The sequence below is a fragment of the Crocuta crocuta genome, unplaced genomic scaffold (assembly GCF_008692635.1).
Source record: "Crocuta crocuta isolate KB4526 unplaced genomic scaffold, BGI_CrCroc_1.0 scaffold269, whole genome shotgun sequence".
NCBI classification, from domain to species: domain Eukaryota; kingdom Metazoa; phylum Chordata; class Mammalia; order Carnivora; family Hyaenidae; genus Crocuta; species Crocuta crocuta.
The window spans coordinates 190,562-262,650 of record NW_027533257.1 but is presented as its reverse complement, the minus strand read 5'-3'; the positions used below and the strand labels follow the sequence as shown (position 1 = coordinate 262,650).

The following is a 72,089-nucleotide window of genomic DNA, read 5'->3' as shown; positions in this document are numbered from 1 at the left end:
ATGCCCTTAACTACTATATATTGTTTTTCTCCAGGGAAAATATGTATTCAGGCATTAGACCTGAAGGAATAGAGACTCTAGTACATATGGCTTGAGTTATTTGAAAAAAAAACTGTCAGAAGATTATATTTTAATTTTTTGCCATATTGTTTCAATAGCCAGATTGAAGGCTTTCATCAGAAGCAGCTTCATTTTTGATCTCCAAAAGCCATAGGGGTCTTATCAACAGCAAAATACCCGACAGTAGTAAAGGAGGACTCATTAGCCTTATTTCTGTAGACAGGCTCAACCACTGGCTACCTGGAGTTGTCCCACACTATTTTATCTTGGTACAAGATGGTAAATGGCAAAGCAGCCCTTAAAAATAGTTCTTTCCTATAACTCTTTTTCATCCTTGCTGCTTCCTAGTCACTAGTATACGAGGAAATTAAATAAAGCCTGCCTGCCTTTGCTCTGAAGGAGAGGCAATGACAGATCTCTTTTATAAATGATCCCCTTCTTTGTTCAAAAGAAATGTCACCCCTTAACATAATTTACAGCAACTCTTACTATTTATTTCCCTGAATCCTCACATTAGTTAAATCAATCATGGAATCCACACACCCGGGGCTGATGATAAACTTGAGTTTTGGTTGATCTAATTTTTCTTGATTATAAATATTGGAAAGGGAATGAGTTTGAGAAATAAATATCTCTAAATAGATTTCTATTTTATAGGTACCATATAACATACTATCCTCAGAGGCTTAAGAGGAAAGCAAAAACCATAGTTATACCTGCAAGCACAGACATTACATACATCTGTATATATATTCATATATATGCACAAATGTTCATATATACAGTTTTTTTTCAAATTATATTTGTGAGTTTTGGCTAAATTCAATAATATGTAACATTTCATAAAATGTCAAGGCCTTATATGGAAATTTTGTAATTATCAATTCCTTTTAATAAATACATGTTTCTTTTTTCCTTATAGATTTAGTAAATTTCTCCTCATGCTAAATGTAGAAGATTCACTTTAAGAGTATCCATAGTTCAGTCATGTCTGATAAATAAATATCTTTATAACACCTATTCCATTAGTATGTATTAAATGGCCAACTGTGCACTCTCCTAGTCACTGTAAAAGCAATGAGGAAAACAAAGTCCCTCTGTATATGAATGTTACAGTCTATTGGAAAAAGACCCTCAATAAACAAGCAAACAAGTGATGTGGCAGGGTGATAAAGCTTCTGACAAACAGTGAAGTCAGCAAGGGTGATAGCTGTCAGGATGCCATTAAATATCAAGAATCTGTGGTTAAGAAACCCTTCCATGAGAAAGTTCTTCATGTATTCATAAATGAACAAGCTTTGTCGTCTAAGACATCAGTCTTCTAAAAAGAAGAAATTTCAGAAAGGAAGCACAGAAGGTAAACCAATACCTACTCCTTAATGGAGCTTGGATACAAATCCCATGTTTACCTAAGGTCATGCAGAGATCTGTTTTTGCCGAGGCTTGAGCCCGATGTGGTTTATTTTACCCAAGAGTTAACTATTTCATATAACTTAGCCATTGTAGTTAAAAACCCAAAGCAATTACTGGCAAAGAAACAGAAATAGAAAATGAATAGGGAGAGTAAACTTGTTTCCGAGAGCTAGAGTGAAAGCCAAATAGCTCCGGATTTTTTGGTAAGGGCTGCTTGTTTGCCACAGTTGTGGAACAAAGAAAGTGCAAAATGGATAGAAAGATAGCAGAGGGCACTTGCCTTGGTGCTTTGTGTTTCTTCCACTTGGGCTGCATTGAAGTATTTAATAATCACTTTGATCTTTAATTTCACTTGAAAGATCTAGCTCTAGAAAGTAGTTCCCAGGCTGTGTCCTCAAAAGTGATTACATACACATTTCTCATCTACTGGAGCAATAACCTCATAAAATCCATACCTCCATAAGAGCAATGAGAATAATGGCAAAAATTCCCCAAATCAACCATTTCAGAACTCTCTCTGGAAATTAAGCAAAGACCTGTAACAATCTGAGGAAGCATTTATTTGTTTTTTTTAATGTCTGAATCTTGGTATAAATGGCGAGCTTTGTAGCATTTTAATTTGCTCTGTTCCCATCCTCTTCTCCCTCAGTCTACATAGACCTTGAAAACAGTAATCTCACAAACACAGTGTCTGTGAAAACCAGGAGCCTAGGAGCCATTGGAGGAGGCAGACAGTTTTGTAGCTCCCCAAAAGTCCCATTCCTAGAAATGTATCATTATTTGACTTCTCTGGCAGTACTCTGGGAAAATGCCATTCATAGGGCTTGACTTTATTTGACCTAATGTAGCACTCACTTCAGAAAACTCTATCCTCGGGAGGGAGGGTTAAAAAACAATTGGTGGCATTATTTAACATTGTAGTTGCCTAAACTAGTTGGTTATAACAAGGGACTGTCAAAAAAGCAAAAACAAAATAAAACAAAACAAAACAAACCTGGGGAATTAGATGTACATAGGAGGCTTTAGAAAGCTTTGACATATTTTTACAGGATCTAGTAAATTGTTCTCATACACAGCCATGTGCATGCTTAAGGAATATCTTATTTGGTCCAAATCTCTCCTCTCTGACTCACCCTGAGATTCTGTACAAGCAGGAAGTAAAGATTAAGTAGAGTTGTAAAATACTGAAAGGTAAAGGCCTACTTAAGTGAGAGCAAAGACTGAGATACTTATTGGTTTAAGACATTTAAAGAAATCCCTGCCAATCATTAGCAGACCATTAAGCAGACCAAGCAGAGACTTCAGTGGCCACACATGACAGAGATTACAGACTTTATAGAATAAGCCCAGGAAAGTCATAAGTGAAATTTTTTCTAGAAGAGATCAAAGTCAGTTTGAGCAGCTAGTAGAATCCTCCAAATTGTGGATGAGTCAATTGAGATTATGTAGGCCGAAGGTCAAAATGAATTAAAAAAAATGGAGGAAGAAAAATGAACAGAGGTTTGGAGACCTCTGGAATACCATCTGATACACCAACATATACATTATGGTTGTCCCAGAAGGAGAGAAGAGAGAAAAGGGGAGAATATTTGAAGAAGTAATGGATGAAATTTCCAAAGCTTGATGAAAATCATTAATCTATACATCAAAGTAACTCAATGAATTCTAAGTAGAATAGACTCAAAGAGATACACCCCAGATTCTAATCATACTATCAAAAGCCAAAACCAAAGAGAGACTCTTAAAAAGATATCCACATATCTATATGCAAAAGAATGAATCTGACTGCTACCTCATACCATATACTAATATTAACTAAAGAAGTATTATTGACCTAAATATAAGAACTACAATTCTGAAATTCTTAGAAGAAAGAAGTAAATCTTCATGGGTGCATGGGTGGGTCAGTCAGTTAAGCGTCCGACTTCAGCTCAGATCATGAACTGATGTGGTCAATGGGTTGGGCTCTGTGCTGACAGCTCAGAGCCTGAAGCCTCCTTCAGATCCCGTGTCTCCTTCTCTCTTTGCCCCTCCCCGACTCATGCTTTGTCTCTCTCTGTCTCTTAAAAATGAATAAACCTTAAAAAAAAGTAAATCTTCATATCTTTGGTAGGGAAATGTATCTTAGAAACAAGTCTTTTGAATACAAGTTTGTCAGTAAAAGAATGTAGAAGGCATTTCCAGGAAAAGGGCACAACCTAGGGAAAGGTAAGGGGACAGGCACTTTTCACCCATTTCGAATCCCTTCTGGTTTCTAACCTCCACATCTCCCCTCACCTCTGCTTCTTCTCCTTCCAGTTTCCCCCAGTTATAGTGTATGGTTCAGTCCCCTAGAGCCCTGTACTCAAAGTGGGGCCAGCACTACAAGCAGTGGTGACATTACCTGGGGGTTATTTAGAAATGGAGATTCTTCAAAGATTAGTTGGCCATACATTTGTGGGTCCAATTCTGAGTTCTCTATTCTGTTTCACTGGTTTATGTGTCTGTTTTTGTGCCAATACCATACTGTCTTAATGATTACAGCTTTGTAGTAGAAGCTAAAGTCTGCGATGGTGATGCCTCCTGTTTTATTTATGCTAAGCACAATAAGTCAGGCAGAGAAAGACAGATACCATATGCTTTCACTTATAGGAGGATTAGGAGGAACTTAACAGAGGACCATGGGGGAGGAGAAGGGGAAAAATAGTGGGGGAGAAGGAGGGAGGCAAACCATGAGAGACTCTTCAATGCTGAGAACAAACTGAGGGCTGAGGGGAGGTGGGGGAGATGGGAAGGCGAGGTGATGGGCATGGAGAGGGCACTTGTGGGGATGAGCACTGGGTGTTATATGGAATCCAACTTGACAAACTATGAAAGAAAAAAAAAAGAAACAAGTCTTTGAAAAAAATATGAATAAATGGGCTTTGTCAAAATTTTTAAAAAATGTACCTCGAAGGGTACCATTAAGAAAGTGAAAAAATATATAGAATGGGAGAAAATATTTGCAAATTCGCAAACATTTTATTTTAATATGAAGATACTAATGAACTGAGTATTGGGAACCATGAGTTATGTAATTCTGTCTCTGCTTGAATTTTTAGAACTGGAGTTAGGTAATTTCTATCAAATTCATTCCATCACCATATGATGATGTACGACAAGATGATTTCTTATGCCTTATAAATCTATGGTTCTGTAATGACTTGCAATATTTGATAAATTTTTAAAGAAAATAACTCAGCCTCTATGCATTTACACAGGATCACTTTACAAATGTTTCCATTGAGAATATTCCTCTTTATTCCAGATTTCTATTTACCTTATTGTCTAGGTCTCTTAGGAAGCATAAGGTAACAACATGGAAAGGGAAAGTACCTTAGCATGTCTGACTCCATGTTGCTTGGTCCTGTGACCTCTACCTTAGAAACCTCTACTTAGCCCTGCACATAAGCATGTTACAATTAAGATTTGCAAAAAATGCTCTTTACCCAAAACCTTCCTTAGGAGAAAAGGAAACACTTACAGAAATGACTATGCTGTGTTTAAGATTTACAGCAATGGCATGACCAAATTCCTGTTTGCAAAGATCAACTGACTAAGGAGAGAAGAGTTTCACAACCTTCTTGAGACCCTTGCAGGAACCTGAATGTCTACAGATGTTTGTCATCTTTAGACTCCAATCTCCTCCTGCCTCCCCTTTTCCCTAATAAAAAAAATTTTTTTTAAAAAGCTGGAATTTCATGGAGGGAGTGGTGGGTGGAGGATGGTCTCTATATCTAAGAGATGGTCGGTTGTCTCTTCAATTTGCTGGCTTTCCAAATAAAGTCATTTTCCTTACCCTGACATCTTGTTTCTTAATTTATTGGCCTGTTGTGCAGCAAGCAGATCACACTTGGATTCAATCAGTTTCAAAGCCTATAGATTGGTATATCTTGCTTGGGAAGATAGTGCATTAAAGTTATCCTGCTGTATTTTAAATTCACTAAATCCGAATGTCTTTACCATAATTGCATCTCAAAGGTTCACACTGCTGTCATATGGTCTTTTCTTTCTTAATGGATATGACATTGGCTTCCAGCAAAGAAAAAAATAAAGCTTTTTAACACTTTATATTTACAGAGGCCAAATCAAATGTCGTTTGTGTAGCTATCACTAGTAAGATGATCATGTAGTATAATTAGCACTACATCATGCTAAATTCTGCCTACAGTGAGGAAACATAAATGTCTTTGTTTTAAGTTTATTTATTTATTTTGAAAGAGAGAGAGAGCGTGAGTAGGGAAGGGGTAGAGAGAGAAAGAGGCAGAGAGGATCCCAAGCAGCCTCTGAGACACCAGTGCAAACCCTGATGCGAGGCCCAAACCCATGAACCACGAGATCATGACCTGAGCCAAAGGCAAATTGACTCAACAGACAGAGGCACTCAGATGCTCCAGGAAACATAAACTTCTTAATGTCCCTAATTAACAGCTAAAAATAAGCTCATATTAGATGACAACAGGAAAATGACCATGTTTATTTTTCTTCCTTTAGTGTCCATTTATTGGGCTTGAATGAATTCATTGAGCAGTATATTTATTATTCATCACTAAGTACATATGATGAATTAGGCAATGAAAGTGTCTTTTTTTTTTTTCCAGGAGTAGATTCTTTAATGCCCTTACCCATTTAGACCATCCCCCCTCTCAAAAGTGTCTTTTAAATAGAAATTAGGTAATACCAAAGAAACGATACTTTTCAGATATTTCAATAAAAACATTCCCAAGATTTTTTTTAACCATAATGTACTTTTACAAGTGCCAGAATGAACTATACTTATTTCAAAGACTGCCATTTTTAACTTAGGGAAAATGCAAGTCAATGTAGAAGAGATTTCTGAGACCATGTTTAATTGTATATGAAATTCTGCTATAAACAGGTGTTATTTGGCAGCATGGGGACCTTAGAACCGAAGTTTCCCTTCTTCAGGGCAAGTGGAAATGTCCTTGCTCTGGGTCTCTGCTGGCAAATAATCTGTAAAATGTTACAGCAGTGTGACATGAGGAAGAATCTAATGAATACACTATAATTCTAAATGGATAATTATAGATTTTTCTAGGCCGGGTTTTCTCAACTTTGCATTATTGGCATTTGGGGCTAGATGATTCTTTGTTGTAGGGAGCTGTCTTGAGCATTGTAGTGTGGTTAGCAGCATCTCTGCCCTCTACTCACTAGATGTTAGCACTGCTCTAGTTGTAACAACCAAAACTGTCTCCAGACAAGATCAAATGTGCCCTGAGGGGCAAAAGTGCCCCTCCTTCCCCTGCTTCATTGAAAATCATTGTTTTAGGCGAAGCAATGATGTAACATGTTTTCTCTGATTTGGATGCTTCTGCATGGTTCTGACAGTGAATCCATGTGGTAGGAAGTACTGGTATGAGTTAAGGAGTTCTTTGTATGTTTTGGATATTAACTCCGTATCAGATATATGATTTGCAAGTATTTTTCTCCCAGGGATGATCAAACAGTCTGTGTGCATAGGAGAATGGTTGCATTCATTAGTATATCTGTAAAGAAGCTAGGGCTGATCCTTGATAGTTGTGTATCATTCTGCAGGCTCTTTATCCAGGTTAGTATCATTTGTAGAAAGTTGGGTTATATTCCCCCCATTGACAGTTTCTGAAAAGGTCATTATGTTTCTACACAAGGGTGAAATGCCAAGAGGCAGACATCACTAGGGACTATCTTGGTAGCTGGCTACTACAATCCCTGAGTTTGCTTTTGTTCTTTGCTTTTCTCTTGATTATCAGTCACACTTTCTGCCTCTTTGCATGCCTAGTACTGTTCAATTGTATTATGTGCTTTGTGTTTAGAGAGATATTGTGTTGAAGCTCCAAATTACATTATATTTTACCTGAAAGACTTTGCTTTCCTTTATTAAGCAGGTAAGGTGAGGGGCTCATTATTCAAACTAGCTTGGACCTAAGTTGGATCAGGGATGAATTGCAAGTTTGTTGAGACTCTACCTTTGAAGTTTCTTTCCTCTGTTTTGTCCTGTCTAGGCTTTATACTGAGAGCCTGGCAAGTCACTATCTCCTACCTGAAAGATAATAAATGTATCATGGAGAAAATCTAATTGCACATTTACGATTGATAACGTTCCCAAATTGTTAAATAATTCTAGTGCTGCAGGACCATCAAAAGTTTTTCTGATTTTTCTTTCCCTCAGTAGAGTACCACTTTGTGGGCCAAGCCATCATCAGTTTGAACTCATATTTGGCAAATGTCCTCACAGACTAGGGTTTTTGGCAATACTCCTACAGAAAAAAAAATGTTTGGTAACAGATTTGCTCCCTCATAGAGGCTTTTCTGTTTGTAATGCCTGATGTTTCAGTTACTTGTTCCTCTTTTCTACAGCATTAATGCTTGCAGTGAGAGCAAAGTCTTCCATGGAATCCATTGTTACATCCTCATTGGAACTAGACGTCTCTATAGTTCATTATCTCAGAAAAGAAAAGTAAGGGGGCTATACTCTTTACAGTTCTGTAAAAAAATACTCTGGTTTTCTCATATGCATAGTCTAACGAGTAGAATTTTGTGAATGCATGCTTGAGCCGTATCGTGTATTTTATTCCCATTCTCTCTTATTTTGGAGGATAAAATCCTAGATTTATTTGCTGATATGGCTTACAGCCCTTATCAATAAGTCTAAGAACTTTCTTTAGTCCTTGCAGAAGTTCCCTTTGCAAGGGTTGTACATCATACAGAGCATATGGCCCTCTGACACGAGATCGATGTGTTCTGCTCCTTGTAACTCTACTGACCCTCAGTGTTAAGTCATGGTGCTTGATTATCATGAGAACACCCTGACTGGGTATGCAACAAATATTGAACAGCTTTTCCAGCCTGGGGACCCGGTAAGCTATGCAGCATCACAATCACAAAGAAGATACTTTATTATCATAGTGTCAGCATATGCTTTTAGGACATATTTTTTTAAGATTTGATTATCTTCTTACTAAATTTATACTTGAAAACTAAATTTACTTACTAGGGCTTAAAAGTAAATTTACTTGCTAGGGCTCAAATTATGAAATCCATTTTGGAAGTTAGTGGCACATACTTGTCATAACTCCCAATGATTTCCAACAGGTATGCTAATTAGAAATCTCCAGAAGCTCTTGGTTTGACAACTAAGGTTAAGCAGATATGTTTAATTACAGAAACCAGAAACTTATAAGTCCAAACGGGTCACTAAGGCATCACCTTAAGAATAGAGTACTGCTCATTAATTACACACATTGAAACATATGTTGTATGTTCTAAGATGTGCTATTGTTATTTTTCTTTGAGGGAACCATAGGATCAAAGAACTAGAACCAATTTCAGGGATTGCCTACGAGAATTCTATTCACTGGCAGTCACGTCCTTGTTGTGCTACTATAAGCTTGGGTAGATCTTGATTATTTGTATTCCCCTTTTCATTCCTGCCCTCACACTTTCCTCCCCACTAGTGTTTATTATCTTCACCTGTACCCCACTATATTTGACTAAAATCAGTCCCTTCTTCCCTTCCTTTTATTTCCTTCTACCATGTTTTATAGGAATGCATGTTTAATATCACCAAATTTCCTTTTCTGATATACTTCCTCCATCTCTTGAAGTTAACTGAACCCCAGTACCTGCTTCTCTTATGATGACTTACACTTATAGATAGTGTGCTTTAAGGTATGGTCTTATCTTTTTATTTACATTAATTCTAGACTTCTTAGGTCCTTCACATTTGTTAATCCCTCTCCTGAGGACCCTCTTCTACATGCTGAGATCTAGAAAGACAGGGATCATATGGTTGTTTACCTCTGAGACACACATCTGCCACCATGCTGGCAATATTGTGTGTAGTAGGCCCTCATATTTGTTGTTTTTAAGTAGGAGCAAGTGAGTTAATAAATAAAAATTTTTTAAATGTTTTTTTATTTTGAGAGAAAGCAAGCATGCGTGAATGGGGGAGGGGCAGAAAGAGAGGGAGAGAGAGATTCCCAAGCAGGCTCTGTGCTGTCAGTCCAGTGCCTGATGCAGGACTCGATTTCACAAACCTTGAAATCATGACCTGAGCCAAAATTGAGTCAGAATTTAACCTGCTGAGCTACCCAGGTACCCCAATAAATACCTTTTAAAATGTGGCTCATATTTACTGTTCATATTTTCTCACTTTCTTTCTATTTACAACCTTTTTGTAATTGGCCTGTCCTTTCCATGGGCATGAATTTCTCAACAGGTTGAAAATGACCTTTACACCATCATATTTATAAACAATACAGTCACTTTTCATAATTCTCCTCACTAATTTTTCTGACCTTTTCCTCACCTTCTCCTTTTGCAATCATCACACCCTTCAGAAGAAAAGGATGGTCCCATTAATTCCTATCTTTTGTTTTTGTTGGAAATGAAGTGATTTCTAAAACTCTTATGATAAAGTTTTGTGTTTTAATTTGGTAACTTAACATTATGGTAGCCTATGGTAATTACATATATAGTCTTATTTTCCTGTCAGATTATAGATTCCTTATGGTTAATAATAATGGCTAGTATTTGTGGAACTGTGACAGGCACCATTCTAAGAGCTATATACATAATAACTTAGTCTCCATAACTCTATAAATAAGGTATATTCCTAACATCATTACCAATTTATTGAGTAGGAGACTGAGGCCAACAGAGATTAAGTAAGTGCTCAAGGTCATGTAGCTTGTAAATGGTACAGCCAGTAGTAGAACCCACAGTTTGGCTCATCAGTCTATGTGTTTACCCCTTACTATACATCAGTCCATCACAGCATGGCCTGCATTTTATTTCCCCTTGTATTCTCAGCTGCTAGCTCAGTGCATGAGATAGAGTAGGTATGTAATATATTTTGGAGAGGGGGATTAGATTGAGTTATTCATGCCAATCCCTTTATTGAGAATCACATAGACCTATACCACAGAATCAGCATTAGAAAATCCCTATATTCCTTCTTCAGAGATCTTTCCACTGCTTCTAGAACATTATAGAAGCACTACCTTTATTTTCAATAACCTTTACTTGATTGTCTATAAAGGCTATATTGTAAGCCTACTGACAGATTCTTGATATGTTATAGTTCAACACATATTTTTACAATTTCAGCTTTAATTTGAATCACGTATGTCTCCCAGTTAAATTTGGAGTTAAGGCTTGATTTCTGGGTAGAGGACTGTCACTAATTAGCTGAGTGACCCTGAATAATTCTCTTTACATCTAAATCTAATATGTTAAGCATGCAGATTACACTTACATGATCTTTATTTCTTCCAGCTGAAATTCCTATGCTATGTTTGTTGTTTTGTACCCTTAGCAACCTAATATAGACCCTTAATGGAATCATTTATTTAACAAACATTTATTGAATGCCTGCTATGTCCAAGGGATTGTAGATCATCTCCAAAGATAGGAAGACAGAAGGAGAAAATTAACATATCCTTTAGTATTATCAGGCTGCATGTTTTTCTCAGAATATCCCTTGATATTCATTTGCAAAAAGTAGAGTCCAATTTACTTTTATGCAGCCCACCGAGATATCTGTGATTCCAGATTCCTCCTGGGGTTTTGATATTTATGACTTTAATTATTTTTTCAAATAGATTCATTCCTTTGTACAATTCAGCTTGTTTTCCATGGTAAGAATCATTTCAGTAAGTGTTCTGTACACATTTGTCTTTATAATATATCTCATTTGATGTCTTCTAGGTAACTGTATAGCTTTATATTTAAAAGTGAGCGGCAGGTGTTATAGGGAACAAAGCCCAGCAGTAAGGACTGGGCCCAAAGGGCATGTCTGCAGAGCTGGAGTCTCTGCAATACAATGAATTCTAGCGATTGCCATTACAGAGATGGCTGTTTTATCTGCTCTATTTTGTATATGTGGACACTAGGTGACCATTCCAGAGCAACAACTTTATAATTCACCTGCTCTTGAAATCTTTTGACCTCATTTACACATGTAGCATTTTTAATTTAGGCATTAATGTTACCACTAAATAGTAATATTAACTGATATTTATTGAATATATTACTATATGCCAGAAGGTGCTCTCAGTACTTTATAAATATTACTGCATTTAATTCTCCTAAATTTGTAAGGTGGATTTTGTTGTCATTCTGATTTTTCTCATGAAAAGTGTTAAAAAGCTTGCCGAAGGTCATATGCCTAGTAGCAAGAAATAGAACAGGAATTTATATCCCAATCTGATTAAGTTCAATCTGGTATTAGCCTTTATTCTAACTACCGATCATTTTAACTCTTAATTATATATTATTCCCTAGTTATTTCCATATAAATCTTGTTTTCTATCATTGCTGAAAGTAGAACTTCTATTTAAACCAGCTTTGTGGATCTACATTCCACTTTTGCATAAGTTATCTAATTTTATACATGAAATCTAAAAGATTTGTAAAGAAAGATATTAAAACATAGATGTCAAAATCAAAGTTATACATTCAAAATTTAAACTTGAGTCCAAATACTTATATATGGGAAATGCCGCCATTTTTTAAAGTAGTTTTGAAAGTAATTTTCCTATGGGGACACATTTTATTGGCATTTATTTTCCTTTTTAGCTATAGAAAGATGAAATGCTTTCATTTATGCACAGATAGCTACAGTATTCACATAATCTTTCGAAGTCTTTATTATTACATTCTTTCCTTTTAAAGTTTCTGTATTTACTGAATTTTATATCAAATTAAGCACAGGGAATCCTTCCAGCTTGCACTTAAGCTAATTTTTGAGAGAAAGCAGCATAATCTATACCTTACATTGCATAGTACTTATGAAACCTCATTTATTAAATATTTTCAGAAAAATTCATTTAGGACTTGTTGGCATTGTCTTCATGGTTTGGATTGGTAATTGAGTGTCAATTTATGGCAGTCTTCCCTCTTCACATCTCTGGATGTTTTTCCACTAGTAACAAGGAAAAAATCTTGTTATACCATGTATTGTAGGAATATGATTTCTCAACCTCTATTCTATAACACAAGTTTAGGAATCTTTCATTTTCTCTTAACATAATATCTACTAAAATAATTTGTAGCTTCTTATATATCTTCTCTCTGCTGTCTGTCAACAAATCCTCAAAACAGAACAGTTTTTCCTCATTACTTAGTTCAGGATATTCGAAGGGAGACAGAAGAGAGCACTGTGTAGATATGGGGTGTGAAGTGAATGCTTAGGTTTAAGCCCTATTTCTACTATTTTCAAATTGTGTGACCTTGGGGCATGGGTATGTTCATTAACTTTTGTAAACTTCAGTTTTCTTATCTATAAAATGGGATTAATACAAAGAAGAGCTAACATTAATTGAGCACTTTATGTATGTAAAGCATTGTTTTTAAAGCTTTATATTCATTAACACATTCAATTCTGACAACAGCCTTATGTGGAGGTACAATTATCATTCCATTTTATAGAGAAATAAATTGAGGCACAGAAGGATCAAGTGGCTTGCTCAAGTTCTCATGGAATGTTGAGGAGGATTAAAAACTTCACAAGTGACTAACAGAGTACTCAACAAACAAACACTAAAGAAAAGTATTTTCTCAAACATAGAGGAAGAGCTCTTGGTCACATGTTTGTGTACTTTTAAGAATAAATAAAAGAAGTATACACTTTTCTCTGCTATGTAAATACTTGTTTGTGTTAAAGGTTCTGGAAGTTTTGACAGAGTCCAGTCATCTAATTTTATAGATGAAGAAGTAGATACTGCCAGGTTAACATCAGTTGATTAAGGTTTCAGAGAAAATGGGTTTGCATTTCAAAGACTAGAACCCAGGTTTTCTGTTTTGACTATGGGCTATTCTCTCTCATAAGCCCAATGTGATAGCTACTCACATTGCTATCAACTTGTTGGCAATTCATTTTTTAGTTAGAAATATCCAAGGTCAATGAGTGTGGCTTGTCTGGTTTTTCTACTTCCCAGGAAATAGTGAAGACAAATTACCTTGGTACCAGAATTGCAAACTTCTGGCAAGGAAAAAAAAAGTGATTTATATTTGTACTTTGTCCTACATAATCACAATTTATGTTGGTTAATATAATGTAAAATAGTTCTTTTAGTTGCCTTTCTCTGTGGGGAGAGTATGGAGTCCCCTTCATTAATCTTTCAAATTATCTAACCAACTTTTATAAATTAACTTTTTTATTTAGTACTTTCTATTGGACACTGTGTAGAACTAAGTGTCAGATAATGACTCTCAAGTATAGGGTTAGACAAAACAGATAACAATGTATCTAGGATGGGCAAAATTTTCTAAAGGTAAGAGAAATATCTAATGTCAATTTTTTGGTTGTGATTTGCCTTATGGTTTTGAAGTAAAAATAACAATTGTACATTAAAATTTAAAAAAAGACAAATCAACCCCCCCCAGAAATATAGGGAACATTCTTATGTGTAGAACACTATATACTCAAGTCCACAGTTATTACTCAACCTTTAAATATATCAAACTGTCCCAGAGAGTGAATTTCGTGCTTAAAGTGACTACTGGTCTTTATATATATGGTATATACCTAAGAATTCTCCAAGTCCCAAAAGCAATTGAATTGGCAGATTTATTTTAACCTTTCACATAAACAGAAATTTAATTGAATAAAATTTTTTTATTTTTAATGTTCATTTGTATTCTTTGGTTGAGAGTTTTCTTTTTCCTGTTACTTTCTTTCTCAGTGTGCCTGGGTGTAGATATTTATAGTCCAAATCAGATTGTCGGAAGCGATATAAGACATAAAGATTCTAAGTGAGGTTAATTCAATTGAATTAATTCAATCAAAATTGATTCCTATTCCACTACAACATATGAAAAACTAGTTACTTGGGCTTTGAAGGTTTTTATATGACTTTTATCTGATTCTTCCCCCTGGCATTTAACATCTAACAATTTTATCTAATACAAAAACATATATTTAGGTTTATACATTGAATAGATATTTATCAAATATGAGGACAAAATGGCATAGTCTGGTTAAGTATTTGAGCTTTGGAGCAAGACTGCCTGGTTTGCATACCAGCTTTGTCACTTCCCCAAGACTTTGGGCAAATTACTCATTCTTTCTGTGCCACAGTTCCCTCCTCTGTAAATGAAGGATACTATATGTGTGCTGCATAAAGCTGTGAGGATTAGATGAGTCTGTATTTTTTTTAATGTTTATTTGTTCATTTGAGAGAACAAATTTTAGAGAGAAAGAGCACATGTGTGCGCTCACATGCCAGCGGGGAAAGGGGAGAGAGAGAGAGAGAGAGAGAGAGAGAGAATCCCAAGCAGACACCATGCTGTCAGAGCAGAGCCCAGTGCGGAGCTCAGTCTCAAAAGCCATAAGATCGTGACCTGAGTCAAAATTCAGAGTTGGCCACTTAACCAACTGAGCCACCCAGGTGCCCTGAGTTCACATGTGTTAAGTGCTTAGTGTGGTTCCTGTCATAGAATAAGAAGAGGTTTGCTATGATTATTGCCTTAATTGTAATAAATTACCATTGAAGTTGAAAATGTTTTTTTAACCATTTGTATTTCTTCTATGATTTCTTATTCATATCACTTGCCTATTTCTATTATCATGTTTCTCTTTTTGTCTTACTGATTTTCCAAATGTGTATCATTTACTGACATGCTACTTTGAATAACATCAATGTCATCAATATTCAAAATAATTAATAAAATTATTAACCAAGCACATACTGAGTCTGAGACACTATGCTAGGTAATATGTAGAATAGGAAAATGAATAACATTGTCCCTTTCCTCTGGGATTTTTAACATAGTAGGGGGAAAATTAGCACCCAAAATAATTCTGTGCAATGTGTCATAATAGAATTTTCCATATCTGTGCTTTTGGTACATTAATAAGGGAGACATTAATTCAGATTGGAATAATTCCAGAAGCTTCTTGGAAGAGGTGGCATTTAATATTCAATTGAATAATGTGCAAGATCTTGAGAAGAAACATAGGTGGATGGATAAGGGTATTCCAGTGGATTATATTAATGGGAGGAAAAATAGTGGGGAAACAAACAAAAACCTCATTTAAAAAACTTATTTTTAAGTCTCGTATCCATATGTGACGCTTGTTTTTTATAAAGCAAAATAAACATTATGGTCGCTTCTCCCTTAGAGTTTTGAATCATCAGGGAAAGATAATGACTTGTGCTTAACTTGACACAAGAGCAAGTCATGAATTCAAACTAGTGGTGTAAATGATCTATTGAAAGCTGCAATTTACATTAAAAGGCTAAACTAAACACATAGGTCTGACAAACAACATAATAAAGGCAACTTCTTTTTGTCAGTGTTGAATAAAATGGTGGATTATGGCAGCAATTTCAAGGCGTACATATCTAGAGGCATAATACACAAGATTTTGTTGTAAATTCACTAGGGCAGATTCGAAAGAAACCAGTTAGTGATCCTTGAATAAGCAAGATTTTTCAACCTGGCACTGTTGACATTTGGGTCAGATAAGTGTTTGTTGGAGTGGCTGCCCTGTGCATTCTAGGATGTTTAGCAGCATCCCTGGCCTCTATCTCCTATATGCAAGCAGCATCCTTCCCCACCCCAGGGTTAGGACAAACAAAAATATTTCTAGACATTGTTGAATATCTCTTGGGGTACAACATTTGCCTGTGGTTGAGGACCACTGAAATAAAACATAATTATTCCTTTATTTCAAATAATTCTACTATTTACTGTATTCTCAGGGACTATATTATACTTTTTTTATAGTTCTAACATTAATGACCTATCATTTATTGAACATTACCATTAAAAGGTTTTTAACAATATGTGTATGTTCCATATGGAGTTACGTTGTGTTAAAGAGAAAAGCGTTGGCCCAGAATGGTGTCACTTAGACTGAGTTCTCAAATTTGGGCTTGATACCTACTAATGCAGTTTCCACCTCCCCTAGAAATGTAATCTTAACTGACTAGTCAGGAATTTTTCAATCAGTGCCGAAGAGTCTGCCACAGGGGCCATCTCCATCTCCTGAAGGAAGATAAGTAACCTGGTTGTGGAGAAACCTTTCTTTTCCCCCTAAGGGAAAAAGCATTGTCTTGCCTGAAACAATGCTTTTCTTTTGCTAGTAAGTTTCTTGACCCACCCTCTTTCTATAAAAACCTTCCATTTTTGTACACCTCAGAGCGCCCCTCTGCTTGCTAGATGGAATGCTGCCTGGTTCATGAATCATTTAATAAAGCCTATTAGGTCTTTATAATTTACTCTGTTGAATTTTTTTCATTTAACAGTTCCAAAAGTAAAAACTCTACAAACCCAGCTGAGCTGATTTTCTGAATTCACCCACCCACACTAGCAAATGCCTTCTTTATCTGTAGCAACTTACCCTCCTGCTGTGAAAAATCAAATAGGTTTCTCTAACTTAAGAAGACCTATGGGATTGCTTTTTTTGCAAACTTTATATTTTGAAATAATTTCAGAATTTAAAAAGTTGCAAAAAATTATAGAAAGTATTTCACATACCTTCACCCATCTTTCTGAAATGTTAACATTTCATTGGTTTGTGTTCTTTCTGGGTGTGTATTTTATTTTAATTCATCATTTATGTGTGTGTATTTTATTTTTTATTATTACTATTTTTTAAATGTTTATTATTTTTGGGAGTGAGTGCTAGCAGGAGAGGGGCAGAGAGAGAGAGGGGAACAGAGGATTCCAAGGGCTCCACCATGACTGCGGAAAGCCAGCAAGCTTCATGCAGAGCTTGAACTCACAAGCCATGAGATCATGACCTGAGCTAAGCCCAAGTTGGAGGTTTAACAGACTCAGCCACCCAGGCACCCTGTGCATGTTTGTATTTTAGAACCATTTGTAAATTGTATGCACGATGCCCTTTTACAACAACGTAATTCAATATTTATTTCCTAAAATAGGATATTCTCTTTTATAATCACAGTACAGTTGTCAAAATCAGGAAATTAAGATTTATTTACTACTAATATTTAATCTTTAGGTCATATTTAAGTTTTGCCAATTGTTTCAATAATATCCCATTTAGGATGATGTGTTACATTTAGTTGCCATGTCTCTTTAGTCTCTTTTAATACAAGATAAGTTTTTATTCTTTTTTGACTGTTATGGACTGAATTTTTGTGTTCTCCCCAAAATTCATATGTTAAAGCTCTAACCCCTAATGTGGCTGTATTTGGAGATGGATTCTCTAAGGAAGTAATTAAGGTTAAGTGAAGTCAAACGGTGGGCTGTGATCCAATGAGATTAGTGTTCTTACCAGAAAAGATACGAGAAAGCTTTTTCTAGTTTGTTCTGCATACCTACAAAGGAAAGGCCATGTGAAGACACAGAATGGTGGTAGCCATCTGCAAGCCAGGCAGAAAACTCTCACTAGAAACCAACCCTGCAGACACCTTGGTCATGGATGTCTAGCCTCCAGAACTGTAAGAAAATAAATTCCTGCTGCTTAAACCATTCAGTGTATGCTATTTTGTTATGGCAGTCTGAGATGACTAATAAATACAATGACTTTGACATTTTACTTTTTATTTATTTATTTAAAAATGTTTTATTTACTTTTGAGAGAGAGACAGAGACAGAGACAGAGTGAGAGCAGGGGAGGGGCAGAGAGAAAGAGAGGGAGACACAGAATCCGAAGTAGGCTCCCAGCTCAGAGTGTCAGCACAGAGCCTGACGGTGAACTCGAACTCATGAACCACAAAATCATGACCTGAGCCAAAGTTGGACTTAGCTGACTGAGCCACCCAGGTGCCCTGATTTTGACATATTTAAAGAATACAGAGTAGGAGTGTCCTGGGTGCTCAATTGGTTAAGCGTCTGACTTCAGCTCATGTCAAAATCTCACAGCTCATGAATTTAAGTCCCTGGTCTGGCTCTGTGCTGACAGCTCAGAGCTTGGAACCTGCTTCAGATTCTGTGTCTCCTTCTTTCTGTGCCCCTCTCCCTTTCTGTGCCCTTGTTCATTCTCTCTCTCTCTCTCTCTCTCTCAAAAATAAATGTTAAAAATATTTAAAAAAGAATATAGACCAGATACAGTGCTTAAATCTTAATTTTTAATATCTATCAAATCTGTGATAAGCTAAGAGGCTTTTGCAGTTGTACAGGAAATACAGGATGGTAGATTGGTCTAAGATGCTGGCAATGAAATGGCAAGATGGGTCATATTCAGGATATATTCAATACTAAAGCTAAGAGGCTTCCTAATGCATTGAATATGAGGCATGAGGGAAAGAGAGGAGGCCTGGGTTCAACAAACATAATGAAAATCTATGACAGTTTACCACAAAGCAATTTCTATTTTGAAGTAATTTTCAGTCCTAGTGGCATATTTTTTTAAAGATTTTCAATGTAAGTTTATGGAATAAAAGATGACTGGTTGGCTGAATAAATAGCTTCATTTATAGCATATTTTTATTTCAGGGTAAATTTATCTTCAGGAATAACCTAAAGGCCATAAGGTAAATAAATTAGATGACCACTTTAAGCAATAAAATTTGCAGCCAAAAATATAAGTAATGGCTGTGATTTATTTGCATTCTTCTTAAACTGATTCTGAAAGCAATTCCAAGGAAGAATTTTCAAAAAAAGCTTTTAAGCAATAATAGCATCATTAGCAAAAGTGGCTATGTCTTAAAAGATTATTTTACTTTGAAGGCAACAAAATTCAATAATATCCATAGATAATATAATAGATAGTTATATCTGTAAATATAAATATCTATGGTATATTATTTTTCATTATTTACATGTCCCCTCTCTTCCTGTAGAAGACTAAATTATTTTTCTTCATTTTTCTGTTTTCTGGACATAGCTATCTCTAGGGTACCCTGATGTGGTAATTAGAGAAATATCTATATCTACACTTATCTATATCTGTATTCCTTTCTGCATATTTGTGTCTCTATATTATCTATGTACCTAAATATATATGATTGTTATGAAGAGGCCTTTCTCTTTAATCTGATAATTGCTGTTGTATTGTTTACTAATTTCTTTTAGATTTACAAATCTGGATAAAACTTAGAAGCCATCTACTTAAACTCTCTAACCTAGTGCTTGAGGAAACTGTTACTTTCTTCCCCAATAGACCTTTACTCAGCATTACATTTAGGATAAGAACCCAGGTTCCCTGTCTTCCGGTGGTTCACTGTCTGGCTTACATATGTCCTCACATGGCTGAGAGAGTGAAATCTGGCCTTTCTTTCCATTCTTATAAGGAGACTAATCCCCTCATGGGGCCCACCCTCATTACCTTCTATAGGCACCACCTCCAGTTACCATCATATTGGGAATTAGAGCTTCAACATAGGAATTTGAGGGGGTATGTTGCTATAAACATTCAGTCCATAACACTTATCAATGTGTTTTCTTCCTTGATGGAGCTTACAGTCTAACGGGAAAAAAGTAGAAACAAAACTTTCTTGTAATCAGTGTGATACAGTGGCAGAATAAGATCCGTAAGAGAGAAGGATGGAAAGTCAACTTTAGGTACAATTTTCAGGAAAGCCCACCCTGAGGGAATGTTTGATATCTGGTGAATCCTGGAGAGCCAGCTTTGGGTGCAGAGAAGAGATGTTCAGACAAAAGGAGTTTTACTTACTGAGGCTTTGAAGAGAAAGAGAGAGAGAGAGAGAGAGAGAGAGAGACTGTAGTGTGCTTGAGAAATGGAAAGAAAATTTTCCAACAAAGGTACAGTGAGAGGAGTTTGCAAGACACTGGAGCCAGAGTCCAGACTGTAGATCTCTCAAGTCATGCCAAATGCAGATCAATACAGCCAGTTATGAATTTCCAAACTTCACTCTGCTTGCTTTGATACCACTAGAAAATATAAACAACAAACATGATTAAAATGTTGGCCGAAGAAAAGAAAGAAATGCAGTCTGCTAATTTAACCCTTGTTTTATTATTTATTTTTTGAATAAAGGCTTTTTTTGTGTTTCATTTGACAATCATGGAGATCTTAATGATAGGCAACGATGTTTGGAATAGGTATTTCCCAAGAAGCCAGTGGAAAGGTCACATTCCTAATTAATGGGGTAGACCATACATGGAGCTTAAGCCCCCAACTTCTAATCTGCTTTCCTCCTTACTACATTGTTATCTTCAGAGTCAAGAGGGAAAATGTAAACAAACAAAAAACCCCACTGAAACCTGGACTCTTAAATCTGGGCACAGCTTCCTACTCTGTGTTCCAGACACCATTGGTGGTGTTCCTTGGAGCCCCAGCAAGCTACTCCAGACCCACAGGACGAGTCTCTTGCTGTCTCACACAGTTAAGCACTGGTTTAAATCCCAGGGAAATGGCAGGCTGGGACTCTGCTCTGAGGCACCATCTGTTCTTCTGATTTGGGAAATGATTTTAGGGATTTGAAATATTCCATTTCATCCTGTGTAAAAAGCCAACTTGACAGTTCTTTTCTAACCCATGACCAATATATTCCTTGAAGACATACAGTTTCAGTGGAAAGGCAAGACAGAGAAACAGCTCAATAAGGTTAATTCTGGAAGAAAAGAAAGTCTTATTTCATGATGAAACTTCACTTGCAAAAACGTTATCGTAACTTTGTCTCTTCCATTAAATATATTTGCCTAACTGAAGGAAGGGACTCTTTTTTTTTCCTTAACGTTGAAATATCCACCATATCTGAAGAGAAAGTATGCTGCTTCAAATGCAATATTCTGTTTGTACACAAAACATTGTTTCCAAAAAGTTAATAAAGGCATGTTTTGGATCCATAAGCATGATGGATGTATACACTTTTTACAATGAAAACATTTTATGAAGAATTATATCTTCAGTCTGCACTACTGTAAATTGGAGTATGGAGAATTTGCAGTGATTTTGAAAAATGCAGGGCTACTTTATTTTACCTTTTCCCTAACTTACCTGGGAAATTGAGGCAATATAAAAGAAATATACTTACATTTATAAATAGCTGTATCTCTATTATTATAAATAGCTGTATACTGAATTAGTATAATTTGAGATTTATCCAATGAATATGGGCAGAACAAATAGATGTTTTTATAGGAAGAGTTAAAGTATTGGTTGGAGGCCTTGCTGCTTAGGTCTTTTGCTATAGCCGCTGTATTGTAGGTGGGAAAAAAAAAAGCATTTTTATTTCCTTCATGGTGGGGTTAGGGAGTGGAGTAGAATAAAAGAATTCACATGATTTAAGATGTTTAAAGGGATTGACATCAATAAATTAATTCTTCATTTTTAATCACTTTCTTTTTTCTACAAAATGGAAAAATAATTTGCGTGTTAGTGCACATCATATTCCTTAAACTCGAAGTTCTTTAAACCAACAATGCAGAGAGAGACAGATGTTGTTTATTTATGTTAAGGACCTAAAAATGAGACAGCTTGAAGATGGTGTTTAAACAATCACTGGCTAGTCAGTTTTAAATATGCTTCTTACACAGTGGTCTGTCTTCTGTAAATGAAATATGGGTGAACATGCTCAGTTCACCCATATTTATTGAATAATTACTGTGTGCCACACATAGTGCTCAATATTATATTTATAAAATGACTATGACATAACACTCACTTGATGGAGGTTTAGTCTCATTTTCAATAAAAATACTTAAAATTTCAGGTAATTAACTATCTCATATTTTTAAAAAATCCATATTTCTTATCATAATGAAATATCCTGTTGTATGCTATACATCGTTTTTCCTTTCTTCTACAGCTTTGTTGAAGAATAATTGAAATATAATAAACTATAAAGTATACAAATATGTTGTTTTGATATATACATATATATACTGAGACACCATCACCACAGTCAAGATAATGAACATATTCTCAAGTCTTCTCTCTTGCTTATTGCCAGCCAGCTCCCCAGACCCAGACACCTGCTGATAATTCTCTCATTATATTCTAGTTTATACTTCCAGGAACTTTACACAGTTCTAGCATGCATTCCTTCTTGTATGCCTTCTTTCAGTCAGTGTAATTATTTCGAGACATCTCTATTTTATTGCATGTATTAATGGTTCATTTGGTTTTATTGCTGTGTAGTATTGCTGTATAGATTGTGATTTGTTCATCCATTCATCTGCAGATGACCATTTTTGTTGTTTCCAACTTTTGACTATGATTATGAACAAAGTGTTTATGTTTATGTATACAATTCTTTGTGTGGACATATGACCTCATTTTCTTGGGTAAATAGCTTAATAAAGAATGGCTGGTTGATATGGCAGCTTTCGATACAAATATTTAAGAAATTGTCAAACTTGCCCTGCCCAGCACTATCTACTCTGTGCCTGTCCCCAGCTGCCCCCCTTTGCTCATGCTCATCATTCCCTCTCGAAGTGCCACCAGCATGTTGGACAAATTATCCTACAAAGTCACTGACATCAGTCTACCTTCCTAGGGGACGGGAGGCCCAGGACATCATGGGGAATGAAATGTTGGGCCTGATGTACATGCAGGAGATATACTTGATCTTCAAACCACTGAGGAGTGCCCACATCATTGCCTGCCTACATATGACCATGGAGGAAGCCATCCTCATTGAGACTGTAAGTGCTGAAGTGCAGAGGTTTAACTGCAACATATTCTCTCTCCAGTTACCATGCAGCGGCTGCCATTCTAAGGCTGGCATTCCAGTATACACCAGGCAGAGTGACATGGATGAGGAGTACCTCTGGTGCATTGAGCAGATGCTGTTCTTCAAGGATGTACTTTTCCTGAACGTGATTCTGGATGACAGATGTGACCTCACCAACCTTATTCACACCCACAGCTCCTGTCAGGCATCCAAGGCATTTCTGAAGAGATGACAGTGGGATCCACAATCTATACAAGATGATGGCCAATGGGATCCTGAAGGTATCTGCAATCAGTGTCAATGACTCTGTCACCAACAACAAATGTGACAACCTGTCACATGGCTGCTGGGAACCTCTTATAACAACACCAAGCAGGCCACAGACATGATGATTGCAGGCAAGGTGGCAGTGGTAGCCAGCAATGGCGATGTGGGCAAAGGTTGTGCCCAGGCTATGAGAGGTTTCCAGGCCCATGTCATCGTCATGGAGATTGACCCCATTAATGCAGTGCAGACTGCCATGCAGGGCTTTGAGGTGACCACTATGGATGAGTCCTGTCAGAAGGGAAACATATTTGTTACTACCACGGCTGTATTTACATCATCCTCAGCTGACACTTTGAGCAGATGAAAGATGATTCCATCATGTCTGACACTGGACACTTTGATATAGAGATTGATATCAAGGGGCTGAATGAAAGGGCTGTGGAGAAAGTGACTAACAAATCCCAGGTGGACTACTACTGGCTGAACAATGGGCTCCATAACATCCTGCTGGCCAAGAGCCAGCTGGTCAACCTGTGCTATGCAGTGGACCACCCCAGTTTTGTGATGAGCAACTCATTCACCAACCAGGTGCTGGTGCAGATAGATCTGTGGCCCCACCCAGACAAGTACTCTGTCAAGGTCCATATCCTGCCCAGGAAGCTAGATGAAGTAATGGTTGAAGCCAGTGGGTAAGCTGAATGGGAAGCTGACAAAATTGACTGAGAAGCAGGTCCAATACCTTGCTATGTCCCATTATGGCCCCTCCAAGCCTGATCATTACCACCACTGAGAACTAGGCTTGTTGTTTGCCTTTTAGATGTTGGCCTTGCTGAGGTCCCATCTCTCTTCTCTAAGAGCAAAAGGCACCAACTTTGAGATAGATTTGCTGATGCTACCCGTTGTCGCCTCCACTCCCCTCCTAGGCTAGTCACTCAGTCTTTAGCCTCTGCTGCATTCCTTATACTATTCCATGCGTGGCAGGAGGATTTGAGAAGCCTCTCCTCAAGCCCTGGTCAGGTAAACAGGAGATACCCACAGAGATCCATGAGTTCAAGGGTTTTGGAATTGCTCACTCAGTCAGTCAGTCAGTCCTTACTTAGATTGGAGGTCAGCAGTGGTGGTCATAAAGCCCACGCACTTTACCATCTATGCCCTAACTTGGTCTATAGACTTTAAACTCTTAGTTTACCGGTTCACTATTTCTTCAGCACATGGCAGATGAGCATGAACTATAATCAAAGGTCAGGGAGGAATTATTGGGAGTGTGAATGCTCCTGAGAGCTTGGTTTAGTGCTGGGCATTTTCTTGTTTAGATGTTTCTCAGAACAATGAGGTACTTTCCTTATTTTACAAAGGTTAGAATATACTGTTAAGGGACTGCCAAAAAAAAAAGGACAAGAGAAGTGAGAGGGGCCAGAGAATCATAAAAGCAGGCATAGATCTGCTACCACTTTGTAACATGATGGTTCCTATCACTACCCTGAATTGAAAAGATTCATTTGGTTTATAACATTTATAATGTTTATAATGTTAAAAGAGAGCAGGAAGGGGGTGAATGGGTGGCTCAGTTGGTTGAGTGTCAGAGTCTTGATTTTGGCTCAGGTCATGATCCCAGGGTTGTGGGATTAAACCCCACGTTAGGCTCTGTGCTGAGTGTGGAGCCTGCTTAAGATTCTCTCTCTTCCTCTGTCCTTCTCCCCCACTTGTGCTCTCTCCATCTCTCTCTAAAAATTAAATGAAATGAAATAAAATGCAATGAAATAAATAAAGAACAGGAAGGTAAGTAAATAATAATATTGGTGCCAAAAAAAAAAAGAAAAAGGAACAGATTGCCAAACTTTTCCAGATTTGTTGATCATTTCCCATTTCTACCAGCAGCGTATGAGAGTTCTGGTTGCTCCATATTACTACCAAAACTTAGTACTAGGCCATTCTTTTTAAAATACTAAATATCTTAGTTGGTCTGAGGGTTGTGGGTTATTGTTAAGCTGATTAAAATACTAAATATCTGAATGGTTTTAATGGTATCTCATTGAGGTTTTAATTTGCATATCCTTTATGACTAATTTTGTGGGAAATTCTCCATGTGCCTATTTCCTTGTGTTCATCCATATATCTTAATTGTCTAATTCAAATACTTTGAAATACTAATTTCAAATACTTTGCCCAGTTGAAAAATTTTTGTTGTTTATTTACTTATTATTGAGGTTTGAAGATTCTTTACATATTCTGGATATAAATCCTTTGTCAAATATTTGATTTGCAAATAACTTCTTCTAGCCTCTGGTATTTATTCTGTTAGTATCTGTCAAAGACAAGAAGTTATTCATTCTGATGATGACCAATTTATTATTTTTTTCTATATGAAAAGTCTTTGCCTAATCCTGTATCAAAAACATTTTCTCTTATGTTTTCTTATGGAAGTTTTACGGTTTTAGTTTTTACTGTTAAACCTATGTTCCATTAAAGTTAACTTTTGTATATGGAATTAGCTGTAGCTTGAAATAATAATTTTTTAAATGGAGTTATGTGTCATCTATTGAGAGTTAATTTTTGTATATGGTGTAAGCTATCGTTGAAATAATTCTTCCTTTTTAACATATAAATATGTGACATTTGCCTTTATCCACAGAATCGCCTTTGCATCTCTTTCGAAAGTCAGTCTTTTCTGTACTTTATTCTTTTCTATTGAACTCTTTGTCTATATTGAAACCAATAGTATGCTGATTTGGCTATTGTAGCTTTATTATAATTGATGTCAGATAGTGTAGTCCTTCAATTGTTTTTAGGAATTAATTTTTTATTAGGACTTTATTTTTTAGAGCAGTTTTCAATTCACAGCAAAACTGAGATGAAGGTACAGAGAGTTCCCATATATCGCTGACCCCATACATCCACAGCCACCCCATTATCAACATTCCCTAGCAGAATATTTCTTTTGTTAAAACTGATGAACCTACATTTATATGGCATAACAACCCAGTGTCTATATAGTTTACATTAGGATTCACTCTTGGTTTTGTACCTTGTACATGTTTAAGTACATATATAATGGCATACACCCATCATTATGGTATCATACAGAGTATTTTCACTACCTTAAAAATACATGTTCAGCCTATTCATCCTTGCCTTGATCCAACCCCTGGCAACCACCCCATTTTACTCTCCCCAAAGTTTTTCCTTTTTCAAAATGTTATTTGGTTGGAATCATCTAGTAGGTAGCCTTTTCATATTGGCTTCTTTCACTTAGCAATATGCTCTTAAGTTTCCTCCATGTCTTCTCATGGCTTAAGAGTTTGTTTCTTTTTAGTGATAAATACTATTCTATATTTATTTATCCATGTAGCTACCAAAGGACATCCTTGTTACTTCCAAATTCGGCAATTGTAAATAAAGTTTCTATAAACATCCCCGTGCAGGTTTTTGAGTGAATGTAAGTTTTGAACTTCCTTGGGTAAATGCCAAAGAGTGCTATTGCTGAATTGTATGGTATGAATTTGTTTAGTTTTATAAGAAACTTCCAAAATGTCTTCTAAAGTGGCTATAGCATTTTGCATTCCTATCAGCAATAAATGACTGTTCCTATTGTTTCACATCCTTGTCAACATTTGGTGTTGTCAGTGCTCCAGATTTGAGCCATTCTAATAGGTGTGCACTGGCAGCTCATTATTGTTTAAATTTGCATTTCCCAGATGACATATGATCTGGAGCTATGTTTATTTGCCATCTGTGTATCTTGTATTGAAGTGTTTGTGAAAGTTTTGGGCCCATGTTTAAATTGGATTGTTTGTTTTCTTACTGTTGAATTTGAAGAATTTTTGTATATTTTGTAGAATAGTCCTTTATTAAGTATGTCTTTTGCAAATATTTTCTCCCAGTATGTCCAGTATGTGGCTTGACTTCTCATTTTCTTGACCTTGCTTTTTGTAGAGCGAAAGTGTTTACTTTTAGAGAAGTCCAACTTATTAATTATTTCTTTCATGAACTGTGCTTTTGGTGTTGAATCTAAAAAGTCACTGCCATACCCAAGGTCTTCTAGGTTTTCTCCTATGTTATCTTCTAGGAGATATTTTTTTTTAATGTTTTATTTATTTCTAGGAGAAAGAGAGACAGCGCGAGCAGGGGAGGGTCAGAGAGAGAGGGAGACACAGAATCTGAAGCAGGCTTCAGGCTCTGAGCTGGCAGTCAGCACAGAGCCCGATGTGGGGCTTGAACCCATGAACTGCGAGATCATGACCTAAGCGAAAGTCGGACGCTTAACCGACTAAGCCACCCAGGTGCCCCTAGGAGATATTTTTTAAAGTTTGTTTGTTTGTTTGTTTATTCATTTATTTATTTATTTATTTTGATAGAGAGATGGAGAGGGAGGGAGAGAGACAGCACACAGCAGGGAAGGGGCAAACAGAGGGAGAGAGAGAGAATCCCAAGCAGGCTCTGCACTGTTAGCACAGAGCCCAATGTCGGGCTCAAACTCACAAACCATGAGATCATGATCTGAATTGAAATCCAAGAGTCAGATGCTTAACCCTAGGTTCGACTGAACCACCCAGGTGCCCCTCTTCTAGGAGTCTTATAGTTTTGTATCTTATATTTAGGCCTATGATCCATTTTGAGTTAAGTTTTGTGAAGGTTTTAAAGTCTGTATCTAGACTTTTTATTTTTGCATGTGAATGTCTAATTGTTTCAGAACCATTTGTTAAAAACATGTATCTTTGCTTGATTATATTGTCTTTACTCCTTTGTCAAAGATCAGTTGACTATGTTTGTGTGGGTCTATTTCTGGGCTCTATATTTTGTTTTATTGATCTGTTTGTCTATTCTTTTGCTAATGCTACACGATCTTGATTACTGTTTCATTATAGTAGGCCATAAAGTTGGGTAGTGTCAGCTTTACAAATTTGTTCTTAGGGTTTTTATAGATTCCCTTTATGAGGGTGAGAATAACCCTTTTTATTTATAGTATACTAAAAGTTTTTGTTGTTAAGAAGGAATATTTTGTTAAATATTTTTCTTTCATCTATTGAGATGATCATATGGTTTTTCTTTTTCATTTTGTTAATATGATGAATTATATTGATTGATTTTCAAATATTAAACCAGCCTTACATTCCTAGAATAAACCCTATTTGATTATAATATATTATAATTTTTATATTTGGGGAATTTAATTTGATATAATGTGCTAAGAATTTTTGCATTAATTCTTATGAGAGTTATTGGACTGTAGTTTTCTTTTACTGCAGTGTCTTTGTCTGGTTTTAGTATTAAAGTAATGCTGGTTTCATAGGATGGATTATATAGTGTTTCCTCTTCTGTTTTCTGAAAGAGATTCTGCAGAACTGGAATTACATTTTCCTTAAATATTTGGTAAATTGTGAAGCCACCTCAACTTTGAGCGTTATGTGTGTATGTGTGTGTGTCCAGGGAGGGAGGCGGGGATAAGTTTATAATTTTAAACTTAATTTTAAAAATAAATCAGTATTTTCAGTCTTTATATTTACCCATACCTTGTCACTTCCCAGTGTTCTTCATTCCTCTGTGTTGATCCAGATTTTTATCTTATGCCTCTGTCCTCAGAACTTCTTTAATATTTCTTATAATATAGACTTGCTGGCAATGAACTTCTCTAGCTCTTATGTCTGAAAAAGTTTTTCTTTCACCTTTATTTTTAAATGATATAGAGTTATCAGTTGATGGGTTTTTTTTTCATTAAAGGTGTTGCTCCTGGGGCGCCTGGGTGGCTCAGTCAGTTAAGTGTCAGACTTCGGCTCAGGTCAGATCTCATGGTTCATGGGTTCGAACCCCGCATCAGGCTCTGTGCTGACAGCTCAGAGCCTGGAGCCTGTTTCAGATTTTGTGTCTCCCTCTCTCTCTGCCCCTCCCCCACTCATGCTCTGTCTCTCTCTGTCTCAAAAATAAAATAAAATAAAAAAGTGTTGCTTCTTTGTTTTCTGGTTTACTTGTATTCCAATAAAAAAATGTTAATCTAATCTTGTTACACTTTTTTTCTCTGTCTTCTTTTAAGAGTGTATCTTTATCACTGGCTTCAAACAATTTGATTATGATGTATCTTGGTATAGTTTTTATTTTTTCACATCTCTTGTACTTGGGGTTTGTGAGGCCTCTTGGAACTATGGGTCTATAGTTTAATTCAAGTTTGGAAAAACTTTGGTCAATAGTTCCTTCAAATAATTTTTGTCATTGTTGTGCCTGATTCGCGAGTCCCCAGAGACCACCAAGGAGCCGACACCAATGCAAGTACAAAAGGGTCTTTATTGCAAGCTCAAGCAGGGGCTCACCCGCCTACCAGTGCAGCAGCAGCAAGGTGAAGCCCCGAACAATAGTGAACAGAGTTTTTATGGGCTAAAAGACGGGGGTGTTACAGTGCACACGTTGTATGTTTGGCATCATTACATAAGCTCTAATTACAATTGTACAGCACCCAAGGTAATAGTTTTGACTATCAGTATCTGTGAGGTGTCCGTTACTTTTGGCGGTGACCCAGTCATGACCTTTGAGTATCTTTTGAAAATGACTAATTATGAGGTGAGCTCAAAGGGCCTACATGGGGTTTGGGCAAGTGGTGAGTAATTGGTTAATTTGTCTGCAGTTCCCAGCCCTGACTCAGACCACAGGAATGTTTAGCTGATCTGAGAGCGGTCAGAGGGTGGCTTTAGCCTTGAACAATCTGAGGCTTTTTCTGGAACTGGGGCTACATGTAGCCCAAGGTTGCTCTTAATGGAGGCCTTAATCTCAAAATAACGTTACTTAGGCTCTTCATCATACCGGCACCATTTCCCCTCCCCCTTTTAGTGACTCAAATTGCATGCATATTTGCCCACTTGAAATTGTCCCACAGCTCTTTGAATTATTAGGGAGGTTATACCCTCTGGTGTGTGAACTTCACAAGTGTTTTCATTTCCCCTCCCCCAACTTAGGACGGACAAGAAGGCTCAGGTGGGCTAGAGTTGGGTAAATCCCAGACTTCAGGTCAAGTAGGCACTGAAAAAACCCATCTGTTTAGACTTTGTTAACTAGTTCTTACTGAGGACAGGCCTTGTTAAGAATGGTGTTTTGGTAATTTCAAAATGGCTCCTCTCCCTCTCTCTTAGCCAGAAGTATGAGGGGATTTTTCTCAGATCTTCCTTGTGGGAACCTGGTTGAGCTCCTGAAGGTAAAACTCAGAAATAAGTGAGTGAATATTTTGAACTACTGAATGCTGGATATTTTTGTATTCTATAAATATTCTTGGGCTTTGTTCTCATATACAGTTAATTTATTTGGAAATGATTTGATTACTGTTGAGTCTTGCTTTAAAGCTTGGGTGGGATATGTAACATTACTCTAGGGCTAATTTGGCTACACTAGTAAGAAAACTTTTTTTAGTAGTCTACTTGATGTTCCTTGCTTCTGAGGTTTTACTCTTGACTGCTGGGAACAGGAACTGTCCTTGAACCACTGGAGACTATTCCCTCTTACACTTTTTCCTAGCCCTTGCTTATTTCTTCACATGCATGAGCTGATAATAACCTAGCCAAAGTTTCTAGAGGGAGTGTCCATGAATCTCTGTAGCTCCTTAGGTAGCTCTCTAGCCACCATGGCCTTTCTTGTCTTCCAGCAATACCTGCTTAACTCAGGGAGACTGCTAAGCTATGCCTATTTCCCTTTTCCTCACCAGGTCATGCAAACATGTTTCAGGAATTATTTTCTTTAGTCACCTGTAGCATAATTTCTTGAGATTTATTGTTCATGCATTCTCTGCCCCAGCCTGTTGTTTTAGTAGTTTAAAGTTAAGAGGGGCCTGTTACTCAGTTCTGGCCAGAAGAAAAATTCCTTAATTTTTAAATTTTGTTTTTAATTTTTAATAATTATCTGAATTGGGTGGTTATGGTTTATGTGTATTTGGATTTTTGTAACTCAGTGGCATTAAAAATATAAATTATGCAAATTTAATTTAGAAAAATTTAAGAATTTTAATTAACTCTCCATGCTTAAATTTTATATAATGCAAACAAACAAATCCTGCAACCAAAAAAGCCCCCAACAAATTTTAGGAATTCTATATTTTCAAAACTGGACAGATCAATAGACTAAAATATATTCATGCTACTGACACATTTTGGTACCATCTTTTGTTTAACTTAGTTGAAGTATGTTGAGTTTGAATTTTGCAAAATATTCAGTAAAGAGTTGGTTATACAAAGTGTTTTTGATGTAAGTTTATCTCTTCTGAAACGGAGACACTATTATCATTATCACATAAGTGTAAAAGCTGAGGCTTACAGAGCTTTTGACATCTGCTTTACGGTGTAGCTGAGAGAATCAGAGCAAGTAATGAGACCAGCATATTGCAGGGTTCAGAAACAAATACATTCTGCTATTCCACATTCACTGATTTAGTAGTTGGTGTAAATTCTTGGGCAAATTTGTGAATTAACAATACAAATGAGTTCAATGTATTTGTAAAAGTTGAGGAAGCTACATTAATGCTAGCTCCAGATTTTGTTACCTGGTGTTATAAATTATTATGTACATTGATGCTTATTAAATCCCTCTAGGGGAGGGACCTCTCACTTAACTCCCTCCTGTAATGTTGCTCTCCTCAAAAATGAGAATGGACTATCTGACTGATGGTACTAAGAGGCTCCGATTTGCCTCTTATTTTTCCTGGGGGAATCTGGGACAGAGTACTATTCAGGAACTATTAGGTCTGCCAGACTCCTCTTTCTTCTGCCTCGTCTCTTGGATTCTTGGGCTCTTGGCATTTAGTGTGTTGAGAAGAAGGCCAGGATCTTCTGGTGACTGACTGATAAGGCTTCATTTGGAAACCTTAGAGAACTTTTTTTGGCTTCCTAGTCACATATTCCATCCAGCTTTACCAGCAAAAAATTTGATGTTTTAAGCTTTGTTTTTAAAGGTGAAAGGATATGATAGATCATCTACTTCACAAACCACAACAGGTGTCTTCAAATCATATACTTATTTCCGAAGAGTAAAAAGGAAATATCGTTAAGTAATCATGTATTTATTTCCCAAACCCCCATCCCTAGCATCATATTAATATTTATCAAATATACAAAGGTACAGGTACACTGCCTATTCAATGTTGCAATACTTTTGTACCATCTAGTAAACAACTAGTTCCCCAAGCTCCCAAGTACTCACCCACTGTCTTAGCAGTCATAGTCCATCATTCAGGGCCATCCTGAACACCCCCAAAATAAAACTAATGGATAAATGTCTGGTGTAGCAGGAAACTGCTAAGACTCTATCCAAGCACTGCAGTTGGCATCCATTTTGATTGTGAGACCCATGGCAAACAGGCTGTTGAAAAATTGACTATCACCCCTGCCTAACACATTATAAAGAAGGTAGGCTTAAAAACATTTTAAAATATAATAGAGAACATAAGAACAATTTTTGTTTACTAAAATCTATACTTTTTTTAAGTTTTTATGTGAAAAACTACATTAAGTGTGTAATTTGTTTTTCCTCTGTTGGTACCTATAAAAATGTGAGAGGGAAAAATAATGAAAGAAGAAAAAAGAAACTAGTCAAAACCTACCTTTTTTATTTAAGTTTTTATGTATTTTTAGAGAGTGAGTGGGTGTGCTCACACATGTATGGGGGAGGGGCGGAGTGAGAGAAGGAGAGAGAATCCCAAGCATGCTCGGCGCCTTCAGCACAGAGTCTGACATGGGGCTCTATCTCATGACTGGGAAATCATGTTCTGAGCCTATATCAAGAGTCCAACGTTTAACCTGCTGAGCTGCCCAGGCTTTCTTTGACAAAAGATTTTTTTAAGTTTCTTCTTTTTAAGTTTATTTATTCATTTTGAGAGAGACAGAGAGAGCACAAGAGCGGGAGGGGCAGAAAGAGAGAGGGAGAGAGCGAGAATCCCAAACAGGCTTCATGCTGCCAGCACAGAGCCCAATGCAGCGGGCTTGAACTCATGAAACCATGAGATCGTGACCTGAGCCGAAACCAAGAGGCAGATGCTTAACCAAGGGAGCCACGCAGGTGCCCTTCTTTGACAAAAGATTTAAAGTGGCTTATAAGAAATACATATAATAGAAATACAAAATAAAATACAAATTTGAATAGTCACCAAAGTGAGGTGAAACTAAATATATAGATTTCTAGGCTTCCTGGACTATGTAGTTGCTTAAAATGGGTGATACATTTCATTCTGAGACTCCTAGCATTGAAGTTTAAAGAAATCCAACAACAGAAGAAATTATAAAAATACTTCACAACTTTTTTTTTTATCTCTGGATGAATGAGGACTTTTTAGCTTAAAATCAATATAGAAAATCATGGAAAAATGGTAGATTTAACTACATATATTTTAAATTTATATCAAAAATAAAAATATCTGTCTTTAAGGGAACATAACAGGCTCAGAGAAATATTTCTAGGAAATATGACATTATGTGATTTTTTTTTTTTCTTCTGGATTTGCAAAACATGCTTAAGAACTCAGAAGGATTGGCCCTGGTAGATTTGTCTTCTATTTCAAATATTTTAAATGTCCAGAAGAACAGCTGTAGAAACCTTACTAAGTGACCCACTTAATTTTTTACCAGTTCCTCTCCCCCCTCTCCCCCCATTCTGGAGCTCTGTCCTAGGATGCATGCTTTTGGTAAAGTTCTACTTTATACAGAAATACAGAAATTACAGGAGTGATTTCCAGGTAGTGTTCATTGTTCAGATAACCCTGTTACCCTGCTACAGCCACAAATAATTGAACAGCTTATTTAAGCCAGTGAGCCTTTTCCAGGAGCTTTGAAACCGAATCCAGGGGATTCCAATCAGTCTGGCATCATTGTAAGGGAGAAAATGGGCGGGGCGGGGGCGCTATTAATGATGATAGCTCTCTATCATAAATGCTATAAACCAGATAAAAGTCATTTTCAGAGTGGGGGATGAGTGAAGCAGGTCAACAGAGAGGCGAGGGAGGATTTTGTGATTCTTTTTTTCCCTGTAGTTTTCAATTATTGGCTCCAGAGCCGCCTTTGGTTTCTGCTGAAATTCTGCCCTTCCCTTTCCTAAAAAAGCATTTAATTATAATAAGCCTCCCTCTCTTTTTAAGTTAGCTGCCAAACAGATCCTGTGAAAACATGATGGAGCCATCAGAACTTTCAATGTGTATCCTCACCTAAGTCATGCCTAAGAGTGCAACTTCCAGGCTCTGTGCCTTGACTTCTGATTACTCCTCAGGAGTTCGGCTCTGAGATTGTGGCCCCTACCTCCACACCTGACTACGGTGTGCAAGCCTTGTGTTAGCTCAAATGCCCCTCCTCCTGACTTCATGTTACTTTTAGATTCTGACTTCTGTAATTTCCCACACTTCTACCTGGTCACTGCTCAAAGAAACAAATTAAGAAATGTTGAAGTCTCTAGTAGGGACCTTGATAATTTTTTTCTAAATATTTTTACATGACAATATACCTTTAAAATTCAATGTTAAGAGGCACCTGGGTGGTTCAGTCTGTTAAGCGTCTGACTCTTGATATCAGCTCAGCTCCTAATCTCATGGTTCCTGAGATTGAGCCCTGCACTGGGCTCTGCACTGACAGTGCAGAGCCTGCTTGGGATTCTCTCTCTCTACCCTTCCTCTGTTCATGCTCTCTCTCTCTCAATCTCTCTCTCTCTCTCTCAAATATATATAAACATTAAAAAAATTAAAATAAAATTCAATGTTAAATTTAAACATTCATTATTGTATCTATATACCATACTGCTGTATGTTGACAACACTACATTATTCTAGTCTAAATAGTCTCAAATTAACAATTTTATGAAAATATGCATTAGTTGAGAGTACCTTTATATGATAAGAAAGTCAATTTATTCCTGTAGTGTCCCAGCAGCTGCTGGGATTAGAAAATAAAGTGAGAAATAGCAGAATTTTTTGAAGAATGATGGCTATTTTATAATTCCTTAGAAAGATCATGTATAGAATTAATACATAGCTTTTATCATATAAATTCTAACTTATATAGTACAGTAGGGATTATGAGGAAAAGTACTGCCATCCTGCATAGTACAGTAATGTGTTATCTTGTGGAAAGAGGTCTATTGTGCATTGTTAAGAGATTTAAGGGTCAGGAGAAATTTTCTTATTTAGGTTTTCACCACTGGTAAAATAAAAATACAGTTTGTCTTGAATCTTGAGTCCTTTGAATGCCTTGTTCAACAATTCATCATGTTCATTGCTAAGGTTAAGACGACTAAGAACATTTCAAATGCTACCTATAATTGAAAAGTTTTGGGAATCTTAATTTCTTAGACAAACATAAAACAATGTAGGATTATTACTATTTGTTATAATTGATGCAAAACCTACTGTTTGAAAAGGAACCAAGAATTAAGTACATTTATTATTAACCTATATTTATTTATTTATTTTATTTTTTATTGTTTATTTATTGTTTAGAGAGAGAGACAGAGTGTGAGTGGGGGAGAAGCAGAGAGAGAGGGAGACACAGAATCAGAGGCAGGCTCCAGACTCAGAGCTGTCAGCACAGAGCCCAATGTGAGGCTCGAACTCACAAGCTGTGAAATCATGATCGGAGCTGAAGTAGGATGCTTAACTGACTGAGCCACCCAGGCGCCCCAATCATTAACATATATTTAAATTTGTTGCATTCATTGCACTCAAGAGCATGCTAAAGACTGCCCCCAGCCTCCCCCCTTAGAAACAGGAGTGCAGTAAGCTGGTAAGCCCTCCTGCCTTGTAGACACCTGTACTGCAGAGCATTTATACACAGAAAAAACACACTACATCATATCTAGATGAACACTTTTGCCCTGTTTCGAGGCAAGATGATCCTATATTAAGATATGACTGGTAGAGCTTGAATGATGTTTTGGTGGCTTTCAACTGCTTATTCTCTAATCCAAAACCAGAGAGCTGCTTACTCCCTCAGGGAAAACAACTCCGCAGCAGCTCATTTTACACCAAAATGATTAACTGAACTTAATTGGGCATAGCATTTAATAAAAGTCTCCTTTGGGAAAACAATTTTTTATGTGTCTGCAACCACACAGCATAAAATTGCTATGATTTGTGTATGTTTGTGTGTGTGTTTTAGTAACAACTTTATAAAAGACTCTGGAGACTAACATCTACATGGTGTTTGCCAAATCGTTGACTATTAGAAAAATGATGTCCATTTCTTTCAATACTTTCATATAAGACTTCATCTTCTGACTGATGATTTATCAGATTCTCCAGGAATAGAATAAATGTGAATTTTGTTTGAAAAGTCTTCCTCTTGGAAGTACCTCATATGAGCTTCTCTATGGAGACATGTGTTTCAAGCTTTATTTTGTGATAGAGGGACATTTCTGTTTTATATCTGAAAAATGATGAAAGTATAAATCAATGAAGCACAGATTATGATAGTTTATTGTGATACAGTTTATTGATGCTCTTTTAAAACATTATCTTACTTGTCCATTAAATTTTAAAATGTAACATTTTACCCCAGGGTTATAATATGCTTATTTGACATAGATAAAAATGCCTACCACTGTGTTGTAGAGAAATTTCAATTTATGCATCATTTGTATGGTATTCTACCTTAGTTTAATAATATAATTGAAATAACTTTGAATTTTTAAAAAGCCTTAAACCATAAGTTCTGAGGAAAAAATGACACTTAAAATTAATCTTTTTACTGTCAGTGAAAGGATAATGGGCATACAAGAGAAGATATGAAAAATACGCTTAGTTGTCATTATTGATCTTAAAACCCAATTTGGGTAGATTGGAAAATAGAAGGTTTTATTCTGATTCCCTTTTTGTAATAAATTTAAAAGCTCTTAAAATTTTGTAAATGCTATTGCAGGACATGCTGGCATAAATATTTGTAAAATTCTTGCCTTAAAGTAGGAACTGAATGTTTCTCAGAGGAAATGTATTTGTCACAGATAATGCATTCTAAAATAACCTGTTTTAAAGTAAATATAAAATATGGAATATTTGGTGCTCTGCTCCTTTGTATTCAAATATAAATGTGAGTGCCCTAAAATTATTGAGCTTTGCCAGTTCTTTAAAATAAAAGTCTCCCACTTAGACTAAAGGCATATAGTCCTTTTTTAAAAATATTTTTAAATGTTTTATTTATTTCTGAGAAAGAGAGAGAGAAAGCGTGAGCAGGGGAGAGTCAGAGAGGAAGACACAGAATCTGAAGCAGGCTCCAGGCTCTGAGCTAGCTGTCAGCACACAGCCCAATGCAGGACTCAAACCCACAAACCTTGAGATCACGACCTGAGCCAAAGTCAGATGCTTAACCGACTGAGCCACCCAGGCACCCCAGGCATGTAGTTCTTTAACCATAGTGCAAACTAGTGCATGAACTTTGGAAGAGCACATATGCATAATGAAATATATTCACTATACTTTTACCCATAAATATATCAAGGTTTAGTAAGATCAAATGACTTGCCAATGATCATATTCATTAAAGCTTGGAAATAGTTGTAAATAGCTAAAAAAATAAAAAAGATGTTTACATTTCAGTTGATTCTTGTTCTTTTACTGATTTTTATATTGACCTAGGATTACAATAATGTCCTATGGAGTGACTGCATGGGTTCAAATTTTTGTTCGAATACTTGCAGTTAAGTGACCTTTAGCAAATTGCTTAATCTCTCTCTGCCTCAATTTTCTCACACATAACATGGGGATATAACATTACTTACTTCTGAAAATTACTATGAAGGATAAATGATTTACAACCATTTTGAATAGTGCCTAGAATGAAAATAGTACGTTGAGCTGTAGAAACCTAGGACATGTGAGTAATGGTCTATCTTTCATTTGATGGAAAAGCTCCATTAAAGGCTTTGTTTGTGCTTCTGTTTTTTTTATACAAATATCCAAAGCAGCTTTGTTTTTAATAGCTAGAATATGGAATCAACCCAGATGTTCTTCCAAAGATGAATGGCCAACAATTCATGGTATAGACATCCATGAAATACTACTCAACAACAAAATGGAACAAAGCATTGATATACACAGCAACTTGGATGACTAACCAGGGAATATTCTAAGTGAAATAAACCAATCCCAAAGGCTAACTATCACATTATCCCATGTATATAACATTTTTGAAATGGAAAAAAAATTGCTAGGAGGAGGGATGAAGGCTAAGAAGGGGGAGGTGGATTTGGCTATCCAAGGGCAGCACAGATTTCTTATAATGATGAGACTGTTTGGCATCTTGACTGGGCTGGATCCACAAACCTACAATTGGGATGATAATGTATAGAACTAAATATACCCCTCCACGCACATGCAGAGGCACACACATGCACAGATGTATGCAGGTAAAACCAGGTAAATTGGAACAAGATGTGTGGATTGTGTCTATTTAATATTCTTATTGTATTTTGCAAAATATTTTATAATGGATAAAGAAAGGAACTATGGGGATTCTAGATTACTTTTTACAACTACATGTGAACTGCATTAGAACTGCATTTGAATCTACAACTATCCACATAAGAGTTTTTTGTTTTTTGGTTTTTTTTTGGTTTTTTTTTTTTTTTTTTACAAATAGTTTATTGTCAAATTAGTTTCCACATAACACTCAGTGCTCATGCCCACAAGTGCCCTCCTCCATGCCCATCCCTCCTCCCCCCCCACATCCATCAGTCCTCAGTTTTTGTCAGCATTCAAGAGTCTCTCATGGTTTGCCTCTCTCCCTTTCCCCCACCATTTCCCCCCTTCTTCTCCCCCTTGTTCCTCCGTCAAGTTCCTCCTAATCCTCCTATATGTGCAAACATATGATATTTGTCCTTCTCTGCCTGACTTATTTTGCTCAGCATAACACCCTCAAGGTCCATCCATGTTGCTACACATGGCCAGATTTCATTGTTTCTCATTGCCATGTAGTATTCCATGGTATAGATAAACCACATCTTCTTGATCCATTCATCTGTTGATGGACACTTAGGCTCTTTCCATGTTTTAGCTATTGTGGAGAGTGCTGCTATGAACATTGGGGTACATGTGCTCCTATGCCTCAGCATTTCTGTATCCCTTGGGTAAATTCCTAGCAGTGCTATTGCTGGGTCATAGGGGAGTTCTATTGTTAGTTTCCTGAGGAACCTCCACACTGTTTTCCAGAGGGGCTGTACCAGTTTACATTCCCACCAACAGTGTAGGAGGGTGCCCGTTTCTCCACATCCTCGCCAGCATCTAGAGTTCTCTGATGTGCTCATTTTAGCCACTCTGACTGGCGTGAGGTGGTATCTCAGTGTGGTTTTGATTTGTATTTCCCTGATGAGGAGGGATGCTGAGCATCGTTATCTACATAAGAGTTTTAATTAAAAATAAGGCCTGCTTGGCATGTGAAAATTAGTTTCAGTAATCCATGTGTAGGAGATAGACAATTTTAAATTAAAAGTGGACTACTGTATAGAAAAAAGTATATATAAAATATATCAAATAGAATATAATAGAACGTGAATGGAATCATAGAGTCCAAAAGACACTTGAGAGATAACTTTATCCAGATGAAAGTTTTATTATTCATTGGCAAAGTGGGAAATATAAGTATGAGATGGTGGTGGGTGTTGTTGGCATAAATTTTCTAAGTGTCCTACCTTGGGAAGAAATTATTCTTTATTCTGAGATTATGCTCTTCCTACTTTTGATGTTGTAATTTTCTTCTTTCTTTCTTTCTTTCTTTCTTTCTTTCTTTCTTTCTTTCTTTCTTTCTTTCTTTCTCTCAGTAGTTGTCATTTAGAATGTCATTCCTTGATAAAATAAAAAGTTGATAAACTTAAAAAAATGGAAGTACAAGTATATACCCCTCCCCTTCCACCAAAAAATAAAAATGGGATAGGATAGGAAAAATAAATAAAAGTAATACTCAGCAGTAAAAATACAGCACTTTGTGGAAAAGAGAAGTGACACTGAATATACAAATGTATGTCAGTGTACAAAGGTAAGGGAGAGCCTGGAAAGCTGAGGGGAAGGTGAAAAGACAGGAGAAAAAGCATGAGCTTACAGAAGCTGAAAAAATGGTGAGAATGAAAATGAGGAAGAGACAAAGTGCAACCAAGGATTTTCCACATTGATCACATGCACAGCATTTCTATTCAGAAGGAGGTCTTAATGATTGGAGCTGGTTTGGGCTCTGGGAGATTGCACTGCATGTGTATTGAGTCTCTTCAGAAGGAACTTTCTGCTGTTCTTTGAGCAAATTCTGTGGTTTAGAACTCGCTTACTTTCTTCATACTCAAATGTGTCCTTTTATTACAAATTACCGTAGTATATTTAGGGTTAGACCTTAGCTAAATGATTAACTCATGTTCAGAAATTAATAACATTCATCTTCTGATTGAGTTCTTTTGAGTAAGAACGTTCCATGAATCTGTCTACATTCACTACTTTTATAGGGTTCTGACTATCACTGCTTCTCAAGTGATTGTTTAAATCTAAATTATTATGGACAGTTTTAACATACGAGGCACGTTTATGAAATCATCTGAGGAGAAAGCTGACTGAAATTTTCACCACTGTTTTCCACAAGCTCATCCTTTACCCAGACTCTGTCATGTGTAAACGCTTCCCTTTGGGTAAATGTCACTCCCTCTGAATGTCTTTTTTGGTTTCCTGGAGCTTCTCCATCTGCTCCTTATGACCCCGAACCAATCCACAGTAACACCACCAGGCCTCCCTCCTTGTCACCTTTATAATTTCAAGCCATATGGTAAATCTTCATTAAAACTGCCATAATTGAGGTTTGATTTTTTTTTTTATTATTATTCTGAGTACATTTGCAAAATCTGTATATTGCCTATCTGGCTATAGCCCTTCTTTGAGTGCTTCCACATTTCCCTGGATAGAGCCTGAGGACTCAGAGCAGTGTGGTGCATACAAACCAGAAAATGCTTCACAGAATGCACAGTCTTCTGATGGCATATACTCAGACACACACGTACACTGGTTTATTTATTTAAAATATTTTTAGTTTATTTCGAGATAGAGCGTGCATGCATGCACAAGCGAGTGAGGCAGGGGCAGAGAGATGGGGGAGAGAGAATCACAAGCAGGCTCCCCACTGTCAGTGCAGAACTCAGTGCAGGGCATGAACCCATGAGCCATGAGATCATGACTTGAGCTAGAGTCAGAAGCTTAACCGACTGAATCACCCAGGCACTCCCATATCAGTTTGTTTTTAACCTCCATTCATACATGACAGCTTATGTAGTACACAGAGATAGTTCCAAGTATTATAAAAACTGATAGAGTTTAGTTTTTCCTCCTGGTATTATTGTTATGGATTGAGTACCAAATATGCATTCTGAACACTGTAGGTATTTTGGAAGTAAACTGTACACTCAAAATATGGATACTCTTAGTGATAAAGTATAACCAGGAAGAAACATTTAGATGGATGTCTGCAGTGTCAAAATTCTCAAACTGGATGTCTTCACTTAATATAGTTATTTGGAAATCATATTTTTCTTGAGAGTGTATTATACTCAGAATATCTGTTCTGAAATTACAAAAGAGTCTGTCATCCTTTATGCCAAATTGATAACTTGGTCTGTTTGCCCTCTTATATTTATATATTCAACTTTCTCATGAGTTAATACCAAAATAAACTCTTTGCCATTTTATAGTTAAAGTAGTAGCCAGTTTTATACTTAAGTATTACTAAAAATATTTTTTTAAAGATTCTATATATTGTATATTATTGCAAATCATCTATTCAGTTGTTGACATCTAATTTAGTAAAATAATTACCATGATTGTTCTCTTTGCTCTACCAGAGACTTTATTTTTGAGAAAGAGAGCACTCACAGGAGGGGCAGTGAGAGAATTCCAAGCAGGCTCTGCACTGACAGTTAAGAGCCCTACATGGGGCTTGATCTCATGAACCGTGAGATCATGACTGAGCCAAAAATCCAGAGTTGGGTGCTTAAAGCAAGTGAGCCACCCAGGAGCCCCAAGACTTACCATTTTTTTTATTTATGTAAGGCTTAGCTCTTTATTGCTTGCATTTGTCTATACCTCTGCTAAAGATCACCAGGAATGAATGTGTAGTTGAACAAGTAGGGCTTATCTCTCTTGTAAGGAGAGAGACTGCACACGATGGGGTACTGAGTAACATCTTGGTAATGAGATAGTAGGGAGGACTTATTATAGGATTTGGGCTCATGGTAGGTGGTTTTGAAGAGAGTTTAAAGATTTGCCCTGAATTGGATGCTTTCAGGAAATGTGGGTCATTCCATGATTCCATATATTAATAGATCTTATCTAGAAGGAGGGGATACCAGAGCAAGGCTAATGCCACAATTTATAAAAAAGCAGCAGTTACTCATATGAGCCAGGATGGGGGAATGTTGGATTATTTTTATGGTTTGGACAGTGTTTATGTTCAGATCTATATAGAGATTAGTCTTGTTTTTGTCTTACTTCATCACAACTACGTACCGAGTGGCTTTGTCTGATGTTGATGTTCTGTAAAACTATTTATGTTCATAGAGGAACATTGGGACCTGGATGTATCAGGTTACCTCCTCGTAACACCTGAGTCCAGCTAATAGTACCAAGTCAACACTTGATGTTAATGATAGCTCTTCTTTTTCTCAGTTTTATTTTCTGTATCTTCCTTCTATCTCTAAAAGGATGTCTCTTTTAAAACTATTTTTCTCCTTTATCATTTATCATCTTGCCCATGCCATTAGGAAGATTTCAGTAGAAATAATGAAGCTCTTTTGGACTCCGTGCTTCAGTGGCAGAGTCCTCTGGTCAATGCTTCTCTAGTAAATAATTCTCTCATAGTGATATAAGATGTGTCACTTGTCACAGCCACCTTTTGTCATCCTGTAGGGCTTTATTAAATAGAATCAGTTGGTGATAATCCACAGTGCCTTTCATCTTAGAATACTCTGACTTCACTTTACCTCTAGTTGTTATGTAAAGTCTATATACTTTAAGAATTTGATTTGGTGATGCTGGATGTGTTTAAGGAACACAGAAGCCAAGATGAGAAGATGAATGTCACAAATGTCCAAGACCTCACATAGACAAGCTGAGAGAAGACCTCATAGGGTAAACATTGGTGTGTGAAGGATACAGTTCACTTGGCAAGCTGAGGGAATGTTGATTTCTTTGCTTGCCTTGCTTTGAATGTCTACTTTCACATAGAACCCAGCTCACTTAGGGACCGTGAAGATCATGGCATTATTAAAAACATCTAAGTGTTTGCAAGTCAAACTAGCCTGATTTATTTTATATTAAGTTATCCTAGGATTCTTTAAAATTCTGACAATTGTTAAGAATTTCCAGGCCTCAGTAACAGAGGGCACTTTCTCTTCTCATAAACTTCCTGTGCCTCAAAAAAAAATATGTTGATACCCCCATGGTAACGATATAGGATTATGTATCATGTAAACAGTTGTAAAGATATCTATTTTTCTTTTAATGACAACCAGTGCTTCTGTGGACTTGTCCTATGTATGAAATAAAATAAAATCCCTTTGTCATCTTCTCTGTTTCATTGAAAATGTATGACATTATAGAGAAAAAGCATGAACTTTTGAGCCAGACTGAGTTCAAATTTTGGCTCCACAAATCCTTGTGTGACTTTGAGCAAGTTACTTCATCTCTCTGTGCCTCTGCTTCCTCATCTGTTAAACTTGGTTATTAATAGCAGTTCTCTCTGCTGGTCATTGTGATAATTAAATGAGTTTTTATACATTTATCAAGTATTTAAAACAGTTTCCAGAACACAGTAAGTATTCAATAAATGAACCTATTCAATGTATTGTTATATAAATTCAACTTATTAATTACCTTCTAAAAATATTCAATTACCAGTAAAATATGTCCATTATATTTTGATTCAAAGTCTTACCAAACACAGTGGTATAAAACAAGAGCAATAATTTAATATCATTTCTCACCGCTCTAGGGATGGACCGGGCTTTAGCTAGTTGGTTTCTGCTCANCAGAGCCCGACAGGGGGCTCGAACCCACGAACCGTGTGATCATGACCTGAGCCGAAGTCAGATGCTCAACCGACTGAGCCACCCAGGCGCCCGAGAGGCTTCTTCTCAATTCTGGCTGGTAGCTGGATTCTCAGTAGAAGCAGTTGTCTAGAAAACCTGCATGTGGTCTCTGCTTGCAATCTGGGTTTCTTCCAGCATGGTAGCCAGGTTCCCAGGGCAAGCTTCCCAAGAGTATGAGCTGGAACTGTATCTTGTTTTCTGCTTAATCTTGTCTTATAGGTAGGTTAAGACTAGCCTATATTCAAGGGGAATTAGATTTCATCTCTTGATGGTAAGAGAATTAAGGAACATGTGGACATGTTTTTAAACCAACTCACCAACTATAACAAAGTAAAACAAGAAGAAAAGTGATAGAGATTTATTACAGATCATTCAAAATATTCTTCCCAACTCCTACAATATTTGTATTATAATAAATGGTCAAGCACATCCCCATCACCTCTTTTACCCCTCCCTCCAAATAACTGGGGCGGGAGGGAAGGACTACAGCAATTGACCTAATATTCTAGTTTTCATAATGGCTCATTTGGACTTACATATGACTAAATTCATTGGAGAGCTGCAATATCAAATGCTGTATCTGAAATAATAATTGTCTATTATTTTGACCTTCCATGATGGTTAAATTTTATGGTCACCTAAGCCATGCTATGGTGCCCAGTGTTTGGTGTAATTAACTAAACACTAGTCTAGAACTGGCTGTGAAGCTATTTGGATGTGATTAACATATAATTAGTAAATTTTAAAGTAGTAGAAAATACTCTTGGTAATGTGGGTGGACTCCATTCAATCAGTTGAAGGTCTTAAAAGCAAAAACCGAGATTTCCCAGAAAAGAATGAACTCTGCCTCTAAGATTATAATACTGAAATGCAGCCTGTTTCTAGTCTGCTGCCATCCCCTACAAATTTAAGACTTGAAGTCCTCCTACAATTGTGAGTCAGTTCCTTAAAAAAAATCTCAATATACATTTATATCATCTATCCTAATGGTTCTGTTTCTCTTGAGAACGCTGACTAATACAATTGCTACTTAGCATTTTATAATTGTATCTTTTATACTTTTAAGTACATGATAGGAACACTGAGTGCAATGAATTTATATTCTCCAGGACTATGCCCTATGAATACTTATTGAATGAATCAATGAAAACTTGGTGACACTTTCCCTGTAACTTATAATGCTCTTTATTTCATTAGTCTTCACTGATGGTTAAAGGACCTGAAGGTCAACTTAGTTTTCCTAAATCAACACAAAGTCATTTAAATGTTAATTTACAATTCACACTTTATCTGTATTTTGAATGAGTAAGACTGGCTATCGGAGCTAGCTTAAAAATTACTGGGTTTGCTCTGAAAACTGAATAGAAATATTTGAAAATGCCAGCAGCCTTCTGATTTTATACCATAACCTATTCCATTTATTAACATGTATTATACTGAGAGGTACACTACTCCTAATTTATATATTTGACCAGATTCAGAAAGTTGGAGTATTTAGACATTGCACAATAGTTATTTTGAACTAGCCACTCCCTTCAAATGGGATTTGGTTATCAGTAAGTTGCCTATATTTTAATTTTTCTATTTATTTGTATGCATCTTCCAACTTAGATCTTTTTTGCTGCTTCACACATTCAATTTTAATATGAATTTCAGAAGTGATAGTTGTTTGAGGTCCAAGAATCTAAAATTTTAAGCTCAGGACCTGAGATTGCAGAAATTATATTTGATTATGTGTTTTATCTTATTAGCATATAGAGGTGTCTGGGTGGCTCAGTCAGTTGAATGTCACTCTTGATTTAAACTCACATCATGGTCCCAGAGTCATCAGGATCCCAGGGTCGTGGGATCAGCCCCATGTTAGTTGTGGAGCCTGCTTAAGATTCTCTTACCCTCTTCCCCTCTCTGCTGCTGACTCTCTCTTTCTCTCTCTGTCTAAAAAAAAAAATCTTTTAGCATACATAATTGAGACTAGGCAAATCCTGACATATACCATACACCTTTTCTACATCATTTTTTTACCCATATGCCAGCATCTGTGGTAGAATGTTCCCTATATATTTGACTCATTGTCTTAATGTTTTAGTAGAATTCCCTTATGTAAGAAGAACTACTTTATTAAAAAAATTGTTTAAGTTTTATTTATTTAAATAATCTCTACACTCAAAATGGGGCTTAAACTCATGACTGTGAGATCAAGAGTCCCATGTTCTTCTTACTGAGCCAGCTAGGTGCCCCAAGAATTTTAAAATAAAATTTAATTATTGAAAGCTGAGTTTTAGGAATCCTGGTCTTCAAGTGTATATGGATTTTTATGGCTTCTATCACAGTGATTCCTGGATTTCTGAGATTCTATCATTTCTGAACCACCCCACATTACTTTCTTTATTTACTTCTACAGCTTTTGCAGGGTAAGTGCAGCCTATGTGTGGGCAAAATGGGTCCTATACCTAGAATCAGATAGTATTTTGCCCAATCTGTGCTCTTTGGTTATATTCTCTCTTGCTTTTTCCTCCTCACCTACTTATCTTTAGAACACACACACACACACACACACACACACACAACAAGAACAAGACAGAGGCTGAGACCACTAGGCTGGATTCAGAGTGCTTACTCTATCATCCCATGGCACTGGTACTTCCATTATCTTCTCTGTCAGCACACTATACACACTTGTCACCTCTCCACTTTGCAAGCTTTGTGTTCACAGTGTGCATTAAGTCACCAGTGCCTAGCAAAGAAACTGATGCATTGTAGACTCTAACAATAAACACATAAAGAATCAGATTTTATAATCACTTTTCATTCAGTTGGAGAAAAATATTCTTTGAAAGAAGGCAGAAGTGTTTAGGGACCAAAAGCTAATGAAATATTTGCAGGTTTGGAAAAGCTTGAGATACTTGACCCATTTCTAATTTCTAATTTTTTTCTAGCCTCATTCCAAGTTATTACCTGAGCTGAGTGTATTTTCACATGTTAACAAAAACATACTGTAAAAAATGAATCTATACAGTATATGCTTATAAATAAAGCTAAAAAAATTAAAACAAAGAACCCATGCCATTTTTAAATAAGAATGTGGCATTGAATTTTGTTATGTTTTTTATATGTTATTATTTGCAAAAAGATTACCTCTTTTTGTATTTAAGTGATGAAAAGAAAATTATATTTATGATGTAAACCAAATATAAATGATATGTATCAATACTACATGTATTTTTTGCAAGTATATATGTATGTTTGTGTATATATGAATTCACATTATGTGTGTCTATATAAAATGATACATATTTCAGAGGGTCATTATGAGGATTAAATATAAAGTGCTTTGAATAATACCTGGAATGTAAAAAACATTGTTTATTTTTTTAATATTGTTTTCTAGATTTATAAATATTTTCGGGTTGAGGCAATTGCTTTTGCTTTTTTCTGTTCTACAGAAAATAAGAGATAAGATATTCTGGTCATCAAAACAAGTTAGCATATTGGGACAATTTGTGTTTTGTAAATCAGTGGACTGAAAAGGGCATCTATACCAAGTCAAGCTAAGAAGATTATGCATCAATGCTTACAGTCAAAAGGCCATCACTCTTCCTTCATTTCTTTGGGCAAAGGAAAGTCCTGTCCCTGAGGTTACACTCAAACAGGGCCTTTGCTCCTAGTGGTCTTGGATCAGTTCCTCTCAGTTTCAGATTGCAGCTTCACATCTCTTAGAAGTTAAACGCTTTTAGAAATTTTCGTCTAAAGTTAGTTTTCCAGAAAAGTCACCCTAGTTTTATTTTTCTTGGTGTATTTCTTTGCTTTCCCTCTCAAGCAATTGGGATAAACATAGGAATTTCCAATATATTATTACCTCAAGAGGTGTCTCTATACACACTGAATGCTGTCATTTCTACATACACATTAGTATGGTTTTTTTCCCCCTACTGTATTTCACTTAATGAGGTTGTTGCTCAAAAAAGGTAAAGACAATAAATGGTTACACTGTAAAATTTTTGTTTGAGTAGAATAAATATGTTTGAACTCTGTATTTTTATTTTATGGACTTAAACTTTTATTGTCTGCCTTCCCTCTTACTCTCAGAAAAAAAAAATGCATGCCTAGCATCTCCAATTTTTTTTTAAATGTTTTATTTATTTCTAGGGGAGAGAGAGAGAGAGACAGCGTAAGCAGGGGAGGGTCAGAGAGAGAGGGAGTCACAGACTGAAACAGGCTGCAGTCTCCCAGCCGGCAGCCAGCACAGAGCCCGACGCGGGGACCGAATCCACAAACCGTGAGACCATGACCCAAGCGAAAGTCGATGCTTAACCGACTAAGCCACCCAGGCGCCCCACGCCTCTCTAATTTTAATTACTCTTTCCTTTATCAACTTTTACATTTCTAAAAGACAGCTGGACTTAAATTCTTATAAGTTGTATAATAATTTACAATTTTTAAAGCTCTTTTATGCTTTTATTCTCCTAAAGACCGTATGAGATCATCATAAGATGAGAATAATGCCCCTCACCCTTTTTCTGAAAAATAGTAAAAAATAGCTTAGTGACCTGACAATGTTAAGCTTCCCAGGAAATATTTTACAATAATTTGGTGTTACATTGTTGTTCTCCTAAATATATCCATTGCATCATGCTACTTCCAATGCTGGAAAAGGTTATGTAATGAGAATGATTCTGATCTAAAAGTAAAAATGTAAAAAGTAACTTAAAAAACTAGATTTTAATAATTATTCTTGTCCTAGATAATTACTTTGTGTGAACAAGAGGAAGCAAGGAAAGAAGATTCAGCTTTTCCCAACTTGCCCTCCTGGGTTCTTCACTTTCATCAACACTAGCCATAGTAACTATAGGAAGAGTGGCCATTTCTCCAGTGTAGTGAGAGATGAAGGAAAAGAAGGTGAAGGAGGGGGTTAGAAGTTGTCTGTTCATCCAATTTTTTCATTCTGGTACCTTAGCAAGAAATTCTCCAGCAGGTATTTTCCTTCAGAGTATGCATGGCCGGAGATAACCAAAATGACCCCTTTTGCCCACTGACTGACTTCTGTTGGCCACCCTCTTTTTTTACACAGAAGAATCTGTTGACCCTTACTATTCCCCCAAGATTAGTACACTAGATAATGACTTTTCTTATTTTATTCCAAGATCTACTCAGAGAAGCATATCTATTAATAGATCAATTGCTTTATATTTATTGTTTAGCAAACAAAAATTTTAGAAAAGAAAATTGAATTGGGTTATTATTCATGATAAACACAAAATTTTCTCTGAGGCATTTATTCAAAGAGATACATTCAAATTCAAATTATATTTAGAATAACTCTGTAACATTAATTATATAAGCAACACATTAATTGCATTGCTTTCATTAATAATTAAAACATGCCAGATAAATCTAACTCCCCTTTATCATGACTGCAATCTTGGGCCTCTTCATCCTTCTCCAGAAGTAACTACAGAAATAACTTCCCATGTGTATCTTTTTTTCTTTTTTCTTTTTTTTTTCATATTTGAGTTGCATAATATATGGAACTGCAGAAAATAGAATATTGTTTTGTTTTTGGCATCAAAACAGTGTTTTGCAATTTGCTTGCTCCTCTTACATTCAATGATAAATTTTGGAAGAGCTTTCTATGCTAGAATATAAAGATCTACCTCATTCTTTTTATCTGTTGTACCGTATTTCAAAATATGGTATCTTCTCTATAATCATTTAGGTTATTTCCAATTTTTATTGTTACAAGTAAAGCCACAAGAAGCATCTTGAACCTGACTCCTTAAGTTCAGGTGCCAGTGTTTTTCAAGGATATATGTGGAAAATTAAAAATCGGGTACCCATAGTCTCAGTTATAGTAGATGTTGCTAAATTTCCCCATAAATCATTATCACAAGTAATATTAAATAACCAAGGCACATTTTTCCACAGTTTCAGTAGCATTTGTCATACAGCTTCACATTTTTGCCAGATCAGTGAAAAATGGTCTCAGGTTAGCTATTCTTTTTCCAGGGTGGGAGAATTGTAATTTAAAAATGCTAAAAATAATGTCATGTGATGCATTAAGCAAAAATCAAGTTGATATATTAAATTTTCTCTTCATTTCTACTTTATTACATTATGCAGTTAGATGCCCTTGTTCAAAGACTGCTCTTAAGACTCTTTAGGGCAGAACTCCCTCCTCTCATCACAGTAGGACTGTTAATTGGTTTTTGAATCTGATTACTTATGATACAAATCAGATCAATGGTAAAAGCACTAAGCACTTTATTTCATTTTCATTGCCCATTGCTGAGAAAAGCTACTAAGTTCCCATAAAACCAAGAGATGTCCCATCCTCCTAAAAAGCAAGCAAGTAAACAAGCAAAAAAAAGAAAAAAAATCTCTAAGCATTTGTAACTGACAACTTGTTAAGCTGTTCCTCAGAGTCAGTTCCTCGTTTGGGATTATGAGAAGAGTCAGAGCACATTCAGGCTTTCAGTGCACTGTGTGTTGGATATAACTATCTGATTTTACTTATGATCAAAGCTAGAGGTGAACTTCAGGGCCTCAAGGCCTGGCTTGAACAATCAAATCAAGTTATTTTTAGCACTAGGGATGCATCCACAGCTTCAGTGGCTGTGCTGTGATGGTGATAAGGAGGCCCAGTGGCCAAGAGATTCAGGCTTTTGAACAGGAATAAAAAGGGAAGCCCCAATCTCAATAAAGGGTATAGGGAAGAAGAATGTGCTAAACTCTCCATAATCCACAGCAGTGCCAGTGCAGAGGAGAAGTGAACTATAAAGTGTGTTTAAGGTATAAACATTCCAGTTATCTGTTGTATTTGTCGTAGATGAAAGAAAATATTTTATAAAGGCAAAGATTTTAAATGAAGGAAGGAGTGAATGTGTCAGCATAGTCTAATTATTAAATCATACTAAAATAGGCATCCAAGTTGTATCTGAGCATATTTGTCATAGACCCTATCCATATAGCTTCATGTGAGAATTTTATCTTTTTTTTACTCATGTATAAATTGGAGTTACTAATATTCTACTTACAACTTCATAGGGCTATGAGAGACCATATAAATCATGTTGGATAACCTCTAAACCACAGTTATGGATTCTTTCATTTGTTTATTTGACAAATAGTTATTGAGTATATAGTATGTCCCATGAATACACACACACACACACACACACACACACACTAATATCTATAATCAATATGGGGGAAAGAAATTGGATTCTTAGTTAACTATGACAGCCTGTAGCAAGAATTCTCATCCTAGAGGATAATATGTAAGCTAACAGAAGAGACTGGTGATTAAAGCAAGGCCATAAGTGCAAGTTTAAGTTACTCAAGCTGGGGGCAAGGTGTTTAAGAGGGCAGAGATTAGTGGTACTTCATATAGCAAAAAAAGTATATAAAATGTCTCCGGCAATACATTATCTGGGAAGTTCCTTGCACTTTTCTGTAGTGATTTTAATGCTAATTTCCAACTCTTGCATAGTAAAACGTATATATGATATAATTCAGGATATTTGCTTTAAAAGCAAAATGAACTAGGAAAATGAACTAACTTACTAAAGTGGAGTAATTTTTATTTGAATTGTATGTTCCAGGGGAAGATAGAAGGCTTCTATATCCTTAATTCATATTCTATTGTTATTTAGGAGTTTTATGTATATGTGTACATTTGTTCCATTTCTTTAAAACTAAAAACAAAACACTCTTTAATACCTCCCACCTTTATTCAGCAATGGCTGTATCTTTCAGCAGCCTTAATTAGTTCCTTTGCCAAACAAAAATGTGAGGTATAATTCTGTAGGCATATTCAATTAGTAATTCCAGTTGTATCCCTTTACTATATTATATAAGCCATTTTGTTTTTAGGCTAATAATTTAAAATTAATATTTTTCTGAGTATAAAATATTAATATTATAGAACACTGATATCAGGCAGAAAAGGAGAACATTTTAAATGAAAAATCACATGATGCTACCAACCAGAGACAGACATTGCTAACATTATGGAACATATATTTACAGTCTTAATTCTTTTTGTCCAAAATATATAGGTCTATTTAAGCAAAACTGAAATTACTTACAATACGTATGAATGTATCTGGCTCTTTCTAATATCTGTAATATTTCTCTGATTAATAAATATTACTTGGAGCTATATTAATATCTGTAAAACATTCAACATATTTTATCTAAACACAAAGCTTACTCAGAAATACCTATTGCTGAATATTTAAGTAGTTTCAACTTCTTACTAATTTAAATAATGCTATCCTAAATCTTTATGTATGTGAATGTTTATTTATTCAATTTGTTCCCGGCAATTTCTAGAAATGTAATAGCTGGGTAAAAAGTAACAAGCATTCTTGACACAAATTGCCAAGTTGCCCTCCATAAATAATGTACAGTTTTGTGTTTCTGTCAGTTTTTTGTGTGTTTTCACATAGTCCACAGGAGTAGCCACTAATTTTAAAATTTACTGCCATTATGATAGTCTTCAAAATGTATCCTTTGCTTAAATGTGAATCTCTTTGATTAAAAGAAAGACTGAATTCTAATTATTTTTTTGATGTAGAAAAGCTATGTATGATGTATAAAACTTTGAGTTTGGAAATAAGTATGCACGGTGAAACCATCACTGTGATCTATGTCATAATCCTGTCTATGACCTGTAAAAGTTTCCTCCCACCTTCTTTATTATTACTGTAATATTTTGTTATAACACTTAAGATTGACCCTCTTCGCAAACTTTTAAGTATAAAACACATTGTTATTACCTATAAGCACTGGGCCTATTTTTATCTACAATAGATCTCTAGGACTTCATTTTGTATAAATAAAACTTTCTACTTATTTCTAATATCTTCCCATTTACCCCTAGACCCAGCACCCAACAACCACAATTCCACTCTGCTTCTATGAGTTTTACCCTTTTAGATTCCTCATATAAGTGATATTTGTCTTCCTGTGTGTGACTTATTTTACTCACCTAGCATAATATCCTCTAGGTATATCCATGTTGTCACAAATGACTGCGTTTCCATCTTATGGCCGAATAACATTCCATTGTTGTATATATCTGTTTTTCTTATCCATTCATTTGTCAATGGACATTTAGTTGTTTCTACATCTTCACTGTTGTGAATAGGGCTACTATGAACACAAGAATGGTAATATTTCTTTGAGATTCTGATTTCAGTTCTTTTGGATAAATACTCAGAAGTGGGGTTGCTAGATCATTTGGTGGTTCCCTTTTAGTGTTTTCAGGATCTTTACATTGTTTTCCATAGTGTTTGCACCAATTTACATTCCCACTAACAATCACCAAGAATTTGAATTTCTCTACCTCTTTCCCAACATTTACCTTTATTTGTTTTTTTTTTATAATAGCCATCCTAGTAGATCTAAGGTAATATTGTGAATATTGATTTGCATTTCCCTGATGATTAGTGATATTGAGCACCCTTTCAGGTATTTGGTGTTTGTATGTTGTCTTTGGAGAAATGTTTGTTCCGTTCCTTTGCTCATTTTTTAATTGAGTTATTCATTTTGCTATAGAGCTGTAAGTGGGCCTAATACATTTTGGATGTCACAAATGCATGGTTTGTAAATATTTTCTTTCATTTTCTAGGTTGTGTTTTAATTTTGTTGGTTGTTGTCTTTGCGGTGTAGAAGCAAATGCAGTTTCCCTCTGCATTTATTTTTGCATATATATGTTCTATTGTAGCCTGTTTTCCCATTTTTCTTCATAATATTCTTATTGATTTATATAAGACCTGTATAGATGGAAGATTTTAACATTTTTGTATTTGAAGAAAGAGTATTCCCCCTTTTTTTTGGTATTATGAAATTGGGAAAGGAAGGAATATTTGATAAGTAGTGCTGGTTGTTTATTTTGGGAGCAGAGTGAAGAAGCTTGGAGTAGTTATTAAATCTTTATACATTTTAAAACATCCACCTTAGGTAAATTTAAGAGAAAAAACTGATGAAATAATTAAGAAATCCTAGGATAATATCTGTGATCTAAAATTGGTGAAAGCCAAGGTGCCTATGTGGCTTAATCAGGTAAGTGTCAGACACTTGGTTTCAGGTCAGGTCATGACCTCACAGTTTGTGAGTTCAAGCCCTGTCAGCTTGGAGTCTGATTAGGATTCTCTTTCCTTTTCTCTCTGCCCCTCCCTTGCCTGCTCTCTCTGTCTCTCTCTCTCAAAATAAATAAATAATAAATAAATAAAATTGTTGAAAGCCCTTTTAAGTATCAAGGCAGTGAAAGAAATTTGTAAAGGGAAAAATTAATGCTTGACCACATTTAAAAAATAGAACCTATAGGTGTAATAGTCTTTAAGAAAAGATTTCCAAGAGTAAATGACTATTTTAAATTTAAAATTATAATAATAATAATGGATGAAACCAAACAATATATTCTTTTTTTGTTGTTGAAGTATAGTTGATACAATTTTCTGCAATTAACAACTACTTTAATTTCATATTCTAAAATGTAGAACCATTTTATAGTAAGATATGATTCATGTGTAATTGGAATTTCATATATCATGATTCTGTTGGAGTGTATTTTGCTTTTATTTTGGTGGTGTTTCATTAAAGAAAGATTGCCTTTCAAATTGGAATCAGTTTACTTTCAGAGAGCCCTTCTGTTTAGCCTTTATTAGGCTGAAGTCCTGGTGGAAGGTGCCTTTCTTGAATTCCCCTCAAATGTCACTCTGGCACTGAAGACTGATAACCACAGTCTCAATCTCTTTCATAGGCTCCAGGCTGGTGTTTTCAATTCAATATTAGAACGCCAGACTGTATATAAGACTATAAATATGTCCCAAATCTAAGGGATTATTCTCTCCCTTCAATGCACTCCTCCTTAGGTATCCCCTCTATTAGTTAATGCTAACATTGATGACCTAGATTCCTGTTCTTGGTGTCATACTGCATTTCCCCTTCTGTGATATTCCAAAGATTTCATTATTTCTCAATAATTGTTTGTGGTTCTACAAGTCCCATTTCACTTTAGAAATCCCCTTATTTTCTTCTTTTTCTCCCTTTTTAATGATATTTCTGTAGTTCAGATTCTTCTCATTGATCTCCTCACTCTTCCAAGAATTTGCTTGTTGTTTTTTTTTTTACATCTTCTCACCCCAAGAACTAGTTAGATGCTCAAAAACTGTCTGTAAAGAACTACTCTCTGTGTGTTCTGTAACATTAACAACTGTGAAAAGAACTTGAAGAGAATTTGCTCTTTGTAACATCTCATTTAAACCTCTCTCCATATCTCCTCACACACATATTTTTTTTAATCTTGGAAATTCGAGGTGTTTCTCTAAGCAGAAGTGATTATGCCAAGTATGATACAAAAATAAAATTATGACTGAGTGCTTGACAATGGTTGGGGGTGAAGGGCAGGAAGAGGGGAACTTAAGGAGAGAGTTAATGAGTATTTAATCATTTGTTCCACCTCCTGCTCAACTTTCTTCTTCCTACTACTTCTTGGTGTTAATCTTAAGTCTTTACATCAAGCAGCATGGTTGCCTTTACTCAGCACACTAACAAGGGATACATAAACAAGCTGAAATTTAACCAAAGGTGGGTCAAACACTGAAATAAACCACTAAAAGAAGAAAATCTTTTTACTTCTAAATTATGTCTCCTTCTCTATCTTTATATTTGCCAATCAAGCACTACACAAATACAACTTTCCCTTAAATAAAGTTTTCTCCCCCCTTTCTCTCTGCAAAAGTGAGGGGCTATTGTATTTTTAGGAAAATAAGATTAAAATGGAGGTGGCCACAGCATGGATTGTAGAGGAAGAGGGGAGAATAGGTGAATTATAAGATTAAAAGTATGTAAAAAGAGGAAGCCGAGAAAGAAAATGAAAGGGTTATTTAAGAATTCAAGAATTGGGGGCGCCTGGGTGGCTTAGTCGGTTAAGCGTCCGACTTTCGCTTGGGTCATGATCTCGCGGTTCGTGGGTTCGAGCCCCGCGTCGGGCTCTGTGCTGACTGCCAGCTCAGAGCCTGGAGCCTGTTTCAGTCTGTGACTCCCTCTCTCTCTGACCCTCCCCTGCTCACGCTGTCTCTCTCTCTCTCTCCTAGAAATAAATAAAACATTAAAAAAAATATTAAAAAAAAAAGAATTCAAGAATTGAATGATGCAATCAAATGGAATAATATTCGCTGAAAGGATACTTGAAAAATCATAGCTGAGAACTTCCCCCTGGGGAAGGAAAGAGACATTGAAAGTCAAGAGCTACAGAGAACTCCCCTCAGATGTAACTTGAATCAATCTTCTGTATGACAGATCATAGTGAAATTGGCAAAATACAAGGATAAAGAGAGAATTCTGAAAGCAGCTAGGGATAAATGGGCCTTAACATACAAAGGTAGACACCTAAGGGAAGTAGCAAACCTATCTACTGAAATTTGGCAGGCCAGAAAAGAATTGCAGGAAACCTTCAATGTGATGAACATGAAAAAAAGGCAGCCAATAATCCTTTATCCTGCAAGCCTGTCATTAAGAATAGAAGGAGATATGGTTTCCCCAAAGAAACAAAAACTGAAGGAATCCATCACCACGAAACCAGCCCTACATGAGATCCTAAGGGGTACTTTATGAGGGAAATGTTGCAAGGAACACAAAGTACCAGAGACATCACTACAAGTATGAAACCTACAAATAACACAATGACTCTAAACCCGTAGTTTTCAATAATAACACTGAATATAAATGGACTAAATGCTCCAATAAAAAACATAGCGTATCAGAATGGATAAAAACAAAACAAAACAAAACAAGATCCATCTATTTGCTGTCTACAAGAGACTCATTTTAGACCTGAGGACACCTTCAGATTGAAAGTAAGGGAATGAATACCTATCGTGCTACTGGGAGTCAAAAGAAAGCTGGAGTAGCCATACTTATATCAGACAAATGGGACTTTAAAGTAAAGGCAGTAACAAGAGATGAAGAAGGGCATTATATAATAATTATAGGGTCTATCCAACAGGAAGAGCTAACAATATTAAACATTTGTGCACCGAATTCGGCAGCACCCAAATACATAAAACAATTAATTATGAACATAAGCAATCTTATTGATAAGAACATGCTACTTGCAGGAAACTTTAATACTCCACTTACATCACTGGATAGATCAACCAGACCGAAAATCACTAAAGAAACAGTAGCCCTAATGACGCATTGGACCAGATGGACTTGACAAATATATTTAGAACTCTATATCCCAAAGCAATGGAATACAGTTTCTTTTCAAGTGCACATGGTACATTCCCCAAGATAGATCACATACTGGGTCACAAAGCAGCCCTCAATAAACATAAAAGAATTGAGATCATACCATGCACACTTTCAAATCACAATGCTATGAAACTTGAAATCAATCACAGGCAAAAGTCTAGAAAACCTCCAAAAGCATGAAGGTTAAAAATTTTCCTACTAAGATCTAATGGGTCAACAAGGCAATTAAAAAAGAAATTAGAGAATATATAGAAACAAATGAAAATGAAAATACAGCAGTCCAAACCCTGTGGGATGCAACAAGGGCAGTCCTAAAAGGAAAATGCATTGCAATCCAAGCTGGTCTCAAGAAACAAGAAAAATCATGAATACAAAATCTAACAGCACACCTAAAGGAACTAGAAGCAGAACAGTAAAGACACCCCAAACCCAGCAGAAGAAGAGAAATAATAAATATCAAGGCAGAAATAAACAATTTAGAATTAAAAAAAAAAACTCAGTAGAACAGATCAACGAAACCAAGAGTTGGTTTTTTGAAAAAATAAAATTGATAAACCTCTAGCCAGCTTCTCAAAAAGAAGAGAAGACCCAAATATATAAAATCATTAATGAAAATTGATTATTACAACCAATCTCTCAGAAATAAAAGCAATTATCAAGGAATACTATGAAAAATTATATGCNGAAATGGACGAATTCCTAAACACCTACTCACCACCAAAACTCAAACAAGAAGAAATAGAAAATATGAACATACCCAGACCCAGTGAAGAAATTGAATTAGTTATCAAAAATCTCCCAACAAATAAGAGCTCTGGGCTAGATGGCTTCCCTGGGGAATTCTACCAGACATTTAAAAAACCAACTCTTGGTTTCATTGATCTGTTCAACCATTTCTTTGTTTTCTATGTTGTTTATTTCTGCTCTGATTTTTACTATTTCTCTTCTCCCTACTGGGTTTGGGGTGCTCTTGTTTCTCTCCCTCTAGTTCCTTTAGGTGAGCTATTAGATTTTGCACTTGTGCTTTTTCTAATTTCTTGAAATAGGCCTGGAGTGCAATGTATTTTCCTCTTAGGACTGCCTTTGCTGCATCCCATAGAGTTTGGATTGTTGTATTTTCATTTTCATTTGTTTCCATATATTTTTAAATTTCTTCTCTAATTGCCTGATTGGCCCATTCATTCTTTAGTAGGGTGTTCTTTAACCTCCATGTTTTTGGAGGTTTTCCAGACTTCGTGTGATTTATTTCAAGTTTCATAGCATTGTGATTTGAAAGTGTGCATGGTATGATCTCAATTCTTTTATATTTATTGAGGGCTGCTTTATGTCCCAGTATGTGATCTATCTTAGAGAATGTGCCATGCACACTTGAGAAGAAAGTGAATTCCCTGGCCTCAGGATGTAGACTTCTAAATATATCCGTCAGATCCATCTGGTCCAATGTGTCATTAGGGCCACTGTTTCCTTAGTGATTTTCTGTCTGGTTGATCTATTGATTGGTGTGAGTGGAGTATTAAAGTCCCCTGCTATTAGCAGATTCTTATCTATAAGATTGGTTCTGTTTGTGATGAATTGTTTTAAATATCTAGGTGCTCCCATATTCGGTGCGTAGACATTTATAATTGTTAGTTCTTCTTGATGGATAGACCCTGTAATCATTATATAATGCCCTTCTTCATCTCTTGTTACTGTCTTTAATTTAAAGTCCAGTTTGTCTGATATAAGTATAGCTACTCCAGCTTTCTTTTGACTTCCAGTAGCATGATATATATTTCTCCATCCCCTTACTTTTAATCTGAAGGTGTCTTCCATTCTAAAATGTGTTTCTTGTACACAGCAAATAGATGGATTTTGGTTCTTTTAACCATTCTGCTACCCTATATCTTTTGATTGCAGCATTCAGGCCATTTACATTCAGTGTTATTATTCAAATATATGGGTTTAGAGTCATCGTGTCGTTTGTGGGATTTATGCTTGTGGTGGTGTCTCTAGCATCTTGCGTTCCTTGCAACATTTCCCTCAGAGAGTCCCCCTCAGGATTTCTTGTAGGGCTGGTTTAGTGGTGACAAATTCTTTCAATTTCTGTTTATTTGGAAAGGTTTTTATCTCTCCTTCTATTTTGAATGACAGGCTTGCTGGATAGAGGATTCTTGGCTGCATATTTTTTCTGTTCATCACATTGAAGATCTCCTGCCATTCCTTTCTGGCCTGCCAAGTTTCAGTAGATAGGTCTGTCACCACTCTGATAGGTTTCCCTTTGTATGTTAGGGTCCTTTTCTCCCTAGCTGCTTTCAGAATTCTCTCTTTGTCCTTATATTTTGCCAGTTTCACTATGATATGTCGTGCAGAAGATCGATTCAAGTTACGTCTGAAGGGAGTTCTCTGTTCCTCTTAAATTTCAATATCTACTTCTCTCCCCAGGTTGGGGAAGTTCTCTGCTATAATTTGTTCCAGGACTCTTTCAGCACCTTTCCCTCTCTCTTCCTCTTCAGGGATTCCTATGATACGGATATTGTTCCATTTGATTGTATCGCTGAGCTCTCGAACTCTTCTTTCATATTCTTGAATCAGTTTATCTCTCTTTTTCTCAGTTTCTTCTTTTTCTATAATTATCTCTTCTAAATCACTTATTCTCCTTTCTGCCTCTTCAATCCGTGCATTGGACACCTCCAGTTTATTATGTATCTCATTTATCACATGTTTAATTCATTATAACTATTTTTAAGCTCCATAGTGTTTGTAGCCATAGTTTCTCTGATGTCCTCCATGTTTTTTACAAGCCCTCCATGTTTATGATTATTGTTGTAAATTCTTGTTCAGTTATGTTGTTTATATCTGTTTTGAGCAGTTCTTTAGCTGTCATTTCTTCCTGGAATTTCTTTGGAGGAGAGTTCTTCTGTTTTTTCATTTTGGTTAGCTTTCTATCTCTTGTTAATTTTAAAAACTTGTTATACACTCTGCCTCTGCAAGTTCTGCTCTATTAGAGAGCGCTCTTTGACTGTTCAGGGCCTGTCTGATCAGGAAGAGTTCTCTGAATGGTGTCTCTTGGTTTCTCTTGTTGAGCGTTTGGTTATTTTGTTTCCCTACTCTTAGCGGTATTTGGGACTCTCCACCATGTATAGTTTGGCTTGTTTCTTGAGGCAGCCCTGGAAAAAGAAAACAGACAATCATAGAGGGAACAAAGGTACACAAACCACAGACAAAACCAGTAAAAACCCAAACCCAGGCTCAGGTAAAAACAACAACAAAACAGCTCTCTGGCAGGGGGATGGGCATGGTTTGGTGTCAGCAGGTCTCGCCTCCACTGTGTCTGCTGGCCACTCCCTGAGGCCCTGCCTTGGTGGTTGTGGGGAGAGTAAGGTGTCACCCCAACCCCTTCTCAACCAAGCGTTGCAAATCACTCCTTTGGGTCCGATCTCCCTGTGCTGACGATGTAGCCAAGTTGGACTGAGTTCTATGCCCCATGCCCCACCTTGTTTCCAGGTCCCAGTCTGCGGACTTTGTTTATATCGCCCCAAACAGTCCTGTAGGTTTCTGCTTCCCTGCTCCTGGGGGGTTGAGTGAGGGGTGGGGGAAGTGTGGCAGCCCTAGATCCGCTGGGACAAGCAGCAATACAACCTGAGTGTGTGCAGGAACATAGCAACTTCAGGTCCACAGAGTCTGCGCTGCCACCAGGGATGGTCCCAGGAGTGCTGCAGTGCAGTTTTTTCTGGTGCCTTCTGGGACCGAAGGCACCTAGTTCAATGTCAGCACCCCAGCCAGAGCTAAAAAACCCTCTCTTTCCAAGCCAAGGTTTTTCTCTTCTCCAGGGGCGGTTCTGTGAGCAATCTCAGCTTCTCTTTCCTTTCCCCTGGACTCACCACCGCTTGCTGGTTTATCACTCACTGCAGCTGCATGCAAGCTAGGTTCCCCTCCCCTCCTCTGTATCTCTGGGTCCCCGCTTTTATCTTCCCCAGTTCACACTCACGCACTTATGAGGTTTCCTTCCCAGTGTATTCTGTCTCTTTCTCTTCCCAAATTCCTGTGGCTCAGTGTCTCTATGACTTCAGGACTTCCTTGAGAGATGGATGCAAGTGAAATGCACGGAGCTCCCTACTTCTCCGCCATCTTGCTGGATCCCCTTCTCTATCAGACATTTAAAACACTGTTAATACCTATCCTCAAGCTGTTCCAAAAAATGGAAATGGACTCATTCTATGAAGCCACATTTTTTGAGTCCCAAACCAGACAGAGACCCAGCAAAAAAAGAGAACTACAGGCTAATATCCCTGATGGATATGGATGCAAATATCCTCAACAAGATACTAGCAAATCGAATTCAACAGCATATAAAAAGAGTTATTTACCATGATCAAGTGGGATTTATTCCTGGGTTGCAGGACTTGTTTAATATTCACAAATCAATCAATGTGATATATCACATTAACAAAAGAAAAGGTAAGAACCATATGCTCCTGTCAATAGATGCAGAAAAAGCATTTGACAACATACAGCATCCTTTCTTAATAAAAACTCTCAAGAAAGTTGGAGTAGAAGGAACATACTTAAACATCGTAAAAGCAATTTACAAAAAGCACAGAGCTAATATCACCCTAAATGGGGAAAAACTGAGAGCTTTCCTTCTGAGATCAGGAATGTGACAGGGATGTCCACTCTCACCACTGTGTTTGGACAGTGGTGTGTTTGGACAACAAAATGAGATAAAAGGCCTCAGAATTGGCAAAGATGAAGTCAAACTTTCACTTTTCACAGATAACATGATACACTACATGGAAAACCCGACAGACTCCATCTAGAGTCTGCTAGAACTGATCCATGAAATCAGCAAAGTCGCAGGGCACAAACTCAATGTACAGAAATTGGTTGCATTTTCATAAACCAATAATGAAGTAATAGAGAAATAAACAATTCACAATTGCACCAGTAGCCATAAAATACGTAAGAATAAGCCTAACCAAAGGTATAAAAGATCTGTATGCTGAAAACTATAGAAAACTTATGAAGGAAATTGAAAAAGACACAAAGAAATGGAAAAGTACTTCATGCTCATGGATTGGAAGAATAAATATTATTAAAATGTCAGTACTTCCCAATCTACACATTCAATGCATTCTCAGTCAAAATTGCACCAGCATTCTTCTCAAAGCTAGAACAAACAATCCTAAAATTTGTATGGAATCACAAAAGACCCCGAATATCCAAAGTAATATTGAAGAAGAAAACCAAAACTGGAGGCATCACCATCCCAGACTTTAGCATCTATTGCAAAGCAGTAATCATCAAGACAGTATGGCATTGGCATAAAAACAGACACATAGACCAATGGAATAGAATAGAAACCCAGAATTGGACCCACAAATGTATGGCCAGTTAATCTTTGACAAAGCAGGAATAGTATCCAATGGAAAAATGACAGCCTCTTTAACAAATGGTGCTGGGAGAACTGGACCACTTTCTTTCACCATACACAAAAATAAACTCAAATGGATGAAGGACCTGAATGTGAGACAGAAAACCATCAACACCCTAGAGGAGAAAGCAGGGAACAACCTCTATCACCTCAGTCACAGCAATTTCGTATTCGATACTTCTCAAAAGTCAAGGGAATCAAACACAAAAATGAACTATTGGGACCTCATCAAGATAAAAAGCTTCTGCACAGCAAGGGAAACAACAAAACTAAAAGGCAACCAACCAAATTGGAAATGATAGCTGCAAATGACATCTGATCAAGGGCTAATATCCAAAGTCTATAAGGAACTCATCAAACTCCACACCCAAAAAACAAATAATCCAGTGAAGAAACGGGCAGAAGATATGAACAGTCACTTCTCCAAAGAGGACATCCAGATGGCCTACAGACACGTGAAATGATGCTCAGCATCCCTCATCATCAGGGAAATACAAATCAAAACCACACTGAAATACCACCTCTTGCTGGTCAGAGTGGCTAAAATGAACAAATCAGGATACTATCAATGCTGGTGAAGATGTGGAGAAACGGGGAATCTCTTGCACTGTTGGTGGGAATGCAAACTGGTGGAGCCACTCTGGAAAACAGTGTGGAGGTTCCCCAAAAAATTAAAAATAGAGCTACCTTATGACCCAGCAATAGCATTGCTAGGGGTTTACCCAAGGAATACAGGAGTGCTGATACATAGGAGCACATGTACCCCAATGTTCATAGTAGCACTTTCAACAATAGCCAAATTATGGAAAGAGCCTAAATGTCCATCAACTGATGAATGGATAAAGAAGATGTGGTTTACGTATACAGTGGAATACTACTTGGCAATGAAAAAGAATGAAATCTGGCCGTTTGCAGCAATGTGGATGGAACTGGAGGGTATTATGTTAAGTGAAATAAGTCAGGCAGGGAAGGACAGATACCATATGTTTTCACTCATATGTGGATCTTGAGAAACTTAACAGAAGACCATGGGGGAGGGGAAGGGGAAAAATAGTTAAAAAGAGGGAGGGAGGCAAATCATGAGACTCTTAAAAAATGAGAACAAATTGAGGGTTGATGGGGTGTGGGGGAGAGGGAAAAGAGGGTGATGGGCATTGAGGAGGGCACTTGTTGGGATAAGCACTGGGTATTGTATGGACACCAATCTGACAATAAACTATATTTAAACAAAACAACAGCAAAAGATGCAAGAATAACAATCCATACAAAAATGTTGTAAATTGAAATAAACGGAAGTATTATAAAAGGCAAAAAATGTTAAAAAGCTAAAAAAAGGAATATAAATCATATATATATGTATATATATGTATATATATATATATGCCCAATTGTATATAAAAATCTGTGTTGTCAACTAAGTATAAGATAAAATGGCTGTGCACCTGNGGGTGTGGGGGAGAGGGAAAAGAGGGTGATGGGCATTGAGGAGGGCACTTGTTGGGATAAGCACTGGGTATTGTATGGACACCAATCTGACAATAAACTATATTTAAACAAAACAACAGCAAAAGATGCAAGAATAACAATCCATACAAAAATGTTGTAAATTGAAATAAACGGAAGTATTATAAAAGGCAAAAAATGTTAAAAAGCTAAAAAAAGGAATATAAATCATATATATATGTATATATATGTATATATATATATGCCCAATTGTATATAAAAATCTGTGTTGTCAACTAAGTATAAGATAAAATGGCTGTGCACCTGGGTGGCGCAGTTGTTAGAGTGTCTGACTCTTGATTTTGGCTCAGGTCATGATCTCATAGTTCATGGGATTGAGCCCCACGTTAAGGTCCAAGCTTCTTGTAGACAGTGTGGAGCCTGCTCGGGATTCTCTCCCATTCTCTCTGCCCCTGTCCTGTTTGCATGCATGCACACTATCTCTCAAGTAAATAAACTTTTTTAAAAAACCACAAGATTGGTTGCTGGAGACTTGTGTTCAGTTGAAAAATATATTACTTAATGGCATTCAAATACAAAACTTAAAAATACGGTGTCAGCCAACATGGCACAGCTAAGAACCTCAGAATTCGATCTCTATGCCACTACATTTCTCTCTCTGATTGGTAGGATTGATAATGATATTCAAAAGATAAAATATCTTTATCAAATCTTTAAATTGTGGTTGTAATTTAATGTAAGAGTACTTAAGTTACCTTGTAGTTATTCATTCCTAACTACAAGGTAGCTTAAGTCCTCTTATATTAATCTATTTAAAAGTAGTTACTTTATGCCTGCAGTCTTATGGGCTCTCTTCTAGGTACTTGGCTTACATCTGTGGCAAGATAGATAAAAATCTCTCTCTTTATGGGAGTTTACATTCTATTAAGGTAAAGAAATAAATATCAGAAATGATTTTCAAAAGTATTGTGGCAAAGAGAAAAGGAGACAGGTTAATGGTAGGTAAGTAGAAGATATTTGTATTGATGGCAAATTTTTTATTGAAGTATAACTGACATACAATATCCTGCTTCAGGTGTGCATCATCGTGATTCTATATTTTTATACATTAAAGGATGACCCGCATGATAAGACTAGTTACCATCACATCACACAAAGCTATTACGATATTATTGACTGTATTCCCTGTGCTAATATTATATCCCCGTGACTTAGTTATTTTATAACTGGAAGTCTGTACCTCTTAATTACCTTCACCTATCACTCGCCCCACCCACCTTATAACCAAAGTTTCTTTATATATATATATATATATATATATATATTTCTGTGTGTTTCTGTTTTGTTGTTTTTTTTTTTCAGATTCCACATACAAGGAAATCATATGATTTTTTTCACTTAGCACAATACCCTTTAGGTTTATCCATATTATTGAAAATGGAAAAAAATTCTAACTTTTATGCTATGTAATATTCCATTATATATGTGTGTGTGATATATATATTACATATATAAAACGTATATTATATACCAAATCTGTTCACTCATCTATCAACGGACACTTAGATTGCTTCCATATATCAGTGATTGTAAATGATACTGCAGTGAACACAGAGGTACATATCTCCTTGAATTGGTGTTTTTATTTTCTTTGGATAAATTTTCAGAAGTGGAATTGCTGTTTTCAATAGCCAATTCAATAGGTGTGAGGTGATATTTCTTTGTGTTTTTGATTTGCATTTCTCCGAGGAGGAGTGATGTTGAACATCTTTGCATGTGCCTATTAGCCATCTGTATATCTTAAGTCCCTTGTCCATTTTTTTTTTAAATCCAGATGTTTGTTCTTTAGGTATTAAGTTGCATAAGTTCTTATATTTTGGATATTTATCCCTTATTGGATGTATGACTTGCAAACATCTCCAATTCAGTAGGTTGCATTTTCAATTTGTTGATTTTCTCACTGTGCAAAAGCTTTTGATTTTGATGTAGTCTCATTGTTTATTTTAGCTTTTGTTGCTCTTGCCTGACGAGACTGACTGTTCCAAAAACCTAGGGCTAAGACCAAGGCCAAAGAACTTACTACTTATTTTTTTTCTTCTAGGAGTTTTATATGGTTTTAGTTTTCAAATTCTAGTCTTTAATCTATTTTTGAATTTATTTTTGTATATGGTGTAAGATAGTGGTCCAATTTCATTCTTTTGCAGGTAGCTCTCCAGTTTTCCCAACACCATTTATTGAAGAGAATGTCTTTTCTACATTGTATATTCTTGCATGCTTTGCTGACCATCTATGCATGGACTTAACTGGGCTCTCTAATCTATCCATTGATGTATGTGTCTGTTTAGTACCATGTTGCTTGGTTACTATGGATTTTAGCATAGTTTGGAAACAGGGAGACTGATACCTCCAGCTTTGTTCCTTTTCAAGATTGCTTTGGCTATTTGAGATCTTTTGTGGTACCATGCAGATTTTAGGATTGTTTTTTCTAGTTCTGTGGACAACGTCATTGGTATTTTGATGGGGATCGCATTGGATTTGTCACATTTTAAAAAAATGTCTATTTAATTTTGAGAGAGAGAAACAGTGCGAGCTGAGGAGGGGCAGAGAGAGAAGGAGACACAGAATCTGAAGCATGCTTCAGGCTCTGATCTGTCAGCACAGGCCCGATGTGGGGCTTGAATTCTGAACAGCGAGATCATGACCTGAGTCAAGTCAGATGCTTAATGAACTGAGCCACCCAGGTGCCCCAGTTGTTTATAATTTTTAATGGGTGATTGAGAAGTGGATTTGGGCCAGTTCTTCAAAGTCATAGTGAGTTGTTATGCAGAGAATTGGAAAGTACGCTCCAGCTGAGGAAAGAGCCACTTGGGAAGATAGTTGGTGATTGTGTGAGGCCTGTTCTCATGACATGAATGAGGCCAGTGGCTGGAGTGAAATGAATGAGGGGTAAGCTAAAAGTCCAAGGGCTTTATATACCATCTTAAGAATTTGCTTTCCTTTTAGGAAATGGGAAATGTTGCGTGGTTTTATTCAAAGGAAATGATCTAAATTCTGTTTTACAAGGAATATTCCATCTATGGTGTTGAGGATAAACTATGTGAACAGAGGTGAAAGTATGAACACAGGATTGGAAGCTATTTTAATAGCCCAAGCAAGAGACAATAACTCACAAAACATTCTTCTGAGGTAATAGGCAACACTCTTACTGAATTCCTTTGGCGATAAAGTGTCAAAGTATTTCTAGGACAAGGTTGGTAGCTAGGATGTATACTTATTGAGAAATTTGACAAATATAGGGTGGTAAATGATAGTAACATTGAGTTATCACCTGATGGCATGTGATACAAAGCTCTTACATTATTAGGTTAGAGGGATCAAGAATGTTCTGAATATTCTGCAAGTAGGAATGAGGACTAAGGAAGACGAGTATGTTGCCTTCAAACCCACTAGTACAAAGGCTGTGTATGTTGGGGGTGGAAGGGTTATTCTAAGAGCTATAGGAAAGCACAGTCATTAGGAAAGAACATATTTCGGTTTCAGAGGAAATATAAAGGGAATATCGAGAGAGGATGTTGTGAATGAATATAGAGGACCTTTGTATCCCAGAGGGTACAATGGGAGGTGTTTGGAGTTGAATAGACATAGGAGAAAGATACAGAACAGGCAGAGTGAATATTTAAATTATTTTTCTAAAGGACATTTTTTAAAGTGCAAGGGACGCCATTAATGGATATGCTAAGACATACATAGGAACCATTTCAGACCCGCACGGACTCATGGTAGAAGCATAGCCCTAATCGCCTTATGAGGATTAGAGTGTGAGAGATGACGGGTACCCTGGAATCTGGGGCTTCTTGAAGTGACAGCCATGAACAGGGTTAAAAGACCTAATGAGATTAGTCTTGCTGCTTTCAAGGCAGATATTAGCTGAGTTGGAGTGTAGAGAAGAGAGTCACATATTTGAGCTGAGACTTGGATGACAAGTGAAAACAGCCTTATTTCATTCTGGAAGAAAAGAGAAAGAGTTCCGAAAGAGGGACCAACAAAAGGCAAAGCTTGCCATCTTTGGGGAAGATAAAGGCCAGTGTGCCTGAGGTATATTGAACAAGGTAGATTAGATGAATTGACAAGGACTGGGTATAGGATCTTTTAGAGTAAGTCTCTAGTTTTCAAATTTATTAACTATCATCTGAAGTAAGAATCTTTTGAGAAGAAAAGGTGGTTCTATTATTGGTTATGCTGTGACAAGAGTGTAAACTGGCTTGTCTTCGGTCATGCAAATTTTGAAGCCGTGTAATAAGGAATCAAAATTGCTGTGGTTAGGCTGTCTTATTTATATGATCCACCTGGTGGCAGTATAGGACAAGAGTTTATTTCCTTGCCTATCTGACCCAATATTGACATTTTCAGGAAGACTGTGTATATGTGTGTTTCCAAAACCTTCTGCAATTTGTTAATTGTATTCATGGAACTCATCCATGCATTTTTTATTTTTTGAGAACATTTATAGACTGTAAAAAAAAAAAAAAAAAAAAACACAGAAAACCCTAGCTCATCGTGTTGTGAAAACGAAAAAGNAGAACAGCCACCCTAATGGACAGTCTTTTATTCAAAATAGATATAAACATTTCTCAAAATGCTAGTCATACTTCCTTATAAGGAAAGCCTTGTTACTTTATAACAAGATTATGAACAAGGTGTATACATTTAAAAATCAATTATGGACTAAGAGCTGACTCTTTCTTTAGTTGTTGCCAAGTCAGCCAAACACAAATTTAGTCCTGTCTGAAAGGCAAGACTTCTAAATCATTGTGCCTTTTCAGCTCCATCTTACAAATTTAATGCCAGAATTTTCTTAAGTGGTAGTGTCTAGACTCTGTTATTATTTGTGAGATGAGCCAGCTTGGGAATCCGATCCACCAAGAGCCTCTAGATGAGAAGTGCAAATAGGTCAATTGTCATCACCAAAATGTCCAGGGGCAGACAGACAGACAGGTGGCTTTCTTGGCCTATTAGTGGACTATGGCAAGAGAAGCATTTGGCAGCAGATAATAGGTGAGACTCCAGGAAATTTGTCTATGTCTGGGAAATTTGGTCATAGAGAAGGGTCTTAACACATGAACAGGGATTCAGTCCTTGGATAAGGAAGAAGAACAGCTATTTTTAATCACATCTCCACAACTACTATGCTTAAGGGTGAAGAGTTATTGAAATACTGACCATCTCTCTCTAATTGTCTTTGGGAGAGGCTCAGGATGGCCTGGATGGAGTTGGATGTACATTCTGAACAGATGGATGGAGGCTAGACCAGACAAATATGGACAGACCATTACACTACAGCACTAATAACTTCTGCTTAAATAGCTGTGGGCTTTGCCCTGGCACATTAACCTCTGAAACCACTAGGACTTCTTTTTGTAGTCCAACAGCAATCAGAATTCATTCTCTTGTCAGGTACCATGCAAAATAAGGACCCAGACACTAGATGGGATCCCCAGGTGTTCGACTAGCACACTTATCTGACAAGGGGAGATTGACGAAGGGGCGCAGAAAATAGGATTTCTAAAGACCTCGAGTGAGGCCAACTTAGATTTTTTACTTCTTTAAATTAATGACCGTATTACTCAGCTAAGAGAAAACCAAAATGTATTTCTGTGATGGATTTGATATTATCACACCCATAGAAATTTCTGTGAAAATCTGGCAAAATGTTAACAAACATAAAAGAGACTTTAATGAAATTTAGCCTCATTACTGGCTTTTCCTTTGGCTTGCCTTTTCTTCTCGGTACTATCCAGGTAGGCTTAATAATGTTCACAGCTGTGTTAAACATTGTTATTAATAACAAATCTTTCCTAAATCCCTAGCTAGAAGCCATCAACTTCCTTTTCAGAAGCTCAGTAGTTAATTTCATCTTTCATTTACTGTCTAAGACTTTTGTCATTATGATGATTATAATTACTATTAGCTACAAAAATAATCAGTGTACTTAAAAATGCAAAAGATATTTTAGGGAGGAAGAAAGGATAAAAATAGTATGTCTTGAAGGAATTTTATGATATGAAGCTCTTTTTTTTTTTTTTTTCCTCCTTAGAACTCCAATGTATTTGTGAAGTTTCTTCCATTTTCACTCTCAGGTAAGGTAATGGTGGTTGTACAAATTCATCTTTAGTGTGATTGTTATTTACTTTTTTTAGATAGATATCAAGAGTTGTTCAGTGTTGGCTTCAGCTTGACCTGTGATGGGAGCCTGTTATAAATTTTATAGGAGTTTTAGAAAATGTTCATTCTAGTTACATAATGTGCCCATTTATTAAAGTCATATAGTGCTTTCTTCTAGGAAGATCAAAGTAATGTTCAGAGAACTATCACGAAGTGAGTGCTAACTCCTTTCATGCCATAAAGCATATGATAACTAAATAGGCGAGAAAGACACCAGACACATTGAGTGCTGAGAGGCAAGAGACATGTGGAAAAGCACAGAACAACAGGTGTGATAAAAGGATCTTTTAAAAGGTACTATAGAAGAGCATCTTTTAGTCTTCTTTGTATATTTGAAAAGCTGTACTTCTATGTGATAGTGAAACAGGTAATTGCATATTAGTCTATTGAAGCACAACAGTACAGTTAAAAGCCATTCAGTTTTTAAGCTGCAATCCTGACAGGCAAAAATCCACAATAGATGCATGACAATAACACTTAATACTGAGATAAGTAACAATGAAGAATATTAAGGAGTGGTCAGTTTGCCTCATTGCTTCATGTTCAGGCTAATGCATCTTTGCGCTAACAGTGCTAATAACTGATCTGTACCTTAAAAAAAAAACACCTTAAAATTACATTCCTATAGAATAAACTGAATTAAGTGAATTGGGAATTCTATGGCCATTTTCATATTGCCTCCATGTGTTACCTTTGAAACACACAAATTACTAGCTACCTCCCTGTAGCTTGCTCTGGCATGCAAAAGGTAGATAATGTGGATGCTTGTGAAAATTATATTTGTTTAATAGCTGGTACCAGAATTAGGACACATTTTTGTTTAGAACAGTGATTGCCCACTGGTTACCCCCAGACAGCCTGCAGATACAGTGACATGAATGATATATATTAAACTAAACTAATATGTGAAACTTAGGAGATTAAAAAATTTTTTTTTACATTTATTTCCTTTTTTTTTGAGAGAGAGAGTGAGACAGAGCATGAGTGGGGAGGGGCAGAGAGAGAAGGAGACACAGAATCTGAAGCAGACTCCAGGCTCTGAACAAGTGTTCAGCACAGAGACTGACTCGGGGCTTTTACCCACGAACCATGAGATCGTGACCTGAGCCGAAGCCGGACACAACTGACTGAGCCACCTAGGCACTCCAAACTTAGGAGATTTGACACAAACTTTGGATTCCAGATTCCTCAGAAGTCCAGACCAGTGTACCCATATGTCAAACACTTTGCTAAGCTAAGTATTACAGCTGTTCCCCTTACACTGGACATGCCCTTTTCAGCTCACCGTGGTCCCATTCGGTTTCTGTTAGCATCCTAACCCTAAAGCAGGGTGTCAGGTGCTATATGTCATTGGACTTGAATTGCTTTTT

At 36.5% G+C, this 72,089-nt stretch overlaps 1 pseudogene; it reads left to right on the top strand.

The window, feature by feature from the left end:
• The first annotated feature begins 22,820 nt into the window (after positions 1–22,820).
• LOC144217052 (adenosylhomocysteinase pseudogene) lies at positions 22,821–24,105 on the top strand (annotated as a pseudogene).
• Positions 24,106–72,089: the final 47,984 nt, after the last annotated feature.